The sequence below is a fragment of the Stenella coeruleoalba genome (genome assembly GCF_951394435.1).
Source record: "Stenella coeruleoalba genome assembly, chromosome: X".
Taxonomy (NCBI): Eukaryota; Metazoa; Chordata; class Mammalia; order Artiodactyla; family Delphinidae; genus Stenella; species Stenella coeruleoalba.
In genome coordinates this window covers 120,640,795-120,712,883 of record NC_137152.1, presented here as the reverse complement: position 1 = coordinate 120,712,883, position 72,089 = coordinate 120,640,795, and the positions used below count along the sequence as shown (strand labels likewise).

The 72,089-nt window shown below is 42.9% G+C and overlaps 1 protein-coding gene across 1 annotated transcript; it reads right to left on the bottom strand.

Moving 5' to 3' along the window:
• Nucleotides 1-33,876: 33,876 nt before the first annotated feature.
• On the bottom strand, nucleotides 33,877-39,040 carry GPR50 (G protein-coupled receptor 50). Its single transcript, XM_079909856.1, has 2 exons — nucleotides 38,750-39,040; nucleotides 33,877-35,867 (listed from the first exon to the last, which is right to left on the bottom strand). Exons 1-2 carry the CDS (start codon nucleotides 38,934-38,936, stop codon nucleotides 34,276-34,278), a joined length of 1,779 nt encoding a protein of 592 aa, XP_079765982.1. The 5' UTR covers nucleotides 38,937-39,040; the 3' UTR covers nucleotides 33,877-34,275.
• Between the last annotated feature and the right edge of the window lie 33,049 nt (nucleotides 39,041-72,089).

The window sequence follows — 72,089 nt, the reverse complement described above, 5'->3', positions numbered from 1 at the left end:
ACAGGGCAACCCTCCATCACACACACAAAAGTTTCCAGCCCAAAGTATCAATAGTGCTGAAGTCAAGAAATCCTGTCCTGGTGGGATGATTGTTCACTCAGCAAATCTTACTGTGAATCTCAGCTTGTCACTTACTAGCAGTGTCCCTGCAGATCTGTAAGCCAATTTGCAGCATCTGTAAAATGGGAGAGATGGTAGCAGCAGCTATGTTACAGAGTAAGTGCTCAATAAGTGCTCGGCATTCTCTCACCCCTCAGCTGTGCAGCTTACTAGGCCCATGACTTTGGGTAAGTTACTTAACCTTTCTGAGCTTTCATTTCTGTATTTGTAAAACGGAGCGGTATGAAGTGCTGTGGAGTCTCATAGGAGATGGGACTTGAGCTGGCCTTCAGATACACTGGTTTTTGCCATTATGAGATAAGGTGGGAAATTGCCAAGATAAGAGAAATTATCCTTGTGGGAAGTAGTTCTTCTGGCAGTTTTTTTCTAATTGAAGTACAGTTGATTTACAATGTTGTGTTAGCTTCTGGTGTATAGCAAAGTGATTCAGTTTTTTATATATATTGCATTATAGGTTATTACAAGACACTGAATATAGTTCCCTGTGCTATACAGCAAGTCCTTATTGGTTATCTATTTTATACATAGTAGTACATATCTGTTAATCCCAATCTCCTAATTTATCCCTCCCCTCCCCACTTATCCCCTTTGGTAACCATAAGTTTGCTTTCTATGTCTGTGAGTCTGTTTCTGTTTTGTAAATAAGTTCATTTGTATCATGTTTTTAGATTCCACATATAAGTGATATCATATGATATTTGTCTTTCTCTGTCTGACTTACTTCACTCAGTATGATAATCTCTTGGTCCATCCATGCCGCTGCAAATGACATTTTTTCATTCTTTTTTATGGCTGAGTAGTATTCCATTGTGTGTGTGTGTGTGTGTGTAACATCTTTATCCATTCATCTGTGGATGGACATTCAGGTTGCTTCCATGTCTTGGTTATTGTAAATAGTGCTGCTATGAACAGAAGAGTGCATGTATCTTTTCAAATTATAGTTTTGTCTGGATATATGTTTTCTGGCAGTTTTGATCTCACCCCGACTCCTTCCAGCTTCCTCCACTCTGCAATGGTCTGATGGCAGATGAGTGCCAAGGAGCGGATATGCCAGTGTTCAGACAGTTGTGCTGTCCCTAAAGCATTGCATGGCATCAGGGTGACAGTCAATTAAATTACCAAATATTATGAAAGTCCCTATTATGTACTAGCCACCAGGCTGATCAAAAGGGAAAACAAAGGGAAGAGAAGGAGAAGGAATTCACATTCCTTCTGAGCACCTACTCTGAGCACCTACTCTGTCCCAGATACTGGGATAGGGATTATATTATTCCATTTGGTCCTCACAATACCCTATGAAGTGGGAGTTACTGTTTGTATGACCTGTACCCAATTTTCAGGTGAAAAAAATAGGCTTAGTGAAATAAGTCCTTTGCCAAATTCACACAGTTGCAAAATCAGAACATACGACTAATTCTGTGACTCTGGAATAAGACATGCTCTGCCCAATCATTCTCTCTGCTCTCAAACCATTAGGACCTACAGATGTGACCCTGAGCAAGTCCCTTACTCTCTCTGGGCCTCAGTTTTCACACGTGGAAATTGGTGGGTTTGGACTAATCTCAAAGGTTCCTTTTACCTCTGACTTTCTCTGACTTTACTTAAATTGAATTAAAAGAAAAATCTCTGGCATTTGTATTCTTTCAGCGAGTTGCCCAGAAGTCATTCTGACAGAATCCCTCTTTCCAATTTGGCAAATTGGTTAATTTGCAGTGAAAAGTTCTTTCTCCAAGGTGAAATGGAAAACAGGGAAATTTGTCAATTAGCTCATGGCAACAGGAATAAGCATGTGAGCATGCATCCAAGCATGCTTGTGTGGTGAGTGCAGATAGATCTTAATGGCAAAATTAGACAAATAAACTACTTCTAACCCTTTACCAAAAATATATTAGCTTATGATGTTGTGTCCACAATTTGTTTAATAGAGACAGATATACTCTAATGCATCTGATTTCATCTTCACGGAGGCAAATCCTTGGACAAATGACTATTAATTTCCAGATAATTCATTCATTCAATGGAGATATAGTAAGCACAAACTACGTGCCAAACACTGTTCTAGGTGTTCTCAGGATAAAGGATAAATATGAGATGCTAACCCACTGTCAAGGAGCTCAAGGTGTACTAACCTGCTCTGGGATGGGAACAGAATCAAGCATTTTCCTGCAAGGGGCCCCAGCTAACCCATCATAGCATCCAGTGCTTTAGAGTTTCCAAAGCACTCTCACATCTACCATCTCTCTTTGATGCTCTCAATAACCTTATGAGGTGGATACGGAAGATTTCATAAGCCTCATTTTATAGATGAGGAAACTGATGCTCGTTAGTGAGTAACTAAGCCAGGAACACATTCTTGGGTTCTCTTGACTCAGGAGTCAAATGTTCCTTTCCCTCTACCATTGCTGTCTTCATTTCTTAGGCCAAGGCTGCCATCAAATGTTTGGTAGCTGAATAAAGGTTTTCCCTGAAAATATAATATCTTCTGGGAAACATTCCACCTAGATCTTCCCCTAAGAGAAATTCAGTTGAACAGTCAGTCTCTAATTTTTACAAAGGAGTATATTCTCTTTCACTTCAGTGGAATGTCATAGAAAACCTAGTGAAGGTGCCAGCACAGAGGAGTAAGTAGGGAATTCTCACGTTGACTTTGTGTGCCTTCAACTCGCATGTTGCTTTGTTTTCTTTCCGGGTCAAAGTTAAAATGCTGGCAAGAATGGACCATAAGTGGTGTGGATGCCATTTGCTGTTCCTGAAGCAGTGCTTTTTTAATACATCTTTAATCCCTGACATGCTATTCTGCTCTCTTTACTCCTTGTGAGTTCTTCCCATGCCCCTGATGAACTGGGCATCTGGCTCTGGCTGCTGGCTGCCTCTTACTTAGCTGGGTGGCTGACTTGCTTCACTCTCTGGGATACAGTCTCCTCATCTGTAAAATGGGAGAATAGGGTTCAAATACAAGAAGTATAATCTAGCAGAGTGAAGGAGCATAGAATTGGGAGACACCGGGGTGTCTGAGAATGAGGAAAGGGCCTATAAAATCTCTTCTTGGTTCCTCAAATAAAGGATTAGCTGTGTAGTCTAGGCAAGTCAGTACACGTCTCTTAGCCTCTGTTTCTTCATTTGTAAAATGGTGTTGTAGAACTAAAGTCTCTCCAAGACCCTCACAACACTGAGATTCTATGTCTCAGCAAGTAGAAATGAGCAAGTCTGCTAACTGCCCACTTAAATTCAGCATGAGCATGGAGATAGTAAACAGGATCTTGGGCAGCTAACTCCTGGCATATAGCAGGGACTCAATAAATATTTGTTAAATCAAGGAAAAAATGAGGGAGTGGATGGATCCCAGAATAAGAAAACTAAGGGGCATCCATTGAGGCTGCCCCCCTCCCTATCTGCTCTCCTTTTTTAAAATCTAAACAACAGCTTTATTGAGGTATAATTGATATACAAAGAACTGCTTATATCTAATATGTACAATTTGATGAGTTTGGACTACGCAACTCCCTGATACCATCACCACAGTCAAAGTACTAGACGTACCTAATGCCTCCAAAGCTTCCTTGTGTCCTTTCTTTTTTGCTTTTTGTGGTAAGAACACAACATGAGATTTACCCTAGAAACCATTCACCTTGCAGACCTGAAACTTTCCTGTTGCAACAAATAAAGTCCCTAAGGGGGTAAGCGACTTGCTCAGGGTCACAGAGCTAGTTAGGAACAGAAGGGTGGAAGGAGAGGGTGAAGAATTAAGGGGCAGGAAGGGGCACGAGGAGCATTTTATTTTATTTTCTCTTTCTTGGGAGAATAAATAGACTAAAAACAAAGGAGCCAAATTATTTAAACTAAAACCAATTGATTCCTAAAAGAAAAGAAAAGTGTTGAATGTTGACAAATCAAAAGATAAGGTCTCTTAGCACTGCAACTGTCAGAACACATCAGAGCTCCAGGAGGGCACTGAGTGAAACCACAACAGACCAAGTTGCTATTGCGGGGGTGGGTTCAAAAAGCCAGAATCTTGAGGTGAAGATGCCTACATCGTCATGCCATTTCATCTCTGCTTCTTGGAGAGTCCAGGCAGCAAAATCAGGTAAATTTGCCTAGTGTCCATGCAATAAAATGGGTTGTGGGAGACATGTTTTGCAATAGGCATGGTCCTCAAGAAGGTTATGTGAGTTGATTGATATCATATTTTCTAAAACCCAGTTACATTATTTATAATGGTGAAAAATTTAAATTTATTCAATTATCCATCAACTGGGAAATGACTAAATTATGATATTCATCAGCGAAAGACCTCTGAGATGGTGGAGTGAGGTGGGTGATGTAGATTGGCTTGCCTGTAATGGAAGGCTCTGGTAAGGTAGATGATGGCAGATGTAGCTTATGCAGAGGTGGAGCCCAATGGTGGTTAGCATGCCCAATATGACTCATTATTAGTGGACCCATATCTGCCCATTCTCTACCCATCCACACACACACACACACGCACAGCACACACATATCCCAAGCTGAGCCCTTTCTTGGTTCTGTTTCTCTTAATGATATCCCAGTTCCCCTAAGCTCCTGAATTAGAAACGTAGTTATCTCCCCCTTTTTACTTTCTTTCACTCCACATGTCCAGTCATTCACAGGATGCTTCCTTCAAAATCTCTCTCTGATTTGTTTCTTCCTTTCTATTCCCTAAGTCTTCATCCTATAAACTAATCACTGTAATTTCCTCCCAATTACTCATCCTGCCTCCAGTTTCCCTTTCTTTTCAACCCAGCCTGTATACCCATTTTATTTTACTTTATTTTTAACATCTTTATTGGAGTATAATTGCTTCACTATGCTGTGTTAGTTTCTGCTGTACAAAAAGTGAATCAGCTATATGTATACATATATCCCCATATCTCCTTGTATACCCATTTTAAATGAACTTTCTTAAAACATTACATTCCTAATGTCACTTTTTGGCTCAAAAATGTCCAGTGCTTGCTGTTGTCCTCAGGATCAATTCCTGAGTCCTTAGCCAGGTTTTGAGGCCTTCCCTAGCTAGTCTTTATTTGTCTAACCTCAGTTCCCACTGTGCACTTCTGTTGTGAAAATAGGGGAAGTATGAGTTATAAGAAGAGAGACCCTACTAGAGATTGTGTCTGGTTTATAACCAACACCAGCTAAAGTACCCAGTGTTCTTACTCATAGCCTTGTTTTACTTGCTTTCAGAATAAAGAAGGAAATCTGAACAATAACCAACATACTCATGCTGTGCTCTGTAATTTATGATGACACTTGCATATACCATTATATTTGGAATTGCAACAATCTTGTCAGTAGGTGTTATCTCCATTTCAGAGATAAGCAACCTGAGGTCCAAAGAGGGGAAGTGACTTGTTCAAAGTCACACAACTGAGAAACGGCGGAGCAAGGTCCATCTCCTTAGTAATTTCTTGCCAGCATCCTTTACTACCTTGCCTCACTGTCCATAGTTTGATTTGTCCCATCCCCAAAGCGCCCACAAGTGGATTCATTCCACTGGTGCCTTTCTCACTCCCACAGCAGCACAATGGAGTGCTCCCAGGAAGTCACCTACCCATACAGATGCTCCCACTAAGGATCTGGTCCATTCACTTCTAGTCACTTCCTCAGGACCTCCACCTGTCAGAGCTATGGTTTCTTGTCTGGCACACCAGTCCACATGCCCCACTTCAAAGAACCCTATTCTGAACCCCATACCTTGTCCTAGCTACTGTCATATCTCCCTCCCTCCTTAATAAAATTTATTCAAAAACAGATAGCTCCTACTCACCGCCTCCTTCGCCTTACCTCTCTATTCATGGCTCAGTCCATTGAAATTCTTAGTACCACCCTCACTCTTCTCCCTGAAACTGTTCTTAAGGCCAAATTCAATGGACACATATCAATTCTCATCTTATTGACCCTGGCAGCAATGATCCCTTCATTCTTTAAACTCTCTCTGTTTCCAGGACACCACTGCCTCCTCATTTCCCTTCTGTTTGTCTAGTGGCTCCTTCCTAGTCTCCCGCTCAGACCTGTCCTCTGCATGCTCCAAGAAAATATCTAGATATCCAACTGCAGAACAGCCTTAAGCAGTAGAGAGTTCCCCATCACTAGGAGTGTTCAATCAGAAGCTAGAGAAGTATCTGAAAGAAGAAACCCCTATACTGAGTATTAAGCTCAATTATATAACTTTTAAACTTTTTTCCAGCTCTAAAATTTTATGAGTCTATATACCAAATGCCAAATAAAAGGTCTGGTCAAAGAAATGCTGTAAGAATTCAGAGGCGGGAGAAAGCCTTCTTAGTTTTAAGCTAATTGAGTCTGAGGGAAGGTTGGCGAATCCTAAAAAACATAATAATTAAATGAAGTAGATCAATTTCAGTCTATTCCAACATAAAAGCTTTCCAAAACTATTGGCTGGGATTTTTACAATTGCTTTTATATGATGAGCCAAAGAATGAATTGGATTTTACAGCTGAATTATATAAGTGATAAAATACCTGTCTAGGCTGCCCCTTTGTCAGTAGCTCTGAATAGACTGTGGGTTGGGAGGAGGGGACTGAATCAGCTCTAGAATGCAGGCCTCTCTTTCTACAGTTCTGTCCTCTTCATGCCTCATCCAACTGCACAACTCAGAATTCTACAACCTGTCACACATCTTCCCACCTCTTAGCTTTTGGCCATGCTGTGCCCTCTCCTTCGAATGTCATTTTCCTTCTCAGGTTAATAAAATCTTCGCCATTCTTTTAAAAATTTCTAAATATGAGCTACCCCATTTTAATATGTTTGGAAAACACCATTGCCATCAAACACCACCCAGTGATAGGCCAATGGCTATAATGATACTCATTTTTCCAACAGAAGGACTTATTTGTCTTTGGTATATCACTACATCAATCTGGGTCTGTCTGAAAAGGAAGAGGCAAGAAATGGAGAGAATCCTCCCACACTTTAACCTATATTCTCAATTCTGCAGTCTCTCCAACACTATTCCTTCTACTTCCCCGCCCCACCCCACAAGAATCCTTTGTTTCTGGGGACACTTGAAAGAACTACTGGTTTCCTCTAGAGCGCTAAGGTTCTGTGGAGATTGTTGTAACCCCAATCCGTATCTTCTTCTATCTCTTAAGAATAGAATTCTCTATGGTGTCAAGCTGCTTTTTGCTAATATTTAGGGGTTTAGGTAGAATTTATATTCAAATTTTGGGTCACATTTCTTCTGCAGTTTTCTTGATAACAGGACTATCATCTTAAATTTTCAATCGTGCTTCCAGAATTTCCCCTTTACATTTCAAGTTGTTTTTACATCATTGAACTCTGAACTCTGACACCTTCAGCTGATAAAGTTGTCATTTTCAGGTATTACTTTAGTAGTCATAGCTATAGGGCTTAAGGACCATTCTCAGGCCAGAAAGCAAGAAAAGCAAAATTTTACAGCTGCAAGTTTTAGAGTAAATTGTCATCTGTATTCTGGAGGCTCTTCGAGGTTTTTCAGTGCCTTTAAGCAATTGTTTTAAATCACCTCATCTCTACCATTGTTATCTGTGAGAAGGTTTATACTACTGCTTCACCCTTTTGACATTACCACCCCTAAGTCTTTTAGGGCTGAGGAAACAGAGACCTACATGGCTCTCAATTAAAAGCGCAGGAGGGCCATGAGCAACAAGAGGGATGAACCAGAATTAAGTTAAGTTTTATTGAAACTTCAAACCAGTCCCAATCACTGAGGTCAGCACCTCACCCTATCAGTGTAAGAGAGAAAACAGGAATGATTACATGGGTATTTTATGTACTAGAAATGAGAAGAGTAGAAATCATGACTTACAATCTATTTAAAAAAGATAATGCAAGCAGACCCACTATTGCGTGAAAGGCACAGGCTTCCTCCTCTGTTTCCAGATAAAATTTGGATTTACACGGGAGATTGGTTCAAGATGGCAGAGTAGAAGGACATGCACTCACTCCCTCTACTCAAAGCACCAGAATCACAGCTAACTGCTAAACAATCATTGACAGGAAGACACTGGAACTCACCAAAAAAGATACCCCACATCCAAAGACAAAGGAGAAGCTGCAATGAGACAGTAGAGGGGCACAATCACAATAAAATCAAATCCCATAACAGCTGGGTAGGTGACTCACAAACTGGAGAACACTTATACCACAGAAGTTCATCCACTGGAGTGAAGGTTCTGAGACCCATGTCAGGCTTCCCAACCTGAGGGTCCGTCAATGGCAGGAAGAATTCCTAGAGAATCAGACTTTGAAGGCTAGCAGGATTGGATTGCAGGGCTTTGACAGGATTGGGGGAAACAGAGACTCTACTCTTGGAGGGCGCACACAAAGTAGCGTGCACATCAGGACCCATGGGGGAGGAGCAGTGACCCCATAGGAAACTGAGCCAGACCTACCTGCTAGTGTTGGAGGGTCTCCTGCAGAGGTGGGGGGTGACTGTGGCTCACTGTGGGGACAAGGACACTAGCAGCAGAAGTTCTGGGAAATACTCCTTGGCATGAGCCCTCCTGGAGTCCACCATTAGCCCCACCAAAGAGCCTGTAGCCTCCAGTGCTGGGTTGCCTCAGGCCAAACAACCAACAGGGAAGGAACCCAGCCCCACCCATCAGCAGACAAGCAGATTAAAGTTTTACTGAGCTCCACCCACCAGAGTAACACTCAGCTCTACCCACCACCAGTCCCTCCCATCAGGAAATTTGCACAAGCCTCCTAGATAGCCTCATCCACCAGAGGGCAGACAGCAGAAGCAAGAAGAACTACAATCCTGCAGCCTGTGGAACAAAAACCACATTCACAGAAAGATAGACAAGATGAAAAGGCAGAGGGCTATGTACCAGATGAAGGAACAAGATAAAACCCCAGAAAAACAATTAAATGAAGTGGAGATAGGCAAGCTTCCAGAAAAACAATTCAGAATAATGATAGTGAAGATGATCCAGGACCTCAGAAAAACAATGGAGGCAAAGATCAAGAAGATGCAAGAAATGTTTAACAAAGACCTAGAAAAATTAAAGAACAAACACCTAGAAGAATTAAAGAAAAAACAAATACAGACAAGCAAAAGCTAAGAGAATTCAGCACCACAAAACAAGCTGTACAACAAATGCTAAAGGAACTTCTCTAAGTGGGAAACACAAGAGAAGAAAAGGACCTACAAAAATAAACCCAAAACAATTAAGAAAATGGTAATAAGAACATGCATATCGATAATTACCTTAAAAGTGAATGGATTAAATGCTCCAACCAAAAGACACAGGCTCATTGAATGGATACAAAACAAGACCCATATATATGCTGTCTACAAGAGATGCACTTCAGACCTAGGGACACATACAGACTGAAAGTGAGGGGATGGAAAAAGATATTCCATGCAAACGGAAATCAGAAGAAAGCAGGAATAGCAATCCTCATATCAGATAAAATAGACTTTAAAATAAATAATGTTGGGCTTTCTTGGTGGCACAGTGGTTAAGGATCTGCCTGCCAATGCAAGGGACACGGGTTCGAGGACTGGCCCAGGAAGATCCCATATGCCACGGAGCAACTAAGCCCATGCACCACAACTACTGAGCCTGAGCTCTAGAGCCCACAAACCACAACTACTGAGCCCACGTGCCACGACTACCGAAGCCTGCGCGCCTACAGCCCATGCTCTGCAACAAGAGAAGCCACGACAATGAGAAGCCCGTGCACCACAACGAAGAGTAACCCCCTCTCACTGCAACTAGAAAAGCCCGCATGCAGCAACGAAGACCCAACACAGCCAATAAATTAATAAATAAATAAATAAATAAAATGTTACGAGAAACAAAGAAGGACACTACATATTGATCAAGGGATCAATCCAAGAAGAAGGTGTAACAATTATAAATATATATGCACCCAACATAGGAGCACCCCAATACATAAGGCAAATGCTAACAGCTATAAAAGAAGAAATCAGCAGTAACACAATAACAGTGGGTGACGTTAACACCTCATTTACACCAATGGACAGATCATCCAGACAGAAAATTAATAAGGAAACACAAGCTTTAAGTGACACAGTAGACCAGATAGATTTAATTGGTATTTATGGGACATCCCATCTCAAAACAGCAGATTACACTTTCTTCTCAAGTGCACATGGAATATTCTCCAGGAGAGATCACATCTTGGGTCACAAATCAAGTCTCAGTAAATTTAAGAAAATTGAAATCATATCAAGAATCTTTTCTGGCCAAAATGCTATGAGATTATAAATCAATTACAGGGGGAAAAAACGTAAAAAACACATACACATGGAGGCTAAACAATACGTTACTAAATAACCAAGAGATCACTGAAGAAATCAAAGAGGAAATCAAAAAAATACCTAGAGACAAATGACAGCGAAAAGACGACGATCCAAAACCTATGGGATGCAACAAAAGCAGTTGTAAGAGGGAAGTTTATAGAAATACAATCCTACATCAAGAAACAAGAAAACTCTCAAATAAACAATCTAAACTTACACCTAAAGGAACTAGAGAAAGAAGAACAACAACAACAACAAAAAAACCCAAAGATAGTAGAAGGAAAGAAATCATAAAGATCAGAGCAGAAATAAATGAAATAGAAACAAAGAAAACAACAGCAAAGATCAATAAAACTAAAAGCTGGTTCTTTGAGAGGAAAAACAGAATTGATAAACCTTTAGCCAGACTCATCAAGAAAAAGAGGGAGAGGACTCAAATCAATAAAATTAGAAATGACAAAGGAGAAGTTACAACGGACAGTGCAAAAATGCAAAGCATCATAAGAGACTACTACAAGCAACTCTATGCTAATAAAATGGACAACCTAGAAGAAATGGACAAACTCTTAGAAAGGTATAACCTTCCAAGACTGAACCAGGAAGAAATAGAAAGTATGAACAGACCAATCACAAGTAATGAAATTGAAACTGTGATTAAAAATCTTCCAACAAACAAAAGCCCAGGACCAGATGGCTTCACGGTGAATTTTCTCAAACATTTAGAGAAGAGCTAACACCTATCCTTCTCAAACTCTTCCAAAACATTGTAGAGGAAGGAACACTCCTAAACTCATTCTATGAGGCCACCATCACCCTGATACCAAAACCAAACAAAGATACTACAAAAAAAGAAAATTACAGACCAATATCACTGATGAATATAGATGCAAAAATCCTCAACAGAATACTAGGCAACAGAATCCAACAGCACATTAAAAGGATCATACACCATGATCAAGTGGGGTTTATCACAGGAATGCAAGGATTCTTCAATATACGCAAATCAATGTGATAAACCATATTAACAAATTGAAGAATAAAGACCATATGATCATCTCAATAGATTCAGAGAAAGCTTTTAACAAAATTCAACACCAATTTATGATAAAAACTCTCCAGAAAGTGGGCATAGAGGAACCTACCTCAACATAATAAAGGCCATATATGAGAGTCCACGGCAAACATCATTCTCAGTGGTGAAAAACTAAAAGCATTTCCTCTAAGATCAGGAACAAAAGAAGGATGTCCACTCTCGCCACTATTATTCAACATAGTTTTGAAAGTCCTAGAAATCAGAGAAAAAAAAGAAATAAAAGGAATACAAATTGGAAAAGAAGAAGTAAAGCTGTCGCTGTTTGCAGGTGACATGATACTATACATACATAATCCTAAAAATGCCAGCAGAAAACCGCTAGAGCTAATCAATGAATTTGGTAAAGTTGCAAGATACAAAATTAATGTACAGAAGTCTCTTGCATTCCTATACACTAACAAACAAAGTTCAGAAAGAGAAATTAAAGAAACAATCCCATTCACCATTGCAACAAAAAGAATAAAATACCTAGGAATAAACCTACCTAAGGAGGTAAAAGACCTGTACTCAGAAAACTATAAGACACTGAAGAAAGAAATCAATGATGACACAAACAGATGGAGAGATATAACATGTTCTTGGATTAGAAGAATCAACATTGTGAAAATGACTATACTACCCAAAGCAATCTACAGATTCAATGTAATCCCTATCAAATTACAAATGGCATTTTTTACAGAACTAGAACAAAAAATCTTAAAATTAGCATGGAGTCACAAAAGACCCCGAAAAAAACAGAGCTAGAGGAATCAGACTCCCTGACTTCAGACTATACTACAAAGCTACAATAATCAAGACAATATGGTACTGGCACAAAAACAGAAATATAGATCAATGGAACAGGATAGAAAGCCCAGAGATAAACCCATGTACCTATGGTCAACTAATCTATGACAAAGGAGGCAAGGATATACAATGGAGAAAAGACAGTCTCTTCAATAAGTTGTGCTGGGAAAACTGGACAGCTATGTGTAAAAGAATGAAATTAGAACACTCCCTAACACCATACATGAAAATAAACTCAAAATGGATTAAAGACCTGAATGTAAGACCGGACACTATAAAACTCTTAGAGGAAAACACAGGAAGAACACTCTATGACATAAACCACAGCAAGATCTTTTTTGACCCACCTCCCAGAGTAATGGAAATAAAAACAAGAATAAACAAATGGGACCAATGAAACTTCAAAGCTTTTGCACAGCAAAGGAAACTATAAACAAGATGAAAAGACAACCTTCAGAAGTGGAGAAAATATTTACAAACTAATCGATGGACAAAGGATTTATCTCCAAAATATATAAACAGCTCATGCAGCTCAGTATTAAAAACCCAAACAACCCAATCAAAAAATGGGCCGAAGACATACATAGACATTTCTCCAAAGAAGACATACAGATGGCCAAGATGCACATGAAAAGCTGCTCAACGTCACTAATTATTAGAGAAATGCAAATCAAACTACAATGAGGTATCACCTCACACCAGTTAGAATGGGCATCGTCAGAAAATCTACAAACAACAAATGCTGTAGAGGGTGTGGAGAAAAGGGAACCCTCTTGCACTATTGGTGGGAATGTAAACTGATACAGCCACTATGGAGAACAGTATGGAGGTTCCTTAAACAACTAAAAATAGAACTATCATATGACCCAGCAATCCCACTACTGGGCATATACCCTGAGAAAACCATAATTCAAAAAGAGTCATGTACCACAATGTTCATTGCAGCACTATTTACAATAGCCAGGACACGAAAGCAACCTAAGTGTCCATCGACAGATGAATGGATAAAGAAGATGTGGCACATATATACAATGGAATATTACTCAGCCATAAAAAGAAACGAAATTGAGTTATCTGTAGTGAGGTGGATGGACCTAGAGTCTGCCATACAGAGTGAAGTAAGCCAGAAAGAGAAAAGCAAATACCATATACTAATGCATATATATGGAATCTAAAGGAAAAAAAAATGGTTCTGACAAACCTAGGGGCAGGACAGGAATAAAGACGCAGATGTAGAGAATGGACTTGAGGACACAGGGAGGGGGAAGGGTAAGCTGGGACGAAGTGAGAGAGTAGCATTGACATATATACACTACCAAATGTAAAATACATAGCTAGTGGGAAGCAGCTGCATTGCACAGGGAGATCAGCTTGGTGCTTTGTGACCGCCTAGAGGGGTGGGATAGGGAGGGTGGGAGGGGATACAGGAGGGTGGGAGGGGATGCAAGAGGGATGGGATATGGGGATATATGTATATGTATAGCTGATTCACTTTGTTAGACAGCAGAAACTAACACACCATTGTAAAGCAATTATACTCCAATAAAGATGTTAAAAAAAAAAGAAAGCATACATTCTTATAAAGACTTGTGCTCAGAGGAGGTTTATTTGTAATAGACAAAAACTGGAAACTACCCAAATGGCCATCAGCATGTGAATGGGAAAATGGTACATTCAAACAAAGAAATATTACTCAGCATTAAAATGGAATGAATTATTGATGCCAGCAACAACATGGATGAATCTTAAAAAGAAAGAATATATACTCTATGATTCTACTTAAAACATGAGAAAATGCAAACTATAGTGACAGAAAGCAGCCCAGTGTTTGCTAGAGGGTAGGAGGAAGAGTTTACAAAGGGCATGAGGAAACTTGTGGGTGACCGATAGGCTCATTATCTTGATTGTAGTGATGGTTTCATAGCTGTCTACATGTATCAAAATTTACCAATTTGTACACTTTAAATACATGCAGTTTATTATATGCCCCCATTAAACTTCAATAAAGCTGTTTACAATATTAAAGGAGAATGGTGGAAGAAAATTGGATTTACACAAAGATGATGATCACTGGAAATGAAGAATATGGAAAAGAAAGAATATGAAGAACCAGAAAATATCAACTCTCCTAGGAAAAGACAATAGATGCCAACATCAACATGAAATAGATGTGAGAGTTATCTGACAAAGCATTTAAAGTAGCTATTATTAACTCCCAAGAAGTAAGGGCAAACATTCTGGAAATAAAAGGAAATACAAAAAGGCTCAGAAAAGAAATAGAAGCTATAAAGCACAACCAAATGGAAAGTATAAAACTTAAAAATAAAATAACCAAAACAAACAAACAAAAACCCCTCACAGGATGGACTCAATGAAGATAGAGCAATAGAAATTATTCAGTATGAATGACAGAATAAAAGGATTTTTAAAAAAACGAACAGAGGCTCAAGGACCTATGGGACAAGACCAAAAGTTATGACTTTCATGTCACTGAAGTCCCATAAGGAGAGGAAAGTGTGGTGCATAACAAATACTTGAAGACATACAGACTGAAAACGTCCCAAATTTCGGCCAAGATATAAACCTACATATTCAAAAACTTTAGGAACCCTAAACACGATAAACCCAAAGAAAATCATGCTCTGACAAATCATCATCAAACTGCTGAAAACTACACATGAAAAAAATATTAATAGTAGCCAGAAAAAAACTTCTCATTACTTAGAGAGGAATAATAATTTGAATCATGTGGTATTATTTTCTCATCAGAAATCATAGAAGCCAGAGAAACATGGCTCAACTTTTTCACATGCTAAAAGAAAAGAACTCTTAATCCAGAATTATATATCCATTGAAAATATTATTCAGGAGTAAAGGTTAAATAAAGACAGTCTCAGATGAAGAAAAACTAAGAGAATTTGATGCCAGCAGATCTGCTGTAAAAGAATTGCTAAATGAATTTCCTTAGACAGAAAGAAATAAAACCAGAAGGAAATATAGAGTATCAGAAATGAAGGGAAAGTAACAGAAATGTTAAATATAATAGATTTTTTTGTCATTTGAGTTCTTTAAAATATGTCTAGTGGTTGAAAGAAAATATTATAACATTTACTGATGGGGTTTTTAATGTATATAAATATAATACATGAGACAATTACAATAGTAAGAGAAAAGGGAAAGAAAACTATATGGTTGAAATATATATATATATTTTTATATATACACTATATATACTATATATAGAAATATAGTATATTTCTATATACTAGGGATATATATATATATATATATATATATATATATATCTTAGATAAACCACTAAGAAAAGTATACAAAGATATATAGTCAAAACCAGAATAGATAAAATAAAATGAATACTAAAAATGTTCCCAAAACCAAATAAATTAGCAAAGGCAAAACACTGCAATAAAAAACAAAGGGAACAAACAGAACAAATAATTAAATGGTAAACTTAAATCCAATTCTATCAATAATTGCATTGAATTTAAATGATCTAAACACATCAATTAAAAGACAAAATTTTTCAGAATGGATGAAAAAATATCACCCAATTATATTCACTCTGAAAAGAAAACTCACTTCAAATATAATGATATACATAGATTAAAAGTAAAAGGGTGGAAAAAATATATCATGCAAACTCAATATTGATACCAAATGTGAAAGGGTTTAGGCAAAGCCTTCTTAGATATGACACCAAGAACAAAAGTTACAAAAGAAAAAAATAGATAAATTAGACTTCATCCAAATTGAAAATTTTTGTGCTTTAAAGGACACTATCATGTTTTAAGGGAACCCAGGATTTGTCTCAATCAGATGTGGTAAGACATGCGGACACAGAGATGACTGTCATGAAGGAAGAAGTTTATACTCACAGGTCTCTAGAAATAAGAGGCATGGCATGACATGCGGAGGGGCCACATGGGGAAGCGAGAGGTTGGTCAGGAGGCATGGCAAGCAGGAGAACATATGGCCAAGAGCCTTTGTTGTCATTTCCACAGGAAGGAATGGGCAAAGCATGTGGTAAGCAGGCTTAGTATTGGCTATCTTAAATAATTTCAGCAGGCTCTGGGGCATAGGAGCTGTCCCTAGTTATCTGGTACCTGGCCCTGGGGTGATTAGAACAGAAGAATATTGTATCTTAGAGTATAGGAGTCACGTAGAAGAGTTGGTTGGGGGTGTGGACTCTGGAGTAATTGGCTTGTCTATAAAAGGTGTGCTCACAGGAAATAATTTGCTATCTTCAGGAATTGGCTAGCCCCAGGAGGAGCAGTCCCTCTAGAGTCAGCAAGGCCCCAAGATGCCAAAGCATCAAAAATACATAAAATTAAAATGCATGATAATACACATCAACAAAGTGAAAAGACAACCCACAGAATGGGAGAACTAAGTGCAAATTATGTATCTTACAAGGGACTTTAACAGAATATTTAAAGAACTCTTCCAAGTCAGAAAGAAAAAGAGCAATAACCCAGTTTCAAAATGGGCAAAAGATGTGAATAGACACTTCACCAAAGATATAGGAAAGGCAAATAAATACATGAAAAGATGTTTAACCTCATTGGTCTTTAGGAGAACCCAAATTAAAAACACAATATCATTATATAACTGTTAAGATGATTATAATAAGAAAGAAAGATTACAACTGTTAGTGAGAATAGGGAGAAACTGGCACCTTTATATTTTCAAAAATTTAAACATAGAGTTAGCACATCACCTAGCAATTCCACTCCTAAGGATATATCCTCAAGAGAATTAAAAACCTATGTCCACATGAAAACTTGTACAGAAAAGTTTATAAGAGCCTTGTTCATAGTAACCAAGAAATAGAAACTCCAAATGTCCATCAACCCCTGAATGAATAAACAAAATGTGGTCTATCCATACAAGAAAATATTATTTAATAGTAAAAGGAATGAAACACTGATACATGCTTCAAAGATGAACGTCAAAAATTTTATGCTAAGTGAAAGAAGCCAGATGCAAAAGAAACACATATTGTATAATTCCATTTATTGATATGTGAAGTTTCTCCCAAAATGGGATCTTTTGGGGGTGATGTAAATGTTCTAAAATTGGATTGTGGTTGATGTTTGCAAAACTCTATGAATTTACTAAAAATCATTGACCAGTACACTTAAAACAGGCAAATTCTGTTTGGTAGATTATACCTCAGTAAACTAATTAAATGACAACTATATGCTGTATGCAAGATACATACCTACAACAAAATCATTCAGAAAGACTAAAAATAAAGGGATAGACAAAAGTTCACCAAGCAAGTGGAAAGCAAAAGAAAGCATAGTGATCCCAATATCACACAAAGTATAATTCAAGCCCCAAAGTATTAAACATGACATAGAAGGACAATTGTACTGCAAAAGTCACAGTCCTCAATGAACAGATAACACATTAATATTTATGCACCAAATGACACAGCAACCACCTTTTTGAAGCAAGAACTACAAAGAATGCAAGAAGTCATAGATAAACATTCGCTAATAATAGGAGACTTTAATGCACCATTTGCAGTACGATACAAATCAAGTGGAAAACAGTATGGATGGAGACAGAATGTACATATTGATTAGGAAACAATAATCCATAGGACAGGTATTTTGAATATATGTGAAGTCTACACCATGACAATAGTGTCTATGGTACAGTCACAGACACTGATCATTTATTAGCTCACAAAGAAAATATCAGTAGTTTCCATAAAATGTGAATATTACAAGAACATTCTCTGATTAAAATGCAATCACAATGAGAATATGCTAATAAAAACAAAAATAGAAAGGTCTTTCTACCTGAAAATGTAGGGATCTCCTATTAATTTCTGTGTGAAATGGGAACTACAAACTGAAATTACAGAATTAAAACATAATAATGACAATAAAAGCACTACATATCAGAATCTATGGAATATATTTAATGACGTGATCAGGGAAAAAATTTTTTTGCATTAAACATTTATTCAGGAAACTGAAACAACAGAAAACTGAATTAAGATCCTAGCTCATAAAACTAGAAAAAAATTTTAAAAGTAAACCAAAAGAAAGCATAAAAAAGGACATAATAAAAGTAAAAGCAGAAATTAATGAAAAGAAAGATAGAAAAATGGTCTAAAAATTAAAATATAGTTTTGTATAGATGAACAATATAGAAAAACTATGACCTAACTTTATCAAGAGAAAAATGGATAAAGGAAGAACAAATATGCAAAATAAGAAATGACAAGAGTGAAATCAGCATTGAAACAAAAGAAATTTTAAAACTTATATGAGATTCTAGGTAAACAAATTTGAAACCAAATTTGAAAACCTACAGGAAATGAATAATGTCCTAAGGAAATCCAAGTTACCAAAACTGACCCTGTTAGAGTTAGAATGCTGAAACAGATCAGTTTCTATAGAAGGAATATACAACACAAAGTTATTAGGGGACAACTCCACCAAAGAAACAAACAAACAAACCTGGACCCAGATGATTTCAAGAGGAAAAAGGTAAAACTACATCCATATCTCACTCCATAGTCAAAAAAATAGACTCCAAATAGATTAGAGAGTTAAATGTATGAAATGAAACCATACAAGTATTAGAAGAAAACATGGGGGAATTCCTCTTTAATCTTGGTGTAGGAAAAGACTTTCTATGACTCAAATTCCAGAGGCAATTAATTAACTAATTTCATAAATTTGATTACCTATTCAAAATTTGCATGGCAAATGCACCATAAACAAAGTCAAAAGACAACTAACAAATGGGTAAACTTCTGCAACATATACCACAGGCGAAGGACTAATAAATTTAATATATGAAGGACTCTTGAAAATTGAAGGACATAGAGGCGGTACCAGGGAAGAAAGAGCAGACAATTCAGTATAACTGACGTAGAGTGGATCAAGGGAGGATTACTATCAAGTTAGGGTTAGGAGGAGCACTGGAGGAGAGACATACTTAGCTCTGCAATTTAGGAAGAATAGTAAATTGGCTTGGTGCAAGTGAATTAGAAAGGCAAGGAGAGGGGTTCAGAAGCTTTTAAAGTAATCAATCTAAGAGATAATGGTGGCTCAAACTAAGAAAGTGACTATGAGGATTAAGAAGGAAAGATGAATTAAAGAGCTATTGAAGAGGCAGAATTTACTGGATTTATAAACCAAACAGATGTGGGTGAGTTGGGAGTCCTGGATGAAACCTGAGATTTCAGCATAAGCAATGAGGTAGATGTTAGTGTCACAGAGAATGTAGAGAATGCAAACATTTAAATTCTGTCTCAGGATTACATATGATGATCCATGTAAATTTTTCACTGCTGTCCTCCGCACACGGAAATTATGAAATAAGGTTAGTCGTTGTTACTTCAGGCTAAACTGGTTTGATTTGTCCTAACAGAATCGACTATAAAGTACTATTCACAATACATATTGACATTCTTTAAGCAGATCTGAATTCAAATTGCACAACTTTCTAGCTTTGTGACTCTAGACTCTTCCTCAGGAAAAAAAAAGAGTAATAATATCAACCTGGCAGCGTTTTTATGAGAATTAGAGATAAGAGAGGTAAAGTGCTTTGAGTGATACCTATCACATAGTAAGAACTTAGTAAACTATAGTTTAAACAAAAGGCAACATTGTTGGTTTCATGCCTCTAAATTAGGACAAGAGATTTGCCCTTGTTTATCTTTGTATTTCCCATAGACCCTACCCGCCCTAGAAGAGGGTCTTATACGTAATAGATACTCAATAAATAAGTATCAAATCTATGATAATTGTTTGTTGCTTGACCTTTCTTTTTTCCTGCTTATCTGCCCAAGGCTGTTAACCTTCGTTTTAAAAGTATTCTTTTCATAGTTATAACCCCTTCTCCTTGCTCAAAATTTATTTTGCTTAATATCCCCCTCTCTCTCTCTTACAGGCAAATGATGACCCATGCTTCCTAATTTCTGACACTTTCTTATAAAACTTCTTGACAACTACTCCCATCTCCACTCCCAACCCCACACAGGAGTTTCATTCAACAGTGGAATCTCAGTCCGTCTGGCTTGGCTGTGATGGAAATTACTCAGGCTGCTGAATTTTTCTGAAACTCTCGCTGATCTCCAGAACTTCCACCAGAATTAAGAACAGTCAATTAATGACATGGTCAAACAGCTTGAATTTAATCAAAGTGAGCCATAGCCACCAGAAAAAAGGCATTTAATTTGATCTGAAATATTTGCACAAGAAAATATGTCAAATCTCAGACATGACTTGTGATTAACACCTCTATAAAAATAAAGAGCAATTTGAAATTTTTAAAAAATTGAGTGCAAGGGACCAAAAACTCAATCGAAAAGTGAGGAAAATATAAAAACAGACAATTCAACAAAAAAAATAGGATATAAAAATGCCCATTAAGTACATGAAAAATGTTCAAACTCAGTACATAATTAGAGAACTGCTGATTAAAACCACACTGAGATACCTATCAGACAAGCAAAAAATTAAAAAGTGTGATGACAGAATCTGTTGAAGAGTCTGTGGCGAAGCAGTCACTCACATACATTGCTGCTGAGAATACAAATCAGTGCAACACTTCCACAGAGAAATTGGCCATACCTAACATAACCTTTCAGCCCAGAAATCCCGATTCTAAGAATCTATATTTGAAGATGAACTTCCAACAATCCAAAAATACATATGCACAAAGATGTTCATTGCAACATAGTTTGTAATTGCAAAATATTGGAAACAACTGAAACGCCCATAGATAGGAGAGTGTTTGAATAAATTGTGCAACATTGGCACAATGGAGTCCTATACAACTGTAAAAAGGAATGAAGAACTGATACGGAATGATTTCTATGACATACTGCCCAAGAGAAGAAAATTAAGGTGCAGCAGGGCAAAAAAAAAGGTTCCAAAAATGTGCTTCTCCATAAAAGCAAGGAGAACACCTCAAAAACTGTCAAAATCAACTTTTTCAGAAGTCTGGAAATTAACCTAAGTCTTGCAACAACCCAAGGAGGATTTATTTAAGAAAAATGATTGCATTTTGGTAAGAACAGTGAGTTTGGTGGTGCTTTAACTAGCACTCATTTCATTCCCCTCCCTTAGCTCCTCAGTAGCTTTGAAAAGGCAATAGCTTCACAACTAAAGCAGTTCTGAAAACCAGAAACCTAGTGGCCACTGAAGGAGACTTAACAGGTTTGGGGTTGCACAAAATTCTTTGCGTGGGTTTTAGTAGGTTGTGTCTTTCAAGGAATTGGCCCATTTCATCTAGTTATCAAATTTATGAGCATAGAAGTGTTCATAGTATTCTTTTATTATCCTCTTAATATCTTTGGGATCACTAGAGATGACCGGTCTTTCATTTCTGATATTAGCAATTTGTATTCTCTCTCTTTATTTTGTAGCTAGCCTGGCTAGAGATTTACCAATTTTATTGATCTCTTCAAAGAATTAGCTTTCCATTTCATTAATTTTAATCTATCAATTTCCTGTTTTCAATGTTATTGATTTCTGATCTGATCTTTATTGTTTCTTTCCTTCTGTTTGTTTTAGACTCATATTACACTTCTCTCTCTAGTATCCCATATCCACAAACATATATATATACACCAATCTTCATAGCAGTATTATTCGCAATAGTCAAAAGGTGGAAACAATCCAAACTTTCACTGGTAGATGAATGGATAAACAACATGTGGTACATAAGTACAAAAGAATATTATTCAGCCTTAAAAATGAATGAAATTTTGATCTATGCTACAACATGGATGCACTTTGAAAACTATGCTAAAAAACAACAACTAGCTGGGTAGGTGGGGCGAACTCATGATATAGTCAAGACCCATAAACCCAGGCAGGCAACCCACAAATGGGAGGATAATTACAACTGCAGAGGTTCTCCCTAAGGAACATGGGGTCTGAGCCCCACCTCAGGCTCCCCAGCCTGGGGGCCCTTTGCTGGGAAGATGAGCCCCCCAGAGCATTTGGCTTTGAAGGCCAGTGGGGTTTACTTTTGGGAGTCCCAGAGAGCTGGGGGGAAATAAAAATTCCATGCTTAAAGGGGCACACAAAATCTCATATGCTCTGGGACCCAGGGCAGAAGCAATAATTTGAAAGAAGCTTGGGTCAGACCTACCTGCTGATCTTGGAGAATCTCCCAGAGAGACAGGAGGCAACTGCAGCTCACCCTGGGAATATAGACACTGGTGCTGGCAAGTGTCATTTTGGAATTCTCCTTCTAGTTTATTAGCCTCAGGACCCACATCTGCCCCTGCCCACCAGACTGTAGACACCCATACCGGAATGCCTCAGGTCAAGCAACTAGCCAGGCAGGGACACAGCCTCACCCACCAACAAGCAGGCTGCCTTCAGAACCTCAGAGCCCACAGCCACCCCTAGACATGGACCTGCCCACCAGAGGGCCCAGAACCTGGTCCCACACAACAGTGCACCAGCACTAGACCTGATATCCCCAGGGCCCTCCAGCCAGGGACCCTGGGATCCCAGCTCCACCCACCAGTGGGCAGGCACCAGCCCCAGAATCCCTGGGCCGACCCACCAGTGAGCCTGCTGTAGCCTCAGGAACAGTCTTACCCATTAGCAGGCAGACACTAGCCATAGGACTACCATAGCCCCTCAGCCTATGGACCCAGCCCATCCACCAACAAGCCAGTACCAGCCCTGGGACCATCTGGGCCATTTCCCTGCCCACTAGCAGGCCAACACAAGCTTTGAAACATCCCAGACCCTGCAACCAGCTGTTTCAGGAACCTGCCCCACCCACCAGTGGCCCAAAACCAGCTCTGAGACCCCGGGATCCTGCAGCCAGGACCCAAGACCCAGGAACCATGACCCAGGACCCAGCTCTGCCTGGGCCCTAACTCCATCCACCAGTGAGCCAGCACTAGCCCCAGGGCTCCCTAGGATTCTGCAGTCAGCTGCCTTGTGACCTGGCCCCACCAAACAGTTGCCAGCAGGCTCCATACCAGGCAGCCAACTGGATGGGAGACCAAGCAAGCCTACCAGACCACCCACAGAAGTCAGCCCATCACAACAAAAGAAGCCATGCAGCCTACATTGGGGGCATCCCTAGAGCATATAGTTCTTGTGACCAGAGGGAACTGTGTTGCTGAGATGCATATAGGATGTCTCCTACAAAAGGCCACATCTCCAAGGTTGAGGAATATAACCAAACTACCAGATACATAGAAATAAAACCAGCAAGTTAGACAAACTGAGGCAACAGAGTAATATGTTCCAAATGAAGGAACAAGATAAAATCCCAGAAGAAGAACTAAGTGAAATGGAGATAGGCAATCTACCTGAGGAAGAGTTCAGGGCAATGATAGTGAAAAATGATCAAAGATCTCAAGAAAAGAATAGATGGACAAAGCAGGAAGTTAGAAGTCTTAAACAAAGAGTTAGAAAATATAAAGAACAACCAAAGAGAGATGAAAATACAATAACTGAAATGAAAAATACACTGGAAGGAATCAGCAATAGAATAAATGATTCAGAAGAACAGATGAGTGAGCTGGAAGACAGAGTAGTGGAAATCACTGATACTGAACAAAAAAAAAGAACAAAGAATGAAAAGAAATGGGGACTATTTAAGAGACCTCTGGGACAACATTAAGCACATTAGTATTCCCATTATAGGGGTCCCAGGAGAAGAAGAGAAAGAACAATTACTTTAAATGCAAATAGACTAAATGCTCCAATCAAAAAACTAAGAGTGGCTGAATGGATACCAAAAAAAAAAAAAAAAAACCTGTATATATGCTGCCTACAAGATACTCACTTCTGATCTAAAGACACACACAGAAACTGAAGAGATGGAAAAAGATATTCCATGCAAACAGAAATCAAAAGAAAGCCAAGGTAGCAGTACTTATATCAGACGAAATAGACTTTAATAAAGACTCTTACAAGAGACAAGGAAGGACATTACATAATGATCAAGGGATCAATCCAAGAAGAAGATGTAATAATTGTTAAGTAGATATGCACCCAACATAGAAGCACCTCAATATATAAGGCAAATGTTAACAGACATATAAGAAGAAATTGACAGTAACACAATAATAGTGGGGGACTTTAACACCCCACTTACATCAATGGACAGATCATCCAGACAGAAAATCAATAAGGAAACAGTGGCATTAAATGACACTTTAGACCAGATAGACTTAATAGATTATATATATATATATAATAGATTATATATATAGAGAGAGAGATAGAGAGACAGAGAGAGACAGAGAGACAGAGAGAGAGAGAGAGACGGAATATTCCAACCAAAAACAGAAGAATACATATTCATTTCAAGTGCACATGGAATGTTCTCCAGGATAGATCACACACCAGTCCATAAAACAAGCCTCTGTAAATTTAAGAAAATTGAAATCATATCAAGCATCTTTTCTGACTACAGTGCTATGAGACTACAGATCAACTGCAAAAACACATGGAGGCTAAGCAATATGCTACTAAACACACAGTGGATCACTAAAGAAATCTAAGAAGAAAAAAGTACCTGGAAACAAATGAAAACAAAGCACAATGACCCAAAAATCCATGGGACACAGCTAAAACAGTTCTAAGAGGGAAGTTTATACCAATAAAAGCTGTCTCAAGAAACAAGAAAAATCTCAAATAAACAACCTAACATTACACCTAAAGGAAGTAGAGAAAGAAAGAACAAACAAAACCAAAGTTAGTAGAAGGAAAGAAATCATAAAGATCAGAGCAGAAAAAAAAAATGAAATAGAGACTAAAAGAACAATAAAAAGATCAATGAAACTAAAAGCTGGTTCTTTGGAAAGATAAACATAATTGATAAACCTTTAGCCAAACTCACCAAGGAAAAAAGGGAGAGGGCTTAAATCAATAAAATCAGAAATGAAAAAGAAGGTAAAACCAACACCACAGAAATACAAAGGATAATAAGAGACTCCTATAAAAAACTATATGCCAATAAAATGGACAACCTAGAAGAAATAGACAAATTCCTAGAAATATACAATATCCCAAGACTGAACCAGGAAGACAGGGAAAATATGAACAGACCAATTACCATCAATGAAGTGGAATCAGTAATCAAAAAACTCCCAACAAATAAAAGTCCAGGACCAGATGGCTTCACAAGTGAACTAGACACAACATTTAGAGAAGAGTTAACACCTATCCTTCTCAAACTCTTCCAAAAATTGCCAAGAAAGGAACACTTCTGAACTCATTCCACGAGGCCAGCATCACCCTGATACTAAAACCAGACAAAGATATCACAAAAAAAGAAAAGTATAGGCCAATATCACTAATAAACATAGATGCAAAAATCCTCAGCAAAATATTAGCCATCCAAATCCAACAATACATTAAAAGGATCATATACCATGATCAAGTGGAATTTATCTCAGGGATACAAGGATTTTTCAATATTCTCAAATCAATCAACGTTATATACCACATTAACAAATCTGAGAATAAAAACTATATAATCATCTCAATAGATGTAGAAAAATCTTCTGACAAAATTCAACATTCATTTATGACAAAAACTCTCCAGAAAGTGGGTATAGAGGGAACATACCTCAACAAAATAAAGGCGATATGCGATAACATAACTATGCTAACATCATAGTTAACCGTGAAAAGCTGAAAACATTTCCTCTAAGATCAGGAACAAGACAAGGATGCCCACTCATGCTCACCATTTTTTTTCAACATAGTATTGGAGGTCCTAGTCACAGCAATCAGAGAAGAAAAATGAAAGGAATCCAAATTGAAAAGGAAGAAGTAAAATTGTCACTGTCTGCTGATGAGATGATGCTATACATAGAAAAGCCTAAAGATGCCACCAGAAAAATACTAAAGCTCATCAATGAATTTGGTAAAGTTGCAGGATACAAATTAATGTACAGAAATCTGTTGCATTTCTATACACTAACAATGAACTATCAGAAAGAGAAATTAAGGAAACAATCCTATTTACAATCACATCAAAAGAATAAAATACCTAGGAATTAATCTACCTAAGGATATTAAAGACCTATATTCATAAAACTGTAAGACACTGATGAAAGAAATTGAAGATGACACAAACAGGTAGAAAGATATTCCATGTTCATGGATTGGAAGAATTAATATTGTTACAATGACCATACTACCCAAGGCAATCTACAGATTCAATGCAATCCTTATCAAAATACCAATGGCATTTTCCAAAGAAATAGAACAAATAATTTTAAAATTTGTATGGAAACACAAAGGACTCTGAATAGCCAAAACAATCTTGAAAAAGAACAAAGCTGGAGGAATTATGCTCCCCGACTTTAGACTATACTACAAAGTTATAGTCATCAAAACACTATGGTACTGGCACAAAAACAGACATATAGATCAATGGAGCAGAACAGAGATCCCAGAAATATACCCACGCACATATAGTCAATTAATCTACGACAAAAGAGGCAAGAATACACAATGGAGAAGACAGTCCCCTCAATAAGTGGTGCTGGGAAAACCGGACAGCTACACGTAAAAGAACAAAATTAGAACATTTTCTAACACCATATACAAAAATAAACTCAAAATGGATTAAAGACCTATATGTAAGCCTGGTAACCGTAATACTTCTAGAAGAATACATAGGCAAAACAGTCTTTGACTTAAATAGTAGCAATATTTTTGGGGATCTGTTTCCTAAGGCAAAGGAAACAAAAACAAAAATAAACAATGGGACCTAATTTAACTTAAAAGCTTTTGCATAGCAAAGGATACCATCGAAAGAAATGAAAAGAGAACCTACTAAATAGGAAAAAATTTTGCAAATGATATTATCCATTAGGGGTTAATATCAAAAATATATAAACAGCTCATATAACTCAACATCAAAAAACAATCAACATCAAAAAACAAACAGCCTAACTGAAAAATGGGCAGATGACCTGAGCAGCCATTTTCCAAAGAGGAAATGCAGATGGCCAGGAGGCACATGAAAAGATGCTCAACATCACTAATCATCAAAGAAATGCAAATCAAAACCACAATGCGATATCACCTCATCCCTGTCAGAATGTCTATCGTCAAAAAAACTGCTAATAATAAATGTTGGCAAGGATGTGGAGATAAAGAACCCTTGTAAACTGTTGGTAGGAACGTAAAATGGTGCAGCCCTGTGGAAAGCAGTATGCAGGTTCCTCAGAAAACTAAAAATGGAACCACCATATGATCCAGCAATTCCACTCCTGAGTATATAGCCAAAGAAAATGAAAACATTAAATAAAAATACATATGCACCCCAATGTTCGTAGCGGCATTATTTACAATAGCAGAGATAAGGAAGCAACCTATGTGTCCATCAACAGATGAATGGGTAAAGAAGATATGGCATATATATATATATATATATATATATATATATATATGATGGAATACTACTCAGCCATAAAAAAGAATGAAAATTTGCCATTTGCAGCAACATGATGGACTTGGAGCATATTATGCTTAGTGAAATAAGTCAGACGAGAAAGACAAATACTGTATGATATCACTTATATGTGTAATCTAAAAAGACAAAAAACAAAAAACTACCGAATATAACAAAAAGAAACAGACTCACACATAGAGAGTACAAACTAGTGGTTACCAATGGAGAGAGGGAAGGGGGTGGGGAAAGATAGAGATAGTGGATTAAGAGGTACAAATTATTATGTATAAAATAAATAAGCTACAAGGATATATTGTACACCACAAGGAATATAGCGATATTTTATAATAACTATAAATGGAGTATCACCTTTAAAATTGTGATTCATTATGTTGTACCCTTGAAACATATAATATTGTACATCAACTATACCTCAATTTTAAGAAAACCCAACATCGAATACTTTAAAATGATGAAATTTATGGAAAATGAATTATATCTCGATAAAAATGTTTATGTATTTACTATAGAAAGTGTTAAAACGTGTGTCTTTTCACATATGCATTTTGGTTTTGTTAACAAAATCACATACCATTCTCTGCTTTTTCAACTTAATATGACTTGAAGATATTCCACATCATTAAATCTTCCTATGACAGTTTTTAAAAAGAACTGCTGATACGTCCAACAACACTCATGCTTCTCAAAAGCATGTTTACCGAAATTAGCCAGATTCAAAAGCATACATGTTATTCTATTCCCCTTAATGAAATTCAGAAATGGGCAAAACTGATCTGTGATATTAGAGCTTAGACTAGTGGTCAACTTTTGGGGAGTTATTGACTGAGTTGGGGCATTTAAGGGCCTTCTGGGGTACTAGAAGTGTTCTGTATCTTCATCTGGAAGATGGTGATATAAAAATATGCCTATAAGTAAAAATCCATTTATCTGTATGCTTAACATGTTTGCATATCATTGTATATAAACTATAGTTCAATTAAAAATAAAAAACAAAAAATAAATAAATAAAAAACAATGTGGCATTGGTGCAAGGCTGGACAAACAGACCAATGGAATAGACTAAACTGCTCAGAAAGAGCTTGATGATTGATGATAGATAGATAGATAGATAGATGATAGATAATTTTTATTTTTATATGACTAACCAATTTACAACAAAGTCTCCATACAGTTCAGTTGGGCAAAGGATGGTCTTTTCAATAAATGGTGATTAAATGAAAATACGAACCTTGACTATATTAAAAAATGAATCTTGACCCCCTACCTCACACCAAAAACAGAAAATTGTCCCCCTACCTCACACCAAACACAGAAAATTAACTTCAGACTAAACATAGACTTAAATGTTAAAGGCAAAATAATAAAGTTTCTAAAAGAAAAACTAGGAGAATATATTCGTTATATTAGTCAGAAATTTCTTAAACAGAAATTATTAGTCATAAAAAAACTAATAAATTGCCCTTCATAATATTAAGGATTTTTGCTCATCAAAAGATACAATAAGAGAGAGAGAAGGCAAACCACAGACCGAGAAGATATTCGTGAAATACATATATTTGTATCCAGAATATATAAAGAACTTCTACTTCCAATAAGAAGACAGGAACCTCAGATTTAAAACAGTCAAAATATTTGTTCAAACTTTTCACTTTTTAGAATATCCAAATGGACGATGACCATGTGAGAAGATGGTCAACATCATTATTCATTAAAGAACTGGGGCTTCCCTGGTGGCGCAGTGGTTGAGAGTCCGCCTGCTGATGCAGGGGACACGGGTTCGTGCCCCGGTTCGGGAAGATGCCACATGCCGTGGAGCGGCTGGGCCCGTGAGCCATGGCCGCTGAGCCTGCGCGTGTGGAGCCTGTGCTCCGCAACGGGAGAGGCCACAACAGTGAGAGGCCCTCATACTGCAAAAAAAAAAGAAAAGAAAAGAATTGAAAACTGAAAATACAATGAAATAGCAGTAGACATCCAGAAAAATATCTAAAATTAAAAGGGCTGAAAATGCTGAATGTTGGCAAGAATGCAGAGCATCTTGAATTCTAATGCATTGCTAGTAAGAATATAAATTGTTTCAACCACTTTGGAAAAATATTTGGCAGTGCTTACCAAAACTAAATACACATATACTCACAACTCAGGAATTCCAATCCTAGGTGTATTTCCAAGAGCAATGAGTTCATATATGTACCAAAAGGCACGTACAAGAATGTTCATTAACAGCTTTCTTCATAATAGCTCCAAACTAGAATACACACCGAATGTCCACCTATGGTAGAATTGATAAGAAGTTCTTATACTCAATACAATGGAATTCTACACAGCAATAAGAAGGATGGACTGCTTCTACCCAAAGTAATATGGATAAATCTCACAGACAAAATGATAAGTGAAAGAAGCCAGATACAAGAGAGTATATTCCGTATGCTTCCACTGAAATAAAGCGTGAGAACCAATAAAATTAAGCTGGCATAATGGAACCTTCTAAGTGCTGGAGATGTTCTATATCTTGATTTGTGTGGTGGTTACATAGGTGTGTACATAAGTAAAAATTCGTTCAACTTTACACCGAAGATTTATGTACCTCACTGTGTGTAAAATTATAACTTTATATAAAATTAAATTAAAAGGCATGTACAAAAATCTTTATAGAAGCACTTTTCATAGTAGTCCCAGATCATAAACAACCTAAAGGTCCGTCAATAATAGAATCAATCTGTAAATTATGGTATATTCATATTGTAGAGTACTACATAAAAATGAAAACACACCCCAAACTACTGATACAAAAACATGACTGAATCTCAAAAACATAACTAATTGAGCAAAAGAAGCCAGACTAACATATGATTTAACAATTCCACTCCTAGATATATTTCCAAAAGAATTGAAATCAGGGAGTCAAATACTTGTAAATCAATGTTCACAGCAGCCAAAAAGTGGAAATAGCCCAAATTCCATCAGTGGATGAATGGACGAACACGATGCGGTGTATCCATACAACTGAATATTATTCAGCCGTAAAAACAATGCAGTACTGACACCTGCTACAACACGAATGAACCCTGAAAACATTAAGTTCAGTAAAAGAAGCCGGACCCCAAATGACAAATAATATATGATTCCATTTATATCAGGTACCTAGAATAGGCAAATCCATAGAGACAGAAGGTAGAATAGAGGTTACCAGGGGCTGGGGGAGGGGGAATAGGGAGTTCGCATTTAAAGGCTACAGAATTTATGTCTGGGATGATGAAGAAGTTCTGGAAGTGAACAGTGGTGATGATCGCACAACATTGTGAATGTACTTAATGCCACAGAATTGCACACTTACAAATGGTTGAAATGGTCAGTTTTATGTTATGTATATTTTATCACTATTTTTAAAAAGAAACGGGACAAATGCATACTGCACGCTTCCATCTATATGAAGTTCTAGAACAGGCAAAACTAATGTATGGTGATAGAGGTCAGGACAGCGTTTGCCTTTGGTTGGAGTATTGACTGGAAGGATACAAAAGGGAGCCTTCTGGAGGGTCAGAGGGGTCATTACATGGATGCATACCTGTGTAAAAATATGGTCAAACTTTCACTTTACAGTATATACATTATATTTGCATTTAAAAAGAAAATAAAGAGGAATAGAAACTGGGGGAACCGCCATTTAAAATTTGCTTCCGTTTCTTTATCCCTTGATCATGGAGACTTCGGCTCACCTGGAGGCAGATTCTCTCTTTGGGGAAGTCGGTAAGATTGGCCCTTCTGATTCTACTTGTATAAAACCAGAAGCTGTGCGTTGTCATGGAGACAACTACAAAGCACCTTAAAACTGACCGCAGAGATTCAGTGTCTTGCCTTGGTTACTCATAGTGGGCGTGGCTAGTCAGAGATGTGCTTATGAGGCTTCTTGACTTTGGGGGTGGAAAGGGACAGGATAAGGGAAAGAGGGGCAGAGAAAAATATTTCTTGGCCATGTACAAACAGGAGGCACTGCGCTTCAACCGTTGCTTGTTCCCATGGGAGTGGGTTATGGGGGCAGAGGTGGGGAGGCAGGAATGATGAACGCACCTTGCAGGTGAGCAGAGTGGATGAAGTGGCTGCTTTCATAAGCCTTTGTAAGACTCTGGGCATAAGCAGTGTTGCTTCGGGCACCTCAGAGCAGAGTGTGAAACAAAGCTGTAAAAAGTGCCAAGAGTTTCTTCACCTCTCCCATCACCTCTCAGAACCCTGCACCCAGTTCGGAGCATTGAGACGCAGCATCCTTGGTTTGAACACTTGCAGTGTTACCCAAAGCAAAGCTCCTTGAGTGAGGGCAGACAGGGAGAACGTGGAAAACATGGGGAGAGGGTGGCAACTGTAAAGCGATTTGAGTACACGAGCAAGCATCCTTTTTGCATGTCCAGGGAAACTAGGCAGAAATGTTGACAAGGAATCAGCCTGAGGTACAGCAGCCACTCTGCTGGGACCACTGTAATTTGGGCATCAGAAGTGAAGATGACCTCAGCTTATACTTACAGTCTAGTTAAACCTGGATAGAACAACCGTATACATGCCTAACTCCGTGGGCCTATGTATATGTGCGTGTTTTAATGTGTATACGTTCTTAACCAAACTGATATCCTACCATGTATTCTTTTGAATCTTCTATTTTTATGGAGTAGTCTGTTTGGGGCATTACGTCGTCATTGGAGATTCTTTTGAGGCTATGTTCCTGAGGCTAGGACGTTTGCCCAGTTGCTGGGGTCTTGCCACCTAACTTCCAGCTAGAGAGGAACCCACCTGTCTGCCCGCCCCTCACTCCTGTGCCTCTCCCCCACTGGACTGTGGGCTCCGTTACTTGGTCCCAGTAGCCTCCGGAGTTGTGACATAATTGGGGCCCAGCTCCACTCCTTCCATGGGGGTAAAAGAGGACCCGTTTTCAGAAGCCTTGGCAGTACTAGCGAGAAGAACCCACCACACCCAGGGAGCCCTCCTCTGCCTCCAGCCCGCCCCGACCTGGCCACAGTTTGCTAAGCCAGGCAACTGTGGAGAGAGGGGTCATGTGACTCGCCCTGGGGTACAGCAGGGAGGGTACTTGCATCTGAGTCTCTTGATCCCCCAAGGGGTATGCTTTTCCACCCACCCCCAAGCCTCCCCACAAGTGAATCTGGTGGATGAAGCAAATTTTATCCACAGATCACACACCAAAGACACAAAAACATTTATTTAATTGCTACCACAAACAGAGAACTAACTTAAGGCGGTATAACACATTTCCACTTATCCTTACAATCTTTTGTACAGTAAACTTTAAGTGTCAATTTGAATCAATAATCGAGATTTTTATTAAACAACGTTTTCTTGAATTCTAGAGAAAAATCACTTCCTGGGCTGTCAAGTGCGAGGATACGAGACATCTACGCCTTAACACGGTGGATCACAGGACCTCAGCCTCCCCCCACCATCCCCACCACAGCTGGGAGGCTCAGAGGGATGGGGCAGGAGGGAGGCTTTTGAAGCAGCACTTGTTTACAAGTCCAGGCAGTACTCCATTCACTTCTGGCTACCAGTTATTCCCTCAAATTCCCTTCTGAATGAAAAAGAAAAACGTAAAAACTGATTGCGTAAAAACATCAGGCTGTGTATAATATTAAAAGCATGACTGTAACTGATCCTAGCAACCATAAGTTTGGATGTGGGGAGAAACCAGTTTATGGATAGATTTGTTTTTAAGGAACTAAATGAAAGAAAATCCTGGCAAATACTATAAAAGGTAAAGTAACTACGAATAAAGTAAACACATATCATTTGCATTCGTGTTTGACTACGAAAATCAGCACCAATGTATTTGGTGCGGCAATATCTTTCCTTTTGCCATTTGATCTCATAGGCATAAATATTTATTTTAATAAGAGGTCAGTAAATTGTGTTCTTCAGATAGGGGTCATATTTTGTTGCTGGAATTTAGAAAGGAAACTGTTTCAAATACTTGTACTTTATCGCAATTGCCTTTCTTACTGCCGTTAAATGTACAATAAATACTTAAACACATAAAGCTCTGCGGTCACATTCACTTTACAGAAGGCTTTACCACAGCACACATTTACCATTGCGCATGCGCTCCTCCCCCCCCCCCCCCCCCCCAGAGGAATGGGAGAAGAGAGCAGGAACAAGGAGAAGGAAATGAGGAGTGGGGAGAAACGGCTACACAGGAGTGGGGAAAAACCAAAGTCTACAAGTTCAAGGATCACTGTGGGCTCACAGTCAACCACAGGAGGAAAGGGAGGCTCAGAACAACAGAAGTCAAACTTGAGGGGAAATTGGTCTCTAAAGGAGCAAGCGCGCGCGCGCACACACACACACACACACACTCACACTTTTGCAGACATAATGGAAAGGAGGAGTATGCCTGAAAGGTAGGTGTAGCTTACACTCTCCGTCAGTGTCTGCATGTGTCTGTGTGCAGGTGCACTAAGATATCTCACTTTGTATTACATATGCTAGCCAACCTCGAAAGAGGACCACTGCTTGGCCGCCCCTAAGATCACACAGCCACTTCATCAGAATCAGCTTCAACATCAATAACCACAACCTCCTGGTAATCATCGGTGGCAATGGTGACCACAAAGGGGTCAACAGGGGCAGCGGCAGCAGCAGGCTCCAGCGGGCTGGCAACAGGCTTGGGGGACTCAGCGGCAGGGCTGGAGGCGGGCTCAGGGAGGTCAGTGATGTCACACTCCAGGTGGCCAGCAGCAGTGGGCTCAGGCTGGCCGGCGATGGCAGGCTCCAGGTGGCTGGTGGCAACGGGCTCAGGATAGTCGGCAGGCTCGGGGTGGGTGGTAGCAGGCTTGGTGTGGCCAGTGGTGGGTTTAGGGCAGCTGGTGGCAGGGCTGAAGGTAGCCTTGGAGTGGCTGCCAGCAGGGATGTGGTGGCCAGTGACAGGCTTGGGGTGGCTAGAGGCAGGCTTGAAATAGACAGAGTCAGCCTTGAAGTGGACAGAGGCAGGCTTAGGGTAAACAGTGGCAGACTTGGGGTGACCAGAGGTAGACCTGGAGTGGCCAGAGGCAGATTTACGGTGGCCAGAGGCAGGCCTGGAGTGACTAAAGACAGACTTATGGTGAACAGAGGCAGATGTGCGGTGGGCAGAGGCAGACCTGGAGTGGCCGGAGGCTGGCCTGGAGTGGCCGGAGGCACACTCAGGTTGGCCAGCTGCAGCATCACCAGGTAGTGGAACATTTCGGACGCTCATCGGTATTTCCTCCACAGCAGTACAGGCTTGTTCGCGGGCTCGGTCACGGGTGCGGGCGCGGGCGCGGGCGAAGGCTCGGGCCTCCCGCATTTCCCGAACATCAGTGATGAGGCCAGAGAAGAACTGGATAGGATGCCGCATAGCATGGAAGATGGTAAAGTATTCCCTTCGGAAATTCTCATTGAGGAGACCGTAGATCACAGCATTGAGGCAGCTGTTGAAGTAGGCTACAAAGTAGGATGCAAGATAAAGCCAGTTGGGGACCTTGCCTGCCATCTCCTTTGGACTGACAGCCACCAAGACAGTGAGCACGTTGATAGGACACCAGCACCCTGCAAAGAGGAGGAAGATCACAAACATGGTTAGAAAATTGCGAACCTCGGCAAGCTGGTTGTCAGGATTCTGCCCAGCCTGGTCGCGGACTGCCAGCACTTTGGTCCAGATCCTCACGTAGCAGAAACCCACTATGAGCAGAGGGAGGACAAAGTGGATGCAGACGATGGTCACAGCAAAGGCAGAGTTGTTCAGATAGTTGAAGATGCAGGTGTAGGTGCGAGGATCATACTCGATGGTGCCAATGTACATGTTGGGCAGGACAGCCAGGACGGTCATGATCCAGGTGACAACCAGGTAAATGCAGGTATTGCGCACACTGAAGATGCGCTCATACTGGAGGCTGTGACAGATGTAGCAGTAACGGTTGATAGCAATTGCCACAATATTGAAGATAGAACCGACCACACTCAGCCCTGTGATGAATCCAACCATCTGGCACTGTAACTGGCTCATATCCCAGCCACCAACGGCCATGGCATGCAGCATCAGAGGATAGGGGTAGACGGCCACCAGCATATCAGCCACAGAGAGGCTAACCACGAAGATGTTGCCTGAAAAGCATATTGGGGCGGGGCGGGGTGGGGCGGGGGTGGGGGTGGGGGCGGGGGAGGAAGACAGAAGAACAAATGGTTACATTTGGAAATCTACAAATATAAGCTGGAAGAAAAGGCCAGCTGGAGTCGTGACAATTTCGACTTCTAGAATTCTTTTCAAGAAATACAGTTGTGTTTTTATTTTTAGTTACAAGCATGTCCCAGATGATTCCGATGCACAAGCAGGTTTGGGGGACCTGTCCTTTGACAACCTTTTTTTCCTTTCAAACAACATCATCTCTGCTTTGGGAAAAAAGTGAAGTCAGAAAGCAGTAAACACGAAAGCCCGTTGGGGAGCCCTTCACACTCCCACACACACAGACCTGTGGCCATCATTTTGAACAAAAACAAAACGCGAAGTTTTGGCGGAGTACGGGTGGGGGGAGGGAGGGAGTAGAGGGGAGCTGGATGGAGCTGTCTGTCGGAAACAGGCTGGAGGGTAGGGACTGGGGTGGGTGGAGAGATTGGAGGACTGTCAGGAAGCCTCAACCTCCCCCAACCCCGAAAAAAAAATTAGCCCTCTGCCTTCTCTAACGTACCATCGCATTTACAACGCAAACATGTCTAAAGAGAACTGTCCGAGAAAGGGCATGTCGTTTTCTTAAGCGGTCTTTCCCAGCGGGATCAGACAGTAATCTAAGACTTAGCCCAGTAAATACTTACCATTTCAGAGGTAACCTAAGAGTAAAAACTGAGGGTGGGGAGAGGCCCTGTAAAATTTAGTCTGAGAAAGTGAGCAAAGAGGGGAAAAAATCAGGAAAATCCCTGCAAGGATTAGCAGAACTGCTTGCTTCACGCGGGTCCCCGAGCAGAGCCGGGCACCAGCACGTTCGCCACCCTGCACACTGGTTCCAGGCCCCCGGTCCCGGGCTTTACTGGAGCCTGCGGGCTAAACAGGAAAGTGCCGGTGGGGGGGGGGCACTCCTGTTTTGTAGGGCGGCGGGAGGAACGCTGTTTGTAAAACCTGCAAGGCCAAGTGCAGATGCGGAGCCCTTTCTCTGGAAACACCTCATTGCTAATTAGCATTGGTTTGGCAAAATATTGCACTTCATCTCGGACTGGGAGAAAATGAGCACTTTTAAAAGGGCAAAGGAACGGCTCGTTCTGCTTCCTTCCGCCAGCACTGCCAAGGCCAGGCCTCGGCGCTTTCTACCCAAGAGGTTCTTTCTAGGGTTTTCCCTCAAAGTAATGAATTCGGAGAAGAAAAGAGCAGAAGAGAGAGGGCAAAGACTTAAAAACAAAACCACAACAACGCTAAAAACCTTTATTTGAATTATGGAAGGAAAGGAAGGTGAAGGAGAAAAGGAAAAAAGAGAAAATGGACTTTGCAGGTGCCCCAACCCCCGGGGGCTCCGGGGTTGGGCCCCTTGGGACCGCACTGCTGGAGCGCACGTGAGATCCAAGTGTGCGGCCCCACGTCTCCGGGGGACCGAGGAGAAATCAGACACACCCATCAAAAGTTGAAAAGAAAACTTTTAATGACTGTGTGCCCGTCACTGCATTTGGAAACTTCAGTGGTGTTTGTGATTCCTCGTCCAAGCAAAGTAATCCCCCAGAGAGTGGCGGCCTCCACTCCCCGGCACCCCGCCCGCCCGGGTCCTGTGGGTGCCCGACCCCCTCAGACCCCGCCCCCTCGCTCCCCTCTGCCCTCCGGCCCCAGCCGGCCGGGATCCAGGCAGCGGAGGCCCTGGGCGCCGCCCCTTCCCATCCGGGGCCCGAGCTGGGCGTTTGGGCCCCTTGGCCCCTCCCCCACCTCCCCTCTCGAGCCCTCTCCCGCCCAACCTGCAAAGGCGGCTCAAGGCTCCGCAGCGTCTGCCGCCCCCGCCCCCGGCAAGGGGCGCAGCGCCCTGCAGCCTCCAGCACGGTCCCCCAGGCCCGCTCGCAGCCGGCCCCCTCCCCTTGGCACTGGCAGGCCGCGAGGGGAGTCTCGCTCGCCGCCCCACCTCGTCCCACGTCCGCGCGCTCTGCGGTCTCCCTTGCGCCCCCACCATCCCCTCTGAGCTCTCCTGCAGCCCTCCCGCGATCCTCACCGGTTCTGCCGTCTTCTGTGTCCCCGGGACGCCGAGCTCCCGAACCTTTCCGCCGCCCCGCCCTGCGACCCCCGGTACCCCGCTTACGGACTTCGGGGTCTCCGCCGCCGCCGCCGCCGTCGCTGCCACCGCCTGCTGCGCCCAGCCGGCCGCTCGCCTCTCTCCGCCGTGCGCCCTGGGACGGGCGGACGGAGCTCGGCTCTGGCGGGCTCAGACCGCCCTGCTTCACACTCAGGCGCGGGGGTCTGCGCTCCGCCGCCCGGGAGCTGCCCGGGAGCCACCCTGGAGTCACGGGGCTGCGGCGAGCGGGGACTCGGCCGGGCTTGGGCTCGGCCGCCGCGCTGCGCTCCGGCAAGCGCCGCCTCAGCCGCCGAGAACTTAACTTTACCGGAGCGGGTAGCAACCCCGCTGCTCCCTCCGCGTTAATTCCTCCCGCGCTGCCTCGGCGCGGCCACCTCTGCGGCGTCCGGCTCGGCGTGCTGTCCCCGGGCGGCCGCCGGACTCTCCGCTCGGGTGCCGGCTCCCTCTGCATCAGGTTCCCGACGGGGCCGGGCTCGGCGGTGTGCCGCGCACCGCAGGGACGGGGATTTGCACTTGGTTGCCCAGAGCTTCTCCGCACCTCCGCAGCCTGGAGAAGCTCTGAGTTTATGGGCTCCCCCCCCCCACGGCGGAACATCATCACTCAGGCTCGCAGGGAAATGGGGAGCAGGATCCATCCACGGGTTCCCTATTGCAGGAGCCCAAACTAACACCCTAGGTAGGGGTTGCAAGTGGCTGCACGGTGGGTAGGGAGAAGGAAAGGGGTCTTACCAGAATTTCGGAGCTTCTTGTTCTTTGACACAGCCAAAATGACCATGGAGTTGCCGATCAGGTCTACGACTATGGTGATGACCATTGCGCAGAACATAAAGATGATTAGAGCTGGTGGGTAGTCTGGCTGCGGCAGTTTACAGCCGACACAGCCGTATGGGCTGGGAACTGCCAGGGTAGGCCTCATGTTGCTGCTGGAGACCGTTAGGTCCTTCCAGCCGGGTCTGGACAGCGAACACCTGCTCTGTCGCCAGGAGCTTCAGGAAAGCTGTCACCCCTCCGAGAGTCGGAGAGCAAATGACAGCGCTCCCGCCCCTCTCCGATGAGCTTTTAAAGCCTCAAGAGGTGGCTAGCCCCACCCCAAATCCCTCCCCCCGACCAATCAGAGCTCCCTGATCACCCCCGCTTTGATCTCCAACTCTTTTTGGACAAATCCACATCGAGGTGTCGTCTTGCTTCCGGCTGCCTTGTATGTGCTTCCCCTCTAGCCGCTCCGCCTCCCACCACATCCCCCAGGTACCCTGCGTCGTGACCAGCTCAGAATCCACCTCCTCCCCACCAGCCACTGCGCATCCGTTTCTAGCAAGTTCTCCCTCCCTCTCTTACGCAAACACCTGGCAAAGCGCTGTAGATTGCAGAGCGGGGCTATAGGGTCCCTCTTGGGGGTCCAGTGCCAACCCAAGCTTGTCTGAAGCCCCCAGCAGAGCATGAGGAGTGGCCAGTGGCCCCTTGGACCCTAGGTATTCGCCTCTGCAGTCTCCTTGAGAGGTTCATCCCATCCCAGTGTTTTGCCTTTTCAAAGCCTTCTATACTCCGCGGAAAGCAGGGGACAGCTGCTGGGGGCTTCCATCCCCAATCTGGACAGCAGCCTCTAGGGAATTTATTCCCACTCTGGTGCTTGGCAGGAGCTGGTTGGCTCCCTTAGCAGCAGCAGCGGGTGGCACTCAATCCGGTCCCCGACTTGTGTTTTCCTTGAGGAGATGGCCCCTACGTCAGGCTCTGGGAGCAGGGATCGTGTCTGTACTCTGGGAGTGAGAAGAGGTAGATGGTGGCCGCTTGCCCCCAACTCTGGGGCAAGCGAGAGTGAGAGCGCGTCCCCTTCCCTGCTGCCTGGCGCCCTGGCTGCGGGAGCTTCGAGGCTGCTCTGGGAAAAATTAAAACGGGGGATAAAGCCCTTCTCTTGGACTGCCACTCCTCAAAGAAACCCGGGACGAGCGGCTCCGACTCCCGTCCCCTCTCTAGGTGCTCCGCACGCCTTACGGAGTGGCGCGGGGCACTCGGGTAAGCTCGGGGAGCTGTGCCGGAGCGGCGGGACAGGCGCGGAGGTACTGGGCTGCGCAGCCTGGAAGCCACCGGCAGACCAGAGGCCCCCGCCCCAGGAATAACTCAGCTCAGTCCTTTTCCCTTGCGGGGGGGTCTCATTTCAACCTCAACTGGGTCGGACCGCCCCCTGCCCCGCGGATCTCCCTCCGCAGGCGTCACAGTTCCCTGCGGTGCGCCCAGGCTCTCGGAGCGCACGGGCTACGGGAAATCCGAAAGATTCGGGCTACAGGGGCGAGATTCGGATACTCGTTCCCTCAACGACCTTGGTTACGGGGGTGGATTTTGTGCCGGCTACTAAAAGTTATGACTCTTGTTGAGAAACCTCCCAGAAAATTTCAGCAAGCACCTTGAAACTTGTCCCAGACTAGCCTTCTTGCTGCAGTGGGGGGATAGGGGGTTGCACTGTCCCGGAGCGCCACCGTCTGGACACTGCCGCCCTCCTGACCCGCGGGGAAGGAGACGGACACAGGGGTTGGGGGCTGGGGCGCGTTCCGCGAGGGACTTCAACATTTAGGGACCTTTAACGGAAAGACAGATACGACTGAAAAATCAAGAGTGCATGCACTTTCTCTCGCTGAAAAGTCCAAACTAGTAATGTGTCTCCTTGTTTGAAGATGAACCCCTCACCCCGATACTGCGCACGCTACTGAGAAGAGAATCGGCATGAATAACGATCTCCCGCCTGGAGCCTTTTCTCATTCATTATCTCATCGCCCCCCGTCGCCTGGATCCCCGGCCGCGCGCTGTCTGGGCCGGACTTAGCCAGGATTTACCGTAAAGGCAGCACAGCTATGCTATCCTCCCCAGGCAACTGTGAGCCCCGAAAAGAGACCAAAGCCGAAAGGCCGCCCACACCGTGAAGCAGTTCTTCACATCTGGCTGCTGATGCTGGGTCCCCGAGGGTTTGGATCCTTTTACTCGTGGCAAAGAGCGGTTTTTAATTCAAATAAACAAAAATTGGAATGAGAAAAGGAAATCAGCATTCTAATGACTTAAGACACTGGAGTGTCCCCTACCCAAGCCACCTCCCCCCACCCAAAGTCTTGTAAACAGAGCTGGCAAACTGTTATCCAGTGCACTGTACTTCTAGATGACGTGACCCCAGAGCAGGCGGAGGCCCAGGACACTGGAAATTCTGGATGGACTACGGCCTGGACTTCCTTGGGACTGAGGGCCGAGCAGGAGAGAGGGTGACCTGAATCCCCTGGCCCCCGCCCCTGTTTGAACACTGCTTGATCGTGACCTCATGGGGCTTGTATTTTTCAAATACTAGACAAGTAGGAGAAGCAACTATTTTAATAATGGAGGGGCAGAGAATTCTGCATCTGGTTAAATTAATTTTCTTATTTTTATGAATTATCTTAATAAAAATTCTGAACGTATTCCCTATCCTAAGAAAAACAGATGGATATCGAATCCATTATGTGGATGCATATGAAGAAGAAAAGCGTTCAGGCTCTGCCCCAGTAGGACAGGATCCACAGGCAATAAGTTCAATTATTTTGGAAGTTAAGGGAGTAGCTTTTTATTGGATAGAGTGCAGTGCATATGGTTTATTTAAGCTTCCAAAAGATTTTTAATTAAGTGTCTTTCTAAAAGGGCTGCTACGAAGTGCTAATAACCGGCGATGGAGAGAAACACTTTATTGGGGATATGAAAGCTATTAAGGTATAGATTCAAAATAGAGGAGAGCTAGGATGTTCCCTGGGGATCCCAGGAAAACCGTGGAAACCCATATGGAAGTTGGGAAGGAGAAAAAGCGATGGATAGTGGACAGAGAATGTATAGAGAGTTTGCAGTCCTGGAACCCAGTCAGCGTGGTCCTTTCCCCTAGGTCACTTATTATGAGATTAGGGAGACCAGGGAGCCCCAAAGGACCCCCAGGACTGAAAGCTCGGGACATCCCAGGCAGAGGTGGTGCCGACTGGTGCTCTGTACGGAAGGTAGACATTAGAAGATTTTTCCCCTCTTCTTGTTGATGCAGAAACCTTTCATCTTAGCCTCCACATTTCTCATCTTTTTCTTTAAGGTTTTTTTTTTTTGAAGTATAGTTAATTTACAAGATTGTTTTAGTTTCAGGTGTACAGCAGAGTGACTCAGATATATATATTTGTATGTGTGTGTTCTTTTTCAGATTCTTTTCCATTATAGGTTATTACAAGATATTGAGTAGAGTTCCCTGTGCTATACAGAAGGTCCTTGTTGTTTGCCTATTTTTTATATAGCGGTGTGTATATGTTAATCCCAAACTCCTAATTTATCTCGCCTCCCCCCGCATTACTCATCTTTTGAAAAACTGAAGATCAGGGTGGGCCTGGCAGTCAGGGTGGCAGCTGGCCACTCTTTCAAAGTGAGTGACAGCAAGCGAGTGATTTTTTTCTGCACACACAAGGATAGTGCTACATCTTCAGACCTCTTATTATAGAGGCAATGGCAGGTTACTTTTCATCATCCTTCTTGTTCACCCTCAAGTACTATAATGATACCTCACTTGTAATTAGTGCATTGTAAGTTTAAATAATAATTTTATAATTTCAAAAAATCCCATCAGTACTATAATGATGTTCACCCTCAAGTACTATAATGATACCTCGCTTGTAATTAGTGCATTGTAAGTTTAAATAAGCTTTTTAGAGTTTCCAAAAGTCCCATCAGGGATATATTCTCACAACAATGCCATTTAACAGGTGGGGAAACTGAGGTGCAGAGAGGGCAAAGGGCTTCCCCAAGGCCATGCCAAGGTTAGTGGAGGAGCCTCTCTCCCACAGCCCAGCTTCGGAAGATAGTGTTTTGCTCTGAGACTTGATTGGGTGGATTCTGTGTTCTCCTTTTTGTTGTTGTTCTATTTTTTGTTTGATTATTTTTATTGAGACACATTCACGTACTATATTCACCCTTTTCAAGTGCACAATTCAGTGCGGGTTTTTTGGTACATTCCCTAAGTTGTACAGCCATCATTACTATCAAATTTCAGAACATTCCCATCAACCCAGAGAGAAACCCTGTATCCACTAGCAGTCTCTCCCCATTCCCTCCAGCCCCTCAGCTCCTAGGAACCACTAACCTGATGTGTGTCTCATATGAATAGGATTGTACAATATGTGGTCTTTTGTGCCTGGCTGCTTTCCCTTAGCATAATATCTTCAAGGTCATCCATACTGTAGCGTGTATTAGTCCTTCATTCTTGTTTATGGCCATATAGTATTCCATTGTATGAAGAGACTGCATTTTGTTTATCCAGTCGTCCATCAATGGACCTTTGGGTTGTTTCCAATTTTTGGCTATTATGAGTAATGCTGCTATGAACATTTTGAGTTCTCTTTCAGCCCCCAAGCAACCACTGGCCCAAGAGAGACAGAGGGCCTCTAAGTGTCAGTTCACACCTCCTCTCCCACCCAGGGAGGGCAGGACGGCTAAGGGCTGCCCCAGTCACTCCGACCTTCTTTGACCAGTACTCCTCTGACGTTACCAGATCGTCTGCTGAAGCCACATTAGACCATTGACTGACACTTTAATATATGAAAACTGGCAAAACGAGAATTTGGTGCAAACCCCGTAAGAGTGAAAAAGTCTTTCAGTTTGAGTACAAGCAGAACATTCTTCATTTGTTCTTGAACTTTGGGGGATGTCTTATCTCTTCTTGGGACAGTACACAGGAGTCTGGAAGGTGCTTTGCACACCCAGTCCCTGCTCCCTCGCAAACTGCTCCTACCCCAGCACTGAGCAGATGCCTGATTCAAGGAGACTGCATTTGGCTCAATTCTTGAAAATGAAAACAAGATTGGACCCAGCTCTGCCACTGGTCAGCTGTATGACCCTGGGCATGTGACCTAACCTCTTTGTCTCAGTCTCCTCAGCTATAAAATGCAGATAATAATGGTGCCTCAAAACTCGTCATAGGGTGAATGGGGGAGTTGGATGAGATAATACATGCAAGCACTTAGAACACTCTCAAGAATGGAGTGGGCATTCAGCAATCACTAGCTATTCTTCTTGTCATTATTCTGAACATTTCTAATACTTTAAACTCTATTTGGTTACAATTCCATAGAAGACAGAGGCTCTCTGAGACATCAGAGACTCTGTCCCCTGCTGGCTCTTGCCTCTAGGCTCTAATTCCTGGCAGAAGCCACCCAATGGGCACTCACCAGCATCCCAGGCCACCATGACACGTGACAGTGTGTTAGATGGAAAGGGACATACAGAGTGACTCGCATTTCCAGTGCCCCCCTGAGATGCTTCACTGATACAATTTGTATGTTTTCCATGAGAAGGAACAATCAGATTTCTTGACATCAGTCAGAATAAAAGCATGGAAGATGGTTGGTCTAGAGACGGGTCAGACCTGAAGTCCACAGGGGGCTGGGGGAGCTGGGTTTCAGCAGAGCGTGGGACCAGGCCAGGCTGAAGAAGGTCTAGTCCCAGGTCGAGGATGGGGGCCAGGACTCCAGGGGCAAGGCTGTGGCCTCAAAGGAACTGCGCAGGAATTTGGGCAGGAATCAAGCCACTGGAATGGGGAGCCAGCCAGGTCATGACATCAACCAACTCAAGAGCAGCTTGGGACAGGTGATTTTTTTTTTTTTTCCTAAACAGACTATGTCTGGTCGCATTTACGTTACCAACTTGGAGACACTGTCTCCAGATCTGTTAAATGAACAAGAGAATGATTGTCCTCTCCAAACCCTCTGGGCTTAATTCATCATGGCTAGGACCACTTTATCTTCCCCTGTGGTTGAGTCGTTAGAAGGAGCAGGACACATCCATTTTCTTTAGTGCGATCAGGGAACTCACCCAAACAATTAGCAGCCAGTATTTCCAAAATCCCAGTGCCTGATAAAGACTCCAGGTTAGGTGGTGCAAATCAAAGGGTTACCAGGGAAAGAAGCAGCACATTAATTACTTGTAGTGACACATGGACTCCCTACCCCTTATTCAATTTACCTGATAATTAGAGCTTAATGAACAATATCCATTGTCCTAGTTTCTCACCCAAGCCAAGCATGATCACCCATGCGTTTACAGACTGTCCCTCTTATTAATCAACCTTCTGACTTCTGGTGCAATAAACAGCTTGTCCCGGAAGCTCCGCTTTAGCCCCCTCTATTACAAGGCATAGGACATGGGTACTGATCAGGGCCCAACCCCGTCCTCTTCCTCCCCAGTGGGTCCACTCAGCCCCTAATGATGGCTAACATGTATGTGTCCTTCCTAGAAGCCAGCCACTGTTCTGAGTGCTTTGTTCATATATATATATATATATATATATATATATATATATATATATGAGACAGGTACAATGACTATCCCTCTTTCACAGATAAAGAAGCTAAGGCCCAGAAAGGTTATGTCACTTGTCCCAGGTTGCACAGATAATATGATAGAGCTAGAAGTCTAGCTTGGGTGGTCTGACTCCAGAGTCTGTGGCTTCACCAAAATGCCTCACTGCACGCATTGTTCCCGGCTCTACGGTACTGGTTCTCAAACCGAGTGCGAGTTAGAGCCACCAGGAGCACGTAGGGAAAATGCAGCTTTCAAGGGCTGCCCCTAGAGATTCTGATTCGGCAGGTCTGGGTGGAACCCTGGAATCTGCATGTTTCCCAAGTGCCCCAGGTGATTCTCGATTCAAGGTTCCCAGGGACCCCTCTTACAGAAACCCTGCTCTTACAATCCAGTCTTACACCTAGCCCCTGGCAATTGAAGGAAGTCTAGACCTGGCCGTCAGTGACTCAGTGCCTGAGCTGCTCCTGAGACTGAGATCCTGCTGGGACTTGATCTACTTGTTCTAGTTCATAAACTCTTGCTTTGGTCCTCAGACTGAATCCCACCCTGTACCTCAATCCTGGTGATTAGAATCCTGGCCCAGTGCCTGACAATGACCTGTTCAGCTCCCTGGTAACAGGGCTACCTTGCTCTCCCAGAGACCAGAGGCCTGACCATGCCCCCTTCCTGCTGCGAGACTCAGCCTGGTGGCCCGCCCAAGTGAAGTTGCCTGTGTTAGCAGCTGAAAATATGGGATGTCCAGTGGAAATTGAATTTCAAATAAATACTAATAAAATCTTAGTATAAGTATGTTCCATGCAATATTTGGACATACTTATACTACAAATTATTCATTGTTTATCGGAAATTCAAATTTAACTGGGTGTCCTGTATTTTATCTGGCAACCCTATGACTGAGGGCCACGGCCCCTGCACCAAATTTGCACCAAATTCTCATTTTGCCAGTCTTCCTATATTAAAGTGTCAATCAATGGTCTAATGTGGCTTCAGCAGACGATCTGGTTACGTCAGAGGAGTACTGGTCAAACATGAGGACTTGGCATGGATTGGCAAAGAGCCTGCCTTCCTTCCTCTCACACTTTCCCCCCAAAAGGGGCCTGGTCAACTCTGGGAGCAGAGCCTCTTGATTCAAGACCAGAGGATCCCGGTTTGCCCTGTGGCTATCACCTTGCCTCCAGTAGATACTGGCCTGTGCGTGTTTCCCACTTGCTTCAGTCAGCGTCCTCTGTCTACACAGGAGGTTCCTGAGCCGCCCGAAAAGAAATCCTTGCCTCCCGTTCACCTGAGATACACAGTACTGTCGAGCTACCCCTGCGAGTAGCAGCTTAACTGCAAGTTGATCCCTGTCCTTTGAGGTATTGACATTTCTATGTTTTGATTTCAGCTAATACTGTATTTGAAACCATTGCATGTTTTCTACAGATGATATCTTAAAGGTGTAGTAAGTTATCTTTGAGAACCTCAGTTTTAGATGCCCCAGAAGACATAGGTTTGGGGTGTTCTTCTCAGGAGTCCTCCCAAAGAACTTTGTACACCCCACGTAACCTATTCTAAGTCAGGTCATCTCCAAGCTACCTCCAAATTTGGTGAACTTCCATCTAGCTATTTTTACATGATGTTATAACCAACAAGCAGTCAGGAAAAATGTTACTTTCACTTGCATACATTTGTCACCTTAACCATGGAGTCAGGGCAGGACCGTCTAATGTTACTTCTGTATCCACCCCAGGCAGAGGGAGGTTCACGAGTGAAAGGTGGGGAATTGTGAGTTCTGGGCAGACGCCACCTCCTCAAGCTAGGTGTTCCTGGAGAGGAGAGCGTGTAGAGGGCCAGATTAGGAGACGTGGCTGTCTGGAATGTTAAACAAGCAGAAGGACGAACAGCAACGAAACAACCTAACAAGACCATTTGTTTGTAGAGTCGCTAGCCCAAGTCAAAAAGATTCTTAAGACTTCACAGGTGCTTCTGTTTTCTCTTTGCTGAGGCTGGCATCAGTTGGCAGGACCTAACACCCCAGGTAATTAGATCGAGCAGATTACTGTGTTCCAGCGACACTTGGTCCCACTGAGTTCTCATTTGGAACAGAAACCATAGGCATTTGGGGAGGCTTCCCTCTCTGTCTGGCCTGCAAGACTCTGATCTGAGGGGTACCCCTCCCGTCCTTCATCTTCAGAACACCTCCTGACAATAAGCTAGAAGTTCTGATGCTTCTGGCCCCTCTTAAACAGATATTCCATATTTAAGTTCCACTTTCTAATCAAAATTGTCTTACTTGCCAGCCTCCTCTTCCCGTTATGTTTCCTGTTCTCCCTGAGCCACATCAGTTTTCACAAAATATCAAAAAAAAAAAAAAAAAAAAAAGCTTTTCTGTGACTTCCCCTCCTCTTGGCACCCCTTCTGGCTTTAATGGAAAACTCAAGTAATTTGCATGGAGAGAGTTTTGAGGTGATCACCGAGCCTTTTCCTTCAGTCTGCAGCCCCAGCTACCATGTTCTGTGGTCTTGGAGTAGGAAGACTTCTGCATCTACCCAGCCCTTCAACAGAGGGACTGGAACGCAGCAGCCCTCCTTCCACACGCAGTGATAATGGCAACAGTTCTTCTTTATCAATGTCCTCTAAGTGTCAGGCACAGGGCCTCATCTCATGTCTTCCTCACCGCAAACCAGAGGGATGGAATTATTAGGAGGAAACAGAGGCTATGAGAGGGGAGACCCTCTCTCCCATCACGTACATCCTCTCCTTCCCTTAACTTCCACCCTCTCTTCGATACCCCCAGTCAGGATAGACCCAGGCTCTTGTGGTGGGGAATGGGGACTAGCTGGGTTTGTCAGTGTGAAAAGGAGGGTTTGCTCTGGATGGGAACTGGCTAGTTAAATGGTTTCCCTCTCCCTGGCTGGTGATAAAGCCCCGAGATCCCAGGCCTCATGCAGGCCCTGGAAAGCCACCTGGTTAGTCATATGTAACTGGGAGTATGTTGGGCTCTTTCTTGTTACCAAGGCTGGAAGGGGAGATATTAATTACTGATTAAACTTCTTTAAGGATTATAGTATTGTTCAGGTTTCTGTTTCTTGCATCCTAGGAATAAATCCCTCTTGGTCATGGTGTAAAATCATTTTAATATGCCGTCAGATTTGGTTTGCTAGTATTTTTTAAACGTTTTCTGCATCAATATTCATAAGGGTTATTGGCCTGTAGTTTTCTTTTTTAATATTGTCTTTGGTTTGGATATCAGGTTAATGTTGGCCTTGTAGAATGAGTTTGTTAAGTGTTCTATCATCTTCAGTTTTGGGGAGAGTTTCAGGAAGATTGGTATTAATTCTTCTCTAAATGGTTGAATTCATTGATATGACAGATAGAAATGAATCCCTCAAGGAGCTTGCAAATTCAGTTCACTCTGCTCTCTCCATTTCATGTAACGGCACTGGAACTGGATTGCTGCTCCCCTAAACTTCAGGGAAAGGGCAAGTAAAAATGCCGTGATATCTCCTACCATTTTAAATGTCATTTTTTTCTCGATTGGGCATTTGCTTGGTTGCTATAGACCTTTGACTGATTTCCAGAGCTCCTATAAAGTTATTTTAATAACTTTCTAGGTATTTGTATTTCCATGGGAATATGAGAACCTAGACCTTCCCAGTCGGCCGTGTTCCTAGATTCAATTTTGAGAGTTACTGTTTTCTGGGAATTTATCCATTTCATCTACATTATCAAATATATTGGCACAAAGTTATTTATATATCCTTTTTATCTTTTTAATGTCTGCACAACTGTAGTGATATCCTTTTTTTCTTTCCTAATATTTGTTATCAATTCATTCTTTCTTTTATTCTTCATCAACTTCTCCAAAAGTTTTATTTTCTGATTTCTTTCAAAGAACCAACTTTTGGCCTGTTTGACCTCTCCATTGCATGCTTGATTTCTAGTTCATTAACTTCGGTTTATATCTTCATTATTTTATCCCTTCTACTTTATTTGGGATTAATTTGCTGTTCTTTAATAATTTTTTAGACGGATGCCTAGATTATTAATTTTAGTCCTTTTTTTTTTTTTTTTTTTTTTTTTTTGCGGTACGCGGGCCTCTCACTGTTGTGGCCTCTCCCGTTGCGGAGCACAGGCTCCGGACGTGCAAGCTCAGCGGCCATGGCTCACAGGCCCAGCCACCCCGCGGCATGTGGGATCTTCCCGGACCGGGGCACGAACCCGTGTCCCCTGCGTCGGCAGGCAGACTCTCAACCACTGTGCCACCAGGGAAGCCCAGTCCTTTTTCTTTTTCTAGTATAACCATTTAAGGCTATGAATTTCACTCTAAGCAGTTCTTTAGTTGCATTCCACAATTTTTAATATACAACATTTTCATTATTATTAAGATCTAGATATCTTTTTTTCCTTAAAATACCTTTTGTGACTCATGGGTTATTTAAAATTATGTTTCTTAATTTCCAAACATATAGAGGCATACTAGAAATTCTTTTGCTGTTGATGTTAATTCCACTGTGATCAAAAACATACTGTATATGATTTAAGGCTTTTAAATTTGTCAAGACTTGCTTCGTGGCCCTAAATATGGTCAACGTTTGTAACTGTGTGCTTAAAAATAGTGTGTATTCTGCAACTTCTGAATGCAGTGTTCTACATATGTGTGTTAGGCCAAGTTATTAAACCATGTAATTTTAATCTTCTGCATCACTATTGACTTTTTGTCTTTTTTGCTTTATCAGTTTCTAAGAGGAGTATTACAGTCTCTTACTGTGATTGTGAATTTATCTATTTCCATTGAATAGTTCTAGAAATTATTACTTTATATATTTTGACCTTGTGTTATTAATTCCATACACATTTCTAATTGTTATTGAAGTTTCTATCGTTACAAAATAACTCTATACCTAATCATGCTTTTTGCCTTAAAATCTATTTTGTCTGATGTTAATATAGCCAGACCAGCTTCCTTTTAGTTAGCAACTTCATGGTATTTCTTTTTCTAGCCTCTTAAAATGTCAACCTTTCTGTATCTTTCTTTTCTATATGAGTTTCTTATAAATAGCATTTAGTTGGATCATTTTTGTCCAGACTGATATTCACGGTCTTTTAACTGAAGTGTTTAGTTACTTACATCAGTGAATGTCCCAAATAGTACAGCAGTTAACATCACTGGCTTCATTGAGTACCTTTTCGAATCATTCCATTTTATTCCTTCTGCCAGTCAGAAAGTTATCATCTCCAATTCTAACCTAGATTCACAACATGCATGACTTACTTATGAAGTTTGGAATTGATCAATATCTTCACCCTCTTCCCAGATGATGTAAAGATCTGCAAACACTTTAGCTCCATTTAGTCCCTCCCAACTTATATATTACTATTTTCAACTGTTTTAATTTGAACTTTTATCTCAAACCTCAGAAGACATTATTATCATTTCAGTTAGTAAATGTTCATTTCGTTTTACCCACAAATTTAATACTTTCTTGTTCTTCATTCTTTCTAACAAGTCAGATTTTCATTCTCAGATTTCTATCCTTCTGTCTGAAGTACATTCTATAGAATTTCCTTTCTTGTGCATCACCTATGATAAACTCTCTTAGTTTTTGCCTTTTTCCCCTGATTCCTAAGATATCATTTTTGTTGGATGGACAGTTGTTTACTCTGAACACACATTAAGGATTACAGTTCACTGCCTTGTGTGTTTTTAATTTGCTGTTAGGAAATCAGCTATCAATATATCAATAACTGACACTCTGAAATAACTTCTTTTTTTCTTCTTTTGTTGCTTTAAATTTTTTCCTATTCTATCTTTTAGTACTACAGTTCCACCATAATGTATAAAAGTTAGATTTCTTTTAATTCATTTTTCTTGGACTTCACCAGCCTTCTTGAATCTCTAGCTTGTTATCTTTTAATATTTCTGGAAAATTCCTCTTCAAATATTGCCAGTTGCCCAATTCCCTCTCACTCTCCTCTCCTTCTGGAATTCCAAGTAAACATATGGTAGACCTTCTCCCTCTATTATGAATACACTTGGCCTCATTTACATATTTTCTACCCCTTTTGTTTTCCCGTTCTGCATTCCGGATACTTCTTAATTCTTTCTTTAGCGCTGTCTAATCTGTTAATGTATTTTTAATTTCTAGAAGTTATATTTGTTATGTTTCTTAAATCTCCTAGGTTATTTCTTTTGAATACGTGTACCAAGAAGAAATGTATAAGCTTCTATTTCATTTCTTTAAATATAAGGAATATATTTATTTTCTCATACCTGTCTAATAATTTGATTATTTGAAGTCTTTCTGGATCTGGGTCTCTCCCATCTCTTGCTTCTGCTACTTTTCACTCATGGTATTTTGATTCCTATGTGACTTTTTTTTTTTTTTTACTGTGTCCATGAAAAATTATTTGAGGGGATTCCTTGAAGCCCAGAATAAAAATGCCTTCTTCCAGGGAGGATTTGACTTAATTTCTGCCAGAGACTAAAGTCATTATCAGTCTGGGAGTACTTTAAACTAAATTCAGGTTTGGAGTTTTATGGACTGCTTAGCTGTTGCAAATTTGGTTTGCAAATCTACAGCAGGGCTGTGATTACAACTCCTCAGGGTTTTCCCCCTGCTCTGCTCAATGCCAAGGTAACTTTCCTTGCAGTCACCTAGGAAAGGGACAGGTTTAATTCTGTTTTATCCTTACCTTGAAGTTATAGTTCTCTGGGATCTCAGTTTATCGTGCAGAACGTTTCCTGTAAGACTTCTCACCCCGGTCCACTCTTGGTCTTTGACTTCTGTCTCCCTTTCCCCATGAGGCTGTCCAACCCCAAGTTCAAGTATGCCGGGATCAGCAAATACCCTCAGAACAAAGGTTGTATTCCGTTAAACTTTCTGCGTTATCATGTTTCATTAGATTTCAGGCTGGTAATTCTTTTCTCTGTTGTCATCTCTTTCATGCTTTTAAGATTTTATTTTTTAACAGCTTTATTGGAGTATAATTGCTTTACAATGGTGTGTTAGTTTTTGCTTTATAACAGAGTGAATCAGCTATACGTATACATATATCCCCATATCTCCTCCTTCTTGCATCTCCCTCCCACCCTCCCAATCCCACCCCTCTAGGTGGTCACAAAGCACCAAGCTGATCTCCCTGTGCTATGTGGCTGCTTCCCACTAGCTATCTATTTTACATTTGGTAATGTATATAAAAGATGTGGGGCTTCCCTGGTGGCGCAGTGGTTGGGGGGTCTGCCTGCCGATGCAGGGGACGCGGATTCGTGCCCCGGTCCGGGAGGATCCCACGTGCTGCGGAGCGGCTGGGTCCGTGAGCCATGGCCGCTGAGCCTGCGCGTCTGGAGCCTGTGCTCCGCAACGGGAGAGGCCACAACAGTGAGAGGCCAGCATACAGCAAAAAAAAAAAAAAAAAAAAGATGTGTATTTTACCTAAGTTCTCTGGTTGTTTTCAACAGATGAATTGGCCCAATTAACCTAGCCTGCCATATCCCTGGAACTGGAAAGCCTCAAACTCTCTCATTTTCTGTAAGGAGAGTTTTCCTCCCCAGAAATACATGCCTGTATTCTGGAGTGCAGTGGTCCAACTACTCTATGTACAGGTTTTCAGATAATTCCCTTCTCCATTTTGTCCATATCTTGTCCTCTGGCATCTCCAAATCCTGAGGGTCTCTTGGACTTCCCCTCTTTAACAATGTCCCCAGGAGGCAGTTTCATGCACATGGTTTGGTCAGTTACCACTCTCATCTGCATGATGCCCTGCAGATAGTCGTTGGAATCTCTCTGCTATGAGACTATGAGACTTTGTTATTGTTGGTTTATCCTTTTTCGCCTTTTATTTTTTATAGTGGAGTTTCACTAGGGCTTGAAGATAAACAGAAGAGCTCAATCTATCATCTCTAAATGGGAATCCGCTTCACTCTTCAGCCCACTGTAACCTGAACGTGCCTCTGCCAATCTGCTGAAACTTCCTTTGGCAAGGTCACCCAACAACAGCCCCCATGCTGCTAAATTCAATGGATATGTTACATCTCTCTTCCTTGATTTGATACAGTTGTATTTGATACAGATGACGACTCCCTCCTTCCTGAAACACTCTGTTCTCTTTCGTTACATGACAGCATACTCTCTTGACCCTCTACTTACCTCTCTGGGCTTTGTTTGCCAGCTTTTTCTCCTGTAAATGACGTAAATGGGCACTGAACCCAGGCTCAAAGGACCTGACTTCTTTTCTGACTCTATTCAGTTTGAACAAATGACTTCCACTCTCTGGACTTCGATTTATGATTTCTAGCAGCACTTACAGTTCTAAGGTTTTATAATTCCATATATTTGAAGACCTTTTCAGGAATGGAAAGGATAGTAAATAATGTCTACGAAAGCTGAATAGGACCACACCAGTTCTAGCCAACAATATTTAATGGTACATTCTAAAAAACGAAACTCACTTAGAGGAACAAATGCCTTTTAGAGCTCAGTAGCTTTCATTTAGCTGTGTATGATATGTTACCAAATGTTTCTTTTTTAACTAGAACATCCTGTGTGGGACTCTGGGTTTAAACAGAAATATTTAATAACCTTACCGGGCGCTGTGTCAAAAAGAGCAAAAGAATCAGAGCATCTGGTCCCCTCCTTGAATCACAGTGGGATACCCTGTTTGACACAAAGATACATTTAGAAGGTCATCTTGGAAAAAATCACTCCCCAGTAAATGAATGGTATGTCTTCAGTATTCTATAAGAATGATGGGCTCTTTGCTTTTATAATTTAGTCTTACATGTGCTCCCAAAGCAAATCACCATGAAACTTTGATGGTGAGGGAAAAGTTTCTTTTGTTTTTCTAGTTTTTAATTTTTGTGGTAAAGTATCTGAAGTTCTCCAATATGCTGGCATTTTTCACTAGCTGAATTCTCTTATGTGATGTGATTGTTTAGGAAAAACAACATTAAGCTAATGCTGCAATGGGAGAAAAGGACGTCTAACTCATCTCTGTTAATACGTGTTTAGAAACAACTGAGAGATGTCATATCTTTAGCACCCTTGGATGGTTTAGACCTGATTTATAACTCAGCCTCATCCAGTAGAACTTTCCGTGATGATGGAAATTTTCTCTATCTCTAATCTGGTAGCCACCAGCCCTATGTGACTATTGAACACTTGAAATGTGGCCAGCATGACTGAGGAAGTTGTACATTCATTTTATTTAATTCTTAATTAATTTAGATTTAGACGTAAATCACCACATATGGCTGCTGGCTCCAGAGCACAGGCATTAGTTTTTCCATCTGTGGGGAAATCTTGGGGTCAAGGTGTACGTGAGAGTGAAGCAGATCATCTCCAAGAGCCCTCTTGATTCTAAAGACTGTGCCCCTCCTTCTGCCCCCACTACCACCCGCTCAAAAAAAAGGGGTCCAGGAAAACATCCTCCAAATAATCGGGAGGCAATGAGGGAGTCAGGATGGCAGGACAGACTGTGTGGTGAAACCAGAGGGGACTCCTGAGTGCAGCTCCACCCCTAATCTTTTCAGAGCCCAGGACAGAGAACACAAGGAGGGCAGTGCACTATACGCCTATGCATTTAAGAGTGTTTTATTAAACTAACAAGAAGTTAAATTAAAAACAGGAGTTAGGGTCTTGCAAGTAGATTTCCTGTGCTAATTGAAGAGTCTGAGCTTGGGGCCCCAGCTGGATAGGTAGGTCAAATAATCTACCCGGGACCACACAGCTAGTACTGAGTTGAACAGTGCTGTGGACTGAACTCTGTCCCTCCCCTTCCAAATACACCGAAATCCACATGTTGAAGCCCTTACCCCCAATGTGACTCTATTTGGAGAGAGAGCCCTTCAGGGGATAATTACAGTTAAATGAGGTCTTAAGGGTAGGGTGCTGATCTGATAAGATTTGTGTCCTTGTAAGAAGAGGAAGGGAGACCGTGTGGTGCAGTGGTTGGGAGTCCGCCTGCCGATGCGGGGGATGCTGGTTCGTGCCCCGGTCCGGGAAGATCCCACGTGCCACACCCCTCTCTCTCTCTCTCCCTCTCTCTCATTCTCTGTGTGTGTGTGCACACGCATGCTTGTGCACAGAGGAAAGACACAGCCAGAAACTGGACATCTACAAACCAGGAAGAGTGCTCTCCCAGAAACCAACCCTGCTGGCACCTTGAACTTGGACTTCCAGCCTCCAGAACTGGGAGAAAATAAAGTTCTGTTGTTTAAGCCACCCAGTCTGGTATTTTATTGTGACAGCCCAAGCTGACTAATACAAATAGTGTAACCCTCCAAATTCACGTCCACCTGAAATCTCAAAATGTAATCTTATTTGGAAATAAGTTCTTTGCAGTTGTAATTAGTTATGTGAAAATGAGGTCATATTGCATTCGGTTGGGCCCTATATCCAATGCCTAATGTCCTTATAAAAAGGCCAAGTGCAGACACAGGGAGACACAGGGACAACACCATAGGAAGACAGTGATGCAGCTGCCACCCAAGGAATGCCAGAGATCACTGGCAATGACCGCAAGCTAGGAAGAAGCAAAGAAGGTATCTTCCCCACAGCAGTAGAGGGAGCATGGCCCTGCTTACACCTTAATCTCAGAATTCTGCCTTCCAGACCTGTGGGAGAATAAATTCCTGTTGGTGTAAGTCTAATCCAGTGGCAGCGCTCCACGCTCCTTCTTTCTACTACCCCACACTGCTTCCCCCCAACTAAAGCTGATCTCCATTTCTGAATTCAGAGGCTATATTAAGATTTTTTCTTCCAAAAAATTAAGATTCTTTAACGTTAAATCTAATTTTTGAAAAATCTCATGGGAACAATTTGAACAGTCCAGAGGCGTGTAAGGTGAAATTTTAAAACCTGCCTTCTCACCAATCCTGCAGTCACGTTGCCCTTTCCCAGAAGGGATCCCTGTTAGCATTCTGTGGGCATCCTTCCCGACACTGACCAAGCACAGGCATGGACACTATCTCTTTTCTTACCCACTGAAATCCTGCTATACACACTAGTCAGTAACTTGTTTCTTGTTGCCTAATAATTTAGCTTTGGCCATCCAGGAGAAGGCTGCCCCAAGACAGTGCTCCTTAGGGGGCTCCTTCAAGGACAGACTCTGGAGCCATACTGTGTGGCTTCAAATCCTAGCCCTACCACTTGCTAGCTGAGTGATTCCAGGAAAGTGACTGAACCTCTCGCCTCCCAGTTTGCTCCTCTGTAAAGTGCACCAACCTCATAAATTGCTCTGAGGATTAAACCAGTTGATACACACAAAGCACTTGGAACAGTACCTGGGACAGGGCCAATGTTAGATACCACACTTTTGTTACCATATTTATAGTGTGCTCAAATACGAGTGCACCACCATTTATATCTAGATGGACATTTACACTGCTTCCAGCTTTTCACTAGTACACGCATCACTTCAATGGACATCTTTGTGAATACCCCCTTGTGTTTCTAGAAGATAAATTCATGGGGGTCGAGTTAGCTGTGCCAGTTTTCCCTGCCACCAATACGACAGTGTATGTTTGACACTGTCTCCCCACATCCACTCTAACACCAGGTTCCTATATTTTAAGACTTTGATGTTATTTACAAAACAGAAACAGACTCACAGACTTAGGAAATGAACTTATGGTTACTAAAGGGGGAAGGGATAGATTGGGAGTTTGGGATTAACAGATACACACTGCTATATATAAAATAGAAAACCAACAAGGACCTACTGTATAGCACAGGGAACTCTGCTCAATATTCTATAATAACCTAAATGGGAAAAGAATCTGAAAAAGAATAGATATATGTATACGTATAACTGAATCACTTTGCTGTACACCTGAAACTAACACAACATTGTAAATCAACTATACTCCAATATAAAAATAAAATTTTTTAAAAACACTAAAAAAGGATTTTTATAAGTAATACTTTAAATATTGTTGTGTATATTGTGGCTTGGTAGGCAGCGTTCTTCCTTTCTTTTGCTGAATATCTGCCATTATTGATTTAGAAATATATTTCGTGGTTGTTTGTAAATAGGAAGGTGGCAACTGTCTCAGAGTTCCCTCTTTCATGATTGCTTTTCACAAGCCGTGTAGTGGTGGTTCAAAGGCCATAATGAGAGCATCTGGCCACAGCTGGTGCCAGGGATGTATGAGTCCAGAGGGCTCTGCTGGCAGCCTGCCCTGGCTCAATACCTGTTGGGATGGAAAATCCCTGTACTCCCTTCAGACAAGAGGTGATTCACAGCCTGTCGTGCTTGGGATTAAGCTAATGGAGCTCATTCTATTTTCAGATGCACCCCACTGTCTGAACTCTTGTTTAATTTGCAGTGCGGGTCACATGTACACGGGGTGGCTTGCTGGGGGTCAGTCAACACGTCAGGAAAAGAACAAGGTTCATGCTGTAGGGAGTAACTTCCTGCCTTCCTATATTATTATCATTCAAGTGCTCAGTTCCAGCAGCATAGAGCATGAACAACCAAATTAGCCACTTGTCATCTTTAAAACCCCTGAGCAGGGCTTCCCTGGTGGCGCAGCGGTTGAGAGTCCGCCTGCCGATGCAGGGGACACAGGTTCGTGCCCCGGTCCGGGAGGATCCCACGTGCCACACAGCGGCTGGGCCCGTGAGCCATGGCCGCTGAGCCTGCGCGTCTGGAGCCTGTGCTCTGCAGCGGAAGATGCCGCAACAGTGAGGGGCCCGCGTACCGCAAAAACAAAACAAAACAAAAAACTCCTGAACAGATGACCCTTAATAAGGTAGGAAAGACAACTTCTGTAAAATGGAGATGAGATGCTCGTTAGGAAGGTAGAGGGAGAGTAGTGGCTGGGTTTGTTTGGGGCTGTTTGTTGTTGTTCCCCTTCCTGTGTACTAGAAGGAAGAAAATAGTAAGTAAATAAATGTAGAAAAATACAAAATATTCATAGAATTAATAAACTCTCTTCTAAAAAAATACTTCATTTTTGGTGTTCGCCTAACATCACTGTTCTCTGCATGCCTTCTTCATCTGCCCTACCTCAAGAAAAGTCCTCTGGGCCGGGGGCCTTGCTTGATCCTTCCCTGGGTTTCTAGCGCCCAGCACAGGGTCTGGAGCCCCACAGAAGCTTGGGACACATGTATTGACACAGAATCTGGGGCAGCAAGATATGCAGGCAGGCTGGCTCCATTTAATGGACCAGGGAAAGTGGGAACTATCTGGAAGCTGGAATGCTCCCACCCAAATTTTGCAGAATGAAATTGGCACTTAACCAAAGGCCCAGTAGCTCACCTCCCTTCCCCAGGTATTGTGGGGATTCGAAGTATGATGTAGTTTTAAAAAAAAAAAGCGATGAAGACATTGCATTTCTCAAAAGTACAAGGTAGCAAAATACTCGAGTCTGTGCTAAGGTAAAACCCGTGAAGCTGTGCTAAGGGCATGAACACTCCAACCTCTGCGCCCTTTAAGATGAAAGCACACAAACACGTTTATAGATCAAGCCAAGTTCGCTTATTATACACCGACACACACAACTTGGAGGAATTAAAAAAGAAAACGGGTGAGTTTTGTTCTTCTAGGCTCTTATCAGATGGAGCCTTACAGCGAAGCGATGAGAGGTTCTAAAAGAAAACGTTTCCTTCATTCGTGGCGAGGATATGACATCTGAGGTGTTCCCCAGGGCTGTTGGGATTACAGATGCTCACTAAGAAGGAGAACTCCATGCTCCCCCCTCCCCTTTAATTACAGAGTGGGGGGAGGGGAGAGATGGTCCCTCAGACAAGCTGAATCATCTTAACAGGTGAAGGTCCTGCAACCAGTCACTGCGCTGTAGGGGTGGTAAGCAGACATCCTGAGAGATCTTTCTGACTTGGAAATGAGCTGATTTGAAAGTCACATCAAATGCAATTGTGGTTACTTCTACATGGAGTGACTCATCTGTGCTGAAGAGAATATAATGACACAGTCACGACTGGCTGAGCTGTGCGCTGCCGCCAGCACTCTCCCCAAAGGACGGAGGGGACCGCTGGGTAAAGACTTTGACGTGTTTAAAAATTCTCTACTCCCCACCCCCGAGCCTATGCCACTCCTCGGGCAAAATTGTGTTGGTCCCCCAAAATACAGTCATTCCTGTGTATCAAGGGTTCCTCAAATGGTTAAAATGTTCACATTTTTTAAGAGAAAAATATCTGCTTTTAGAGAAAAGCAGAGGTCCTTAAGCTGGGGGGAGGGGTGCAGGGAGCAGGCATTAGACATCAAGCTTAGTCACACTTGAACAGCCCCAATCTACATCTAGGCATCTCAAAGACACAAGTGGAAAATAACCGAGCAAATAAGCCCACTGGTTAAACGACAGCACCCCCAGTGTACAGCATGGGTGGCAAAGAGCAATTCTTCAGCAAGCAGTGAGGATGGATGGCTCAGGATGCTGGCACCCAGGAAAAGTACTGGTACCCAGCTGGCACTGGCAGTGATTCATCACAAGGAAACCAGTTATGCCTGCCTGCTACCAACCTCCCAGGCACACGAATATCTGAGGCCTCACTGCTGCATATTAGAGTCGGAGGAACACTAGACAAGAATCAGAACTCTGGGACTCAAGTCCTGCCTCTGCTACTAACTAGCTCTGTGACCCTGAGCAAGTCGCTTACCCCCTTAGGGACTTTATTTGTTGCAACAGGAAAGTTTCAGGTCTGCAAGGTGAATGGTTTCTAGGGTAAATCTCATGTTGTGTTCTTACCACAAAAAGCAAAAAAGAAAGGACACAAGGACGCTTTGGAGGCATTAGGTACGTCTAGTACCTTGACTGTGGTGATGGTATCAGGGAGTTGCGTAGTCCAAACTCATCAAATTGTACATGTTAGATATAAGCAGTTCTTTGTATATCAATTATACCTCAATAAAGCTGTTTTTTAGTTTTTAAAAAAGGAGAGGAGATCGGGGCGGGGCAGCCTCAATTGATGCCCCCTAGTTTTCTTATTCTGGGATCCATCCACTCCCTCATTTTTTCCTTGATTTAACAAATATTTATTGAGTCCCTGCTATATGCCAGGAGTTAGCTGCCCAAGATCCTGTTTACTATCTCCATGCTCGTGCTGAATTTACAGAGTCCCTCCTTACCCTCTTCTAGACATCTCCTTTCCAGACAGGAGAGGCCCAATTTAGGGCTAACCTCTTGCACAGAGAAACTTCTCAAAATTCACGGTTGTTCCCCGGAGAAGATTTGTAGCACATGGAATTGATGGAGAATCCATTTCTCGGTTTTAAAATCTGTACAAATAGGCCTTCAAGAAAGTCTCAGCATGAAGGGGAATACCCAGGGACCCAGACCTCCTTCCCCAGTGACCACTAGCTATTAAGGGAAAAAGTAGGGTATCTCTGGCACTAGGAGGTATCCTGGGAGGCCCGGCTGAGTCATTCTGAGAGTAGGGATAGGAGAGGAGAGAGAGTTAGTCTTTGAAAGCGATATACCTGGTACCGTTCAGATGGGGAACAGGCTACCTAGGGCCATGTAGCAGCACAATCCCTAGCTGCCCCAAAGAACTGGGATCAAGCAAGGCTCGGCCGCAGAGAGCTGATGAGAAACGACACAAGCCGTAGGGAAGAGCTGGTCATTCTTGGTGCAGGAACGCCACCTAGTATCCAGAAGGGGCATTGACAACATTGAAGAATGTGGAGCGAGTGGGAAGCAAACAACCTCAGGAATCCCGCAAGGTTCTGCTTGCTAGCTTTCCTCGATTCTAGCCAAATTCTCCCTCCAAAGCATGGATACTTGCGAGTAACGCAGTACAGCTGATCGTGAGGCGGGTGTGTGGATTTCCAGGAGTTCTGGGCAGAGATCTGAGTCTGAAGCCTGAAGAAGTGGGACCAACAACACAGACATCAAGCATCAGCCAGACCTATGCCCTAGAAATAGTACCATTTCTCAGGGTGTATAGGTGTGCACGCATGGGTGGGTGCACACACCCACATACACACACGTGCATTCCATTTCCCTTCATAATCTATTAAATTTTTATTATATATGTCTTTTGGGAAATTGATTTATACTTATTTCTGAAAGTTTGGAAAATAGAGAAAAGTAAAGCTTCTGGCCATGAAGGAGTAACAGAATCTGGAATTAGTCATCCATCATAAACAACCAGAAGCAACAAATTTTAGACTTCAGACCAGAGGCAGCACGTGGCTCTGATATTACAGGCAAGGAAATACATGTAGAGCAAAGGAGGTTCCATGAGTCGACGAGCTGGAGGTCAGAGTTGAGGGGGCTGAGGCAGCTGGAACACGTGCGCAGAGCACCAGAGGTGAGGGAACTGCTGGGAGGAAGAGGTCCAGCAACCTGAGAACGGTTTTCCTTGAGTCTTTACCGAGTACCAGACTGAGCAAAGAACAACTTGGAAGTTTTCAGCAGAACTATTTCCACAGCTCACACAGGACTGGCAGGTGTTCAAGTTCTGGCCAAAAAGAGTGGAGGATCCCCAGTGATCATATAGACCACTGGGTGGAGATTTCAGAGAGATGACACCTTGTAATAGATCTGAGATATCCCCAGCGTAAAGGTTTTATTCTTAAATTCTTCGAGAATTTTTCTTACCATTTCCTTTAATTATAGAGCCTTGTGTATAAATGGTGTGTGTCCAAAGATACTACAGGGAACCGTTTAACCAAATGTTTTACAATTGCGTCGCGATGCTCACCATCTTCCCTGCCTGCAGTCGTGCGGTCCTCAATGCCCTCGATCTTACATCCTCTGCTCAGCCAACTGTACATCTTAGCTCTGTTCCTTGGACACCCCACTTCCGGTGCTACATTCTGCATTAATCAGAATTCTTATGGGAAAGCACTGGAAGCCGGCTGTTCTTAAATACAGCAAAAAAAGTCGTTTAGCAAAAGGATGTTTGGTAAAACATTAAGTCACTGGGGGCACTGAAGAACTAGACTCAAGCTATGAGGCCAGAAACAATGAATCCAATCATACCACAGAGCTTCTGGGGGTGACCCTACTGCTGTCACCACTAAGCACTAGGGTCACAGACTGCTGGCAGTGGATACTGATCCTGATGCAACTACCACCATCAGAGGAGAATTCTCTGCTGCTGCAATTCTTTAGGTTCCTAATGCCAGGTTCAAAGACTCAAAAGGGGGCCTCTGATTGGCTGAGCCTAGGTCACGTGCCACAGCACAGCTGCAATACTGGGATATGTGGCATTTTCATCTTCTCTAACGGGACGTGGGCTCTGCCTCTTACACCAAGAGTCACGAGGCAAGGAATTCTCCAGGCATGACAAGAGGTTCAGATGCTAGGTAATACTCGAAGATGAAAAAATATACACTTGGCAATTGTAACTTCAGCCACCATCTGGCACATAGTAGGCAGTTAATGAATCTTTGTTGGTGGAGTGATTGAAAAGCATAGAGGACTGAAATTGACTAACATTAGTCTACAGAAGGTGATCAGGTGAATGAAAGGGGACCTGAATAGTAACCTCCCCGGGACAGGACACAAAATAGGAATCAGGTCAGTAATCCAGGCATGGCAGTGTGTGGAGGTAGAGAGCTCACGGCTGGGCAAAGTGGAAGATCTAGGGTACCGGTATAGGGACAAAATGGACCATTTCCGAACAACAGAGTGGTGGGGATTAGGGAAGGGGTTCACTGTTCTAGGATGAAGCCCTGAGAGGCATAATCCCTTGGCTATATAGGAATTAGAAATTCGGGGAGTATTGACCCAAGTCACGCAGGCTGGTTCTTGACCCTTGCACCTTTGAACAAGAGTTAGAATTAGTGCTACATGGAATTGAGGGTATCATGTCATATGTGCGGCCAGCTCACCGGTCCCTGGGGCCCTGTGGTTACATCTGAGGATCTTTCAAGGACTCCAGCGATAAGTACCTGAGGCAGGTTAGGGCATTAGCTCTGTGCCTGAGGGCCGCTTCTTTCCCCCTGCCAGGGAGTGGTGATGTCAACCACTCAGGAAGAGTAGCTCAGCTCCCTTAGGGCAAGTTAGTGATTAGAACCCACAGAGCATGGAAATGAGGACTGAAAATTAGATAGACATTGTTGGTTCACCTGAGACCTCCCAGTCTGAGACAGCTATCCTGTGAGGTCGCCTGGGCTGGACAGAGGCCACCCAGGCCTTCCACCTCCAAGCTTTCAAACATGAATTTTCTGGCTTTGCAGCAAGTGGAACTGCTAAAGGCAATTCAAAAGTTCAGAAACCAGGGGTCCAAAAGCCAGGCTAAAGAACAAATCAGGATGCCATTCAGATGTAAAACAGATCAAGAAATTGAAAGGGACGGTATGTATTCTAATCCTGGGAGACAACTCGGGTATTGCCTGAAACCAACAACTTGACTGGGTAACGGCATACTCAGCCTCCAGAACTGTGAGATATAAATTTCTGTTGTTTAAGTCACTCAGTCAATGGTATTCTGTTACAGCAGCTCAAATGGACTAAAACAACGGGGACACAAATGAACTTATTTACAAAACAGAAACAGACTCACACACTTCGAAAACAAACTTATGGCTAACAAAAGGGAAAGGTGGGGGGGATCAATTGGGAGATTGGGATTGACATATTCACACTACTATATATAAAACAGATAACTAATAAGGACCTACTGTATAGCACAGGGAACTCTACTCAGTACTCTGTAATGAACTATATGTGAAAAGAATCTGAAAAAGAATGGATATATGTATAACTGAATCATTTGCTGTATACCTGAAACTAGCACAATATAGTCAATCAGCTATACTCCAATATAAAATAAAAATTAAATTTAAAAAATAATAGAACCTAACCCATAGTGCTACTGTCAGGATTAAATAAGCTAATGTACGGTATGTAAAGTGCCTGGCAGAGAGCAGATGATCAATGAATGGTAGCTGTTATTGTCACTCTTATTACATTAGCTATGAAATTTTAACAGAGTTATTGCATAATAGTGTCTCTTTCACCATACAGACAAATACAGTCAATAAGTATGTCCAGCCCTGGGCTCAGCCAATATATCAGTTGGAGTCCAACCAGGAGAGAAACAGAAAGCATACATTAATTGAAATAAGAAAGATTTACTATAAAAATTTGCTAACTATCTCTAGAGAATTCACTACTAAGAGGGAATAAAAGAGGGCTTTAAAGAATATCCTAGGATGAACATTACTCAGCCATAAAAAAGAATGAAAGAATGCCTTTTGCAGCAACATGGATGGACCTAGAGATGATCATACTGAGTCAGAGAAAGACAAAGGTCATATGATATCACTTATATGGGGAACCTAAAAAATGATACAAATGAACTTATTTATGAAACAGAAACAGACTCACAGACATAGAAAACAAACTTATGGTTACCAAAGGGGAAAGGTGGGGAGGGATAAGTTAGAAGTTTGGGATTAACAGATACACACTACTATATATAAAATAGATAACCAACAAGGACCTACTGTATAGCACAGGGAACTCTACTCAATATATTATAATAACCTATAACGGAAAAGAATCGAAAAAGAATATATATGTATAACTGAATCACTTTGCTGTACACTTGAAACTAACACATTGTAAATCAACTACGATAACATTTTAAATAAATAAGGCTAACTTACATCTCTTACTTAAAAAAAAATATCCTAGGACTAAGGGAGAGTACCCAAGGAAGGAACAAACTTGGAAGGGGGCAGGGACTTTCCTAAGGCTGGGAGTCAGACCTCGTTGAAGAGGGTGTGGCTTCAGCCCACTAAATGGTGAAGTTCACTCGGCTTGAAGCTTCCTGCTGGGATGCCAGCAGTCTCAGGCTGACATGCAGGAAACCATCTCCTGGATTTCCAATGAATTCTCTGGGAAGCCTCCCAGGAGGAGGTGGTGACCATGCCGGAAAGCCAGCTAGGGCATCTTCAGAACCTGCCAGGAAACTGCCCTTTGGCCGGCGCTGCTGAATTCTCCTGGAAACTGGGTGAGGCTCCCACAAAACTCACAGGGAATCCACACAGGGGAGAGGGCAGGTGCTGCAGGACTTGCCTCTGGGAAGGTGGAGGGAATGAGGGGAGGAAGCGTTGCTGCTGAAACTCACAAGCTGAGTGCCCTGGGAGCAGGAAGAAGCAAAGTGCACCAGAACCAGGAGAAGAAGCCCTTTCGTCCTCCACGGACCCTCCAATGCCCTGTACTGGAAAAGCTTAAGATTGTGCAGGCTGACGAGGGGGAAATATTCCAGGATCACACGCAAGCAAAGAGGGTTGGATTTGGGTCTGAGAGGCAATACAGTGATAATTGGCACAGCTAGGGAGGGAGTAGAATGTGATGGCTGAGAGCGAGGGCTCTGGAGCTCCACTGCCTGGGTTGAAATTCCAACTCTGCCACTTACTATCTGTGTGGTCCAGCCTTTCTGTGCATCAGTTCCCTCATTCTTTTTTTTTTTTTAATTTTTATTGGAGTGTAGGTGCTTTACAATGTTGTGTTAGTTTGTAATTTACAGCAAAGTGAATCAGCTATGCGTATACATATATCCCCTCTTTTTCGATTTCCTTCCCATTTAGGTCACCACAGAGCACTGAGTAGAGTTCCCTGTGCTATACAGTTCTCATTAGTTATCTATTTTATACATAATATCAATAGTGTATATATGTCAATCCCAATCTCCAAATTCATCCCACCACAACCGTGCTTTTCCCCTTAGTATCCACAGGTTTGTTCTCTATGTCTGTGTCTCTATTTCTGCTTTGTAAATAAGATCGTTTATTCCAATTTTTTCAGATTTCACATATGTGTTAATATACGATATTTGTTTTTCTCTTTCTGACTTACTTCACCCTATATGATAGTCTCTAGGTCCATCCACATCTCTACAAATGACCCAATTTCGTTCCTTTTTATGGCTAATATTCCATTGCATATGTGTACCACATCTTCTTTATCCATTCATCTGTCCTTGGGCATTTCAGTTGTTTCCATGTCCTGGCTATTGTAAATAGTTGTGCAATGAACATTGGGGTGCATGTGTCTTTTTGGGTTTTTTTTAACATCTTTATTGGAGTATAATTGCTTTACAATGGTGTGTTAGTTTCTGCTGTATAACAAAGTGAATCAGCTATACCTATACATACATCCCCATATCTCCTCTCTCTTGCGTCTCCCTCCCACCTTCCCTATTCCACCCCTCTAGGTGGACACAAAGCACTGAGCTGATCTCCCTGTGCTATGCAGCTGCTTCCCACTAGCTATCTGTTTTACATTTGGTAGTGTGTATATGTCCATGCCACTCTCTCACTTCATTCCAGCTTACCCTTCCCTCTCCCTGTGTCCTCAAGTCCATTCTCTATGTCTGCGTCTTTATTCCTGTCCTGTCCCTAGGTTCTTCAGAACCATTTTTTTTTTTTAGATTCCGTATATATGTGTTAGCATACAGTGTTTGTTTTTCTCTTTCTGACTTACTTCACTCTGTATGACAGTCTCTAAGTCCATCCACCTCACTACAAATAACTCAATTTCATTTCTTTTTATGGTTGAGTAATATTCCATTGTATATATGTGCCACATCTTCTTTATCCATTCATCTGTCATTGGACACTTAGGTTGTTTTCGTGTCCTGGCTGTTGTAAATAGTTCTGCAGTGAACATTGGGGTGCATGTGTCTTCTTGAGTTACGGTTTTCTCTGGGTATATATCTGCCCAGTAGTGGGATGTCTGGGTCACATGGTAGTTCTACAGAGGGTGCAGAGCAAAGGGAACGCTCCTGCACTGTTGGTGGGAATGTAAGTTGATACAGCCCCTATGGAGAACAGTATGGAGGTTCCTTACAAAACTAAAAATAGAGCTACCATACAACCCAGCAATGCCTCATTCTTTAAAGCAGGGGTGATTGCAGTATGCACCTCATGGGGTTGTTGTCAAGATGAAATGAAGTAGCATACGCTAATCTGTGTCAATCTGTGTTCACCCCTGTGCCCGGCGCCTGGCACATAGTAAGCGGTCTGTTCAAGGCAGCCCTCAGTGTCATGACTGGTGCTATATGCTAACTGACTGAGGGGAACATGAAGGCCCCCACCATCCTGTTTCATCAAGACTGCCAGCCTGAGGAGCATTTCCAGGACACACAGGGTCAGTGGGAGCGAGGAGACTGTAGGCTGATGTCTCCGATCAGGCCCCTTTCCCAGGAGTCCTGGCAAGGGGAGTTCCACGTGTTTTTGCATAAAGAACACTGACCCTGATATACTGGTGGAGGGCTTGATGAGCCCCTGCCATACCTCAGGGGTCTTTTATGTAGCAAGACAAAACTATTCACTGGTTATTTTTTACTGAAGTGTAGTTTCATTGGTTATGTAGAAGTTCTCCTTGCCCTCTGAGAAGAGTGGCTACAGCACCTGGAGTAGCCATTGCGTGGAAAGGCTGGGAGAGAAAACTGAACGTTAATAAAAGAGAGAACGCTCTAGGACGTGTGATATGAAGCCCTCTGTCATCTCCCCTGTGAGAGCTTTGGTAAAGCCAACCTTGTTCACCGATGCTTTTTTTTTTCCTGTTAAGATTTTTTTTAACGTAAAGGCCAAAGTCATTATCAAGATTGTTCACTGATGCTTTTGATGTGTGTAGCTTCTTTCCGGAGAATGTGAAAAGGAGCTGGGTGTTGTGCGGGGCAAGTGCTTGGGTTGCAAGGGTCTAGGTCTGGGGCTCTGAGAGGGAGCGCCTATGCTAAGGAGGCACACAGTTGTGTGACCTCAGCCATGGCGTCATGGTGTCATAGCCGTTCTTCTGCCTTCGTGTCTACAAATGCTTTCTGGTGGGTGAGTGGTGTGTTTCTCTGAAACACAGGTAGAAGTATTGTGAAGATAGCTGAATCGTGAACTCTCTTCGGAAATGGTTAAGGGGAAACGAGGCAAGTCTCGACAGTCAGCACCGGTTTCCTGATGTGCAGAACCCCATACACAATGGGCAGTGGAGAGGCACCCTTCTATGGCACCGTGGTACCCACAGCAGTAGGTGCTTGTATTAGTTTTCTATGGCTGCTCTAAGAAGTTACCATAAATGTAGTGGCTTAAAGCAACACATGTATTCGCTTACAGTTCTAGAGGTCAGAAGTCTAAACTGGGTCAACAGGGCTGTGTTCCTTCTGAAGGCTCTAAGGGAGAATCCATTTCCTTTCCTTTTCTACTTTTTAGAGGCTGCCTGCACTCCTTGGCTCAAGGCCCCTTCCTGCATCTTCAAAGCCGACAGCGCACCGTCTTCAAATCTCTCCATCTTGTTCTCTCTCTCTCTCTTTCTCTTTCTCTGACTCTGCTTCCATCATCACATGTCCTTCTCTGACTCTGACCTTCCTGCCTGGTAATTACCTTAGGCCCACCTGGATAACCTAGGACATTCTCCCCATCTCTAGATACTTAATCACACCTGCAAAGTCTCTTTCGCCATGTAAGTTACCATATACTCCCAGGTCTTGGGGATTAGGACACGGACATCTTAGGAGGGCGTTATTCCGCCAAATACAGTACAGGCAAACCTCGTAGATATTGCAGGTTCCGTTCCAACCACCACAAAAGACGATACCACAATAAACTGAGTCACGCGAATTTTCTGGTTTCCCAGTGCATATACAAGTCATGTCTACACTATACTGTTTATTAAGTGTTTATTGACTATACTGTTTATTAAGTGTGCAATAGCATTATGTCTAGAAAAACAATCGTACATAACTCTATTTAGAATACCTTATTGCTAAGAAAAATCCATCCTCTGACCATGCAGGGTTGCCACAAACCTTCAATTTGTAAAGAACGCAATATGCCTGCAAAGTGCAATAAAGCAAGAGACATGCCTGCACTTGTCCTCAGTTTCTCCTGTTGGCATTTGTTTGGTTGGTTCCGAGGGCATCTGGGTCTGGAACTTGGAGCTTTCTGGGGAACCATCACTGGGGGCTGGACTCCAACCCAAATAGTTCTACGGAGATAATGGCAGCAGGACTGGAAGTCTCCATCTTATAGATGAGGCCCAAGGCAGTTGAGCAACTTGCTCTGGTTAATGAGAGGCACAGCAAGGACTTACATACATATACACGCTGCCCCACCCAGCACTGCTGGCCAGATGGTCCAGGTGGGGCCTAGTGGCAGAGACATGAGCCCTGTAGTGGATTGACTGGTGACCCCCAAAAGATGTGTCCACCTGGAGCCTGTGACCTTATTTAGAAAAAGGGTCTTTGTAGATGTAATTAAGGATCTCAAGGAAGGGCGGGCCCTGCACCCAATAACAAGTTTCTTCATAAGAGGAGACGAGAGGAGGGGAGAAGGTGATATGAAGATAGAGGCAGAGGTCAGAGTGACGCATCTGTAAGTGAAGGAACGCCGAGGATGGCCGGCAAACCACCAGAAGCCAGGAGAGAGGAACAGATGCCCTCAGAGCCTCCAGAAGGAGCCAACTGTGCCCATACCTTGATTGCAGCCTTCCCGCTTCAGAACTGGGAGAGAAGAAGTGACTATTGTTTTAAGTCTCCCAGTTTGTGGTACTTTCTTACAGCAGCCTCAGGAAGCAAGCTCAAAGGCTGAGTCATTGCGTGCAAGCCCATAGGCGTTAGCAGAGTTTCTGTGGCCTAATGATTCCTTCCGCCTGTCCCTACTGGAGTCTGGGGCAGACCACGCCCCTGCTCCTTTCTTAGGGTGGCAGCAGGAATGGAGGAGCCGCCCAGCTACGGGAGGAGCCACGTCTGAGTCCCCCAGCGAGCATCAGCTGAGCTCATAGAGCAACACCCCTGGCCTGGGCTGCCGCAGGTGACTGCAGGTGTGGCCTGTCGATTGCCGCAGAAGCGGGGCTGGGGTCAGCAGCTGACCGGGCACGTGCCCACAGTCCTGCACAGCCCCCAGAAGGGGGGGCTGTCAGTTCTGCCAGAGGCATGTGGCACGCTGACCGTCAGGGGGCATCGCTGCACCAGCAGACGTTGAGGCTTCTGTCTGTCCGTCCCTGGGTAGCACCAGGGATGCCAGGACCAGATAAGTGAAGTCCAGGCTGGCTAGGGAGACCTGGCAGTGGGGTCCCTTGGCTTGAGCTGACCATAAGGGCCCCTCCTATGCAGAGAAAGGGTTCCAGCTCAGCCCGAGGGAAACAGACTGAACCAGGCCACGAAGGGGGGAGGGCGTGGGGAGCTGGCAGAATGAAGGTGAGCAGGGGTGAAGTGAGGACTTCCGTGTCAGAGGTGAAGTGAACTTGCCAGTGGGAAGGCTTGGCCCAGAGGAAGCCGGGCAGCGTTAGCCAGGGCTCCTCCTGGCTGCCCGTGGCCCTGGCCTGAGTGCTGGGAGCAGGCCAAGTTGCCACTGCAGTTCCCCTTTCCCACCCCGACCAGCCCAAGGGCACGTCGCCTCTGGAAATGGAAAGGGGCTGTCTGTCCGCTTACCCTGGCCGCTGTTCCAGGAGCTAAGGAATGCTGCCCTCCACCCTGACCGAACTCACCAGAAGGTCGTGGAAAACAGCTCTGCAGAGCCACACCGGAGGCTACGCAGTCCTAGAGGATCGGAGCGCGTGACCTGTACCCTGAGCCAGCTTCTATGGAAGCTGAGCCTGGCTGGAGCTAGTGACACTGCTGGCACCAGGTGACAGAGGCCCTTCTCTTCTCCATGCTCAGAGGCAGCAGCAGTGATACAACCCCCAAAGCGCATCTTCTTTCAGGGAGGTGGGCAGTTTGTCCAGAGATTTCAGCTTCCATAGGTAATCCCGTGAATAACCAAAATCACCACCCAGATCTCTGTCGCCGAAGCTGTCGTTTCAAGGGACAGCAGTAGCCTCTATAGCCCATGAATCCTAGAGTCTGAGAACATGGGGGCCATTCAGCCATGGTGGCATACGTTGGAAGCAATGCAGCAGGGCAAACCCCAGTGCCGGGCCAAGATGCCAGCCACCCTAGGGCAGCCGCTGAAGGGGCAAAGTGTCAGAGGTGGTCTTATACTATTTTCCAAAAGAGCCGATAGTAAGTCCCGGCTGGGAAGAGGGCCCTTTATATTGTTGCCACCATAGCAGGCCGCCCAGGGCCATTTGATACTGAGAACATGGTGCCGGGGGTGTCTGGGGGCACTGATGTCCCCCAAGATGCCACTGCTACAGATAGGAGAACTCGGTCCAAAAGCCGATGTGGGGAACCCCAAGGACTCCACAACCCAGTCCCCCCAGTCCCTAGAACAGCAACACCACTGACATCATCACAGACACGCCCCCCTTTCCCAGGTCACAGCGCCATCTTGAATAGACAGATGTCCTTGTCATGATCACATGCTTTACCCTGGGCACTGGGCCTCTATCAGTTCCAGCCGCCACCCTTTCTTCCAACAGAAAAATGTTCTGTCTGTAGGGGAAGCCTCCCACTTGACCTCCAATCCTAGCCCTTGAATCATAGCCCCACTCTGGAAAGTTCTCTTCACAGGCCTTCACATTCACATGCAGGCATCCAACACTTGTCATCCCTTGGTCCCTGGCCAGACCAAAGACATACAGTCAGATAGACCTGGATTAGCTATCCAGGACCACCATAATGGGTCTACCCCTTACAGAAAATCAGTTCTCTCCTAACCAGTCGATAAATGTATCACAAATCCAGCCCTGGGCTCAGCTAGGGAGGTGACAGTGTGCTGGCTAAGAGTGTGGTTCTGGAGCCAGACTGCCTGGGTTCAGATCTGGACTATTAGCTGTGTGATGCTGCGCAAAGTACTTAACCTCTCTGTGCTTCACTCTCCTCTTCGCTAAAAGAGGGATGATAACAGTACCCATCTCAGGGTCATTGCAAGGAGTGTGTGTGTGTGCACAGTGGAATCCCAG

Excerpts from the sequence above, each read along its gene's own strand:
- GPR50 (XM_079909856.1), bottom strand. The coding sequence starts at position 38,936 with ATGAGGCCTACCCTGGCAGTTCCCAGCCCATACGGCTGTGTCGGCTGT. Across the intron at positions 35,868-38,749 it reads CAAGAAGCTCCGAAATTCTG|GCAACATCTTCGTGGTTAGC; the intron begins GTAAGACCCCTT and ends TATGCTTTTCAG.